We start from the raw sequence: 71,896 nt of genomic DNA on the forward strand, positions 1-71,896 counted from the left end.
CCAGGACAATCCCAGACGTTGCAAACCCTGCGCTGGTACTACTGGTGGCCAAAAATTAACAAAGATGTTCGGGCGTACGTGGAATCCTGCCAGGCATGTGCCCGCCGCAAAAGGATCCCCGGTTCAACTCCAGGCTTACTTTATTTATTTATTTATTTATTTATTTATTTATTTATTTAGGGTTTTTTATATACCGACTTTCTTGATACAGATCAAATCAACTCGGTTTACATAGAACAATAGCTAATTAACAATAACTGGTCAAACCTCAAGAGGAGACAGAGTGGGAGCAGAAAGTAAAAAAGTTACATTATAACAAGGGTGGTCAACTTGGAATTGGAAGTAAAGAGTAGGAGAACCAAGGTAGAGAAATATAAACAGAGAGAAAGGGCTTGAAGCCCACCTCTGGAGATAAACTCTAGCATTATAACTTGATTATGTGACACTCTGATAGTTTATGAATAATATGAGATGGTTGAAACACAGCTGGTCGGATAACATATTGGCAGAAAATAGTCTAGGCGCCGGGAAAGGCTCGACCAAACAGCCAAGTCTTAAGTTTCTTTTTAAAAGTTATGAGGCAGGTTTCCTGTTGGAGGTCCGGGGGCAATGTATTCCAGATACTTCAGCCCTTACCTGCGCCTTCAGAACCATGGACCCATGTGGCAGCTGATTTCATGGTTGATCTGCCACTTTAAAGTACCTTAGGCTATTCATGCCACTTTGCCACAGTCTAAGTACCTTGGAGCTGTTTTGTTGGTCTGATGATTGCTCCCCAGAAGTTTCATCAAAATTGATAATAAAACACCAATTCTGCAGCCAAAAATAGGCTGCAAATACTTCCCCCTTTGACTTTAATGAGAACCGGAAAACGAATGCACTTATCAACGTATCGGGGCGCCATTGAATGAATGCAACGTATCTGGGCCCCGATGAATATGTATCCCGAATCCAACGAATACTTTCCTACTGCACATCCCTAGCGTACAGTGTACACCCACTTAAAATTTGGTGCACATCTGCGCGCGGCCAAACTATTTTAGAACATGTGCGCATATATGCGTGCAAGTTATAAAAGAGCCACGTCCCTGGGTGCGGGCTGATGTATGTGTGCAAATGTGCACTCGTGTGCCGGTTTGAAAGTTACCATCCCCGTGTGTGTGTGTGTGTGTATGTGTGTGTGTGGGGGGGGGGGGGTCGGTCAAGGAGGGAGGGTTATTTCTTTTTTTTTGTAATATACATAAAAATATATTGATCTCCTTGAAAGATAATATGGGATGACTGGCTTTTGAGGAAAAACCCTGCAGCCAGGGAAGGGTAAAGGATCCACTTGTTTTTCTCCCAGCAGAAGTTTGGAAGGGAGCCAGGGTGGTATTTTAGGAATTCAGAGTTACCAGTGACCGCATACAGCACCAGGGGTCATCTTGCAACTAGCAGGCTATTCTGGGCACATAGCTAGCAGCACAGTCTTCCATCAAAACAAGGTCTTATCTTTTCCCTCCACTAGAATCCACCCTAGACTAGGTGTTTCCAAATGTTGGATCAGGTCCCAGACCCACTAGTGACCCATCAAAGACTATAGCCAGGTGGGGATATGAGATAAAGCCCTGCTATGGATGCTGAACTGGGATCATTGAAAGCACAAAAGCAAGACAGTAGGTTATTTATAAAATAGTATACTTGCCACCTATGCAGTTCTGGATTTAGGTATAGACAACCTAGGCATCTGCCTAGGGCACCAAATCTCCATGCCTGCTTCCACTTGCTTTAGGGCAGTGTGTTGGCACAGCTTTAAAAGTGTGTCACTATAGTACTCTGCCTATTGAGCTCCATAATCTTAAATCCGGCCCTGCACACATGGCATGCTGTAGATTGTGTTCTGATCCAGATTTTCAGGCCTTTAGCTCCGCTTGTACAGTGGTTGCGCTCCTTGCTGCTTTTAGGGTCGCTCATACTGAGCTCTAAATCCATAACCTAGCTTAGGGAAGTGAATGATGTGATTGGGTGGGTGATGCCACTGGAGGTGAATGAGATTGGCTAGGAGGATTCCCTGTAAGAGGATGGACTCTGTTCCATAAGCCTGACATCTTCCCAGATCCCCTGGCTTTCACAGCAGCTGGAAAATCACAAGGTGAACTTCCAAAGACCTTTATATATATTTTGTATTTTTCCAGAGGTTAGGTAATAGCTGATGTTTTAAGGGGGTTTATTTTGGGCAGCATAGCCCTTGAATCTTACAGTATGTACAGAGAAGAGACAAAATGTTCTGGAGCATTTTGTCTGCCCCCGTCATTACTGCAGAACCCAAGAATGGGGTGTTCTCAGTGGACAGAGGCGGATGCCCATTCCTCCAGGTCTGTGCCTGGCAGTCCACCAGCCTCACCCTGGCAGCTTCACCGAGAGAGCTTGGAGTCCAGACAGCAGAGCAGTTGCTTCTGATTCAGCAAGGGGTTTGGTCTGGAAGGCAAGAGAGAGCAGCCGGAGAGGAATCAAATGTTGTTCACAGCTGCTGGAATCACTATGGTAAACAAGTTGCTAACAATTAGAAGATGAACAGCACAAAACTTTATTGTAGAGAACCCAGGGTTGTGCAATGCCTCTTACTAGACCAGTATATACGTTTTCAGCAAGCTCTGCAGGTCACAGGATCCAATCTGGCTCAGGGCAGGTGCAGCCTGTCTAGGGTGAGTCCAGGTCCCAGTGGACTGATGTTTACTCCACCTAAAATGCCCATCACAGTTTGGCATTAATTGGCACCCTTTCTTGGCAGAGGTGCCAATGATTGCACCGACTGATCTACACTCTCATCCCTAGAGATGGTCCATCCAAGGCAGAGCTGATGTAAACTGGCAGTGCAGCATAGGGGGGAATTAACACTGCTGCTGTCTATGCTGTCCCTGTTCCCTGGCGAGGCAGGTGTGCAATAAATACAGCTTCAGGTTTGCTTTCCCAGCCAGCAAGGCTGCCATGGCTTCCCATGTCTCGGGCAGAGGTCGGGTGAGGGAAAACACTGTCCCCTGATGAGGCAAGTTATCTGAGACCTTGTTCCATTGTTTATAAGATCTAAAATTAAAAAAAAAGAACCAATGGAGTCAATGAACACAGTGTCCACATTCAACTTCCCGCTCTGGGGACTGAAGTTCTTTCAGTCCCCAGAGCGGGAAGTTGAATGTGTATCTCACATCTTAAAATAGCTTTAGTACTGTGATTACATAAGCCCCCTACCTCAATCCCTCCCACCCCCATTGCTGTCTGCAATCATAATTTGAAAATCCTGAGTTAGAATGGACACGCTTGCAGCATGTTGCTCAATTATGTTCTGGGATTCCCTATCAAGTTAATGTTCTGACAAAGATGAACGTAACGCACGAAGAGGTTTTTATTCAATGTTCTTTACAGAGGTCAGGCCGTCTGAACACAGGCCTTGTACTAAACATGCAGGCATGGCATTCAAGACATGGACAACGATGAGTGTGTGCAGGTGGGAATTTTTCAAACTGAATATTGCAGATTTTGGCAAAGTTGCATCAGGGAAAAAACACAGAGATATGGGCTTAAAAGGTCTGTCGAGCTTTGCATAGAGATAGAATCCATAAATATTCAAGATGCTAGATTTTTACAAGGAGAGAGGTAGAACTGCTCCCCACTACTGAAAGAGGGGATATATGCAGGGACCTTACACCTAGCATATAGTTTCCCCTAGCAGAGCAGGAATTCAAAAAAAATGCATTGATGGACACGACATTCTCCATACAAACTTGTTTCATATACCATTTCACCTAGAATAGGTCATGGCAAAGTAGAAATTGTTTTAAAATTTGAGCGCAAACCATTCCCACCAAATTTGTTCAACACATCAAAATTGTTGGACTGTGTCCAAACTTGTGCTACACAGTTTAAAATAACTCTTGGATCCACTTCCTTCATTCTCTCATGCTTAAGAGGCTCATTCCCGACACACAGCTCGGTCTTTTTGTGTGAGATTCAGGCTAAGGTGGGTGCCCTGATGGATCTAGTTTCCCCAGCATCTTTATTCTGAACAGTCCAGTCCAAGACCCACCGGGCTTCATTTTCAACCCTGAGAGAAGGGGGTGTGGCTGTTAATGCCCCTTTAAATAAATATAGCTGCAGTGTAAACAGCACAGCCTGATTTATCAGTTTACAGTCCAGGAAAACCTTTCGAAGTTCCCAGAAGAGCCTTTGGCTGGGAGCATAGCTTACATTCCTAGGTGCAAGGAAGCTGCTAAGGCCAGATGCCCCAGGGCAACCAGCCAGATGGAGGATCGGACTGCATCCTTGCTCATAGTACAAGGTACACCCAGTCTGAACGCTGAGTATTTCTCCATAAGCAGCAGAGGGGCGCGTGCGCCGGCCACAAACCCCACCTGCCACGCAGGAGAGCGACACAGGCATAGCCACAGAGCTTCCCAGGCTCAGGCAGTCCCTCTCACTTTTCTGAGAACTACTAAGCTGGAAGGGATGTTGAGGGTTAAATTGTCTATGGGGTACCTAAGTGCATGATTCCGCACATAAGGAGTCCATTTTCAGACATAAGATACCCAGCAAAACTGAACTTAAATACATGACAAGTAGGAGGCACTTGGCCCCATGCTCTATCTATAAAGACCTTCATTTTCAGTTTTTATTTGATTCTGCCTGGGAATTTTAATGTTAAAACAAAAAAAACAAAAAAAAAAGAAATTAGTGTTAACATGAATTTTCTACTGATTTTTCTCCTGTGTGTTATATCAAATTCATTTTTTCACCAACATTTTTTTATTATAACATTGAAAGCCCCAGGCAAAATAAAATAAAAACTGAAAAGGAAGGTTCTATCTTTCTAGTCTATGGCAGTCCACAACCCCCGAGTCAGAACCTTGCACAATGCACTCACTTTAAGGCTCCTTGGTCATTTCATTGAAATCAAATTATTATTTTTTTATGTTGACAATTCTGCAACTCCTCCCCCCACCCCAATTTGTCAAATCACGTCCTGAAACACCCCCCCCCCCCCACTAATTCTTCTAGAAGGGGAGCAGTGAAGCGAGGCTGTGGCTGGACGGGAGGAGGAAGGGATACAGCAGGCCACACTCTGCTAATAAGGCGGGTGGTGCACAGGTTACCGAGTCCCTGATTTACTAAGTATTCTTTCCGTACTGGGAGAAAAACACCCCCCCCCCCATCTTTTCCCCAAAATTTAGTTTGATTTATTGGTTCTTTACACAGACTCATGACATTTGCAAAAAAAAAAAAAAAAAAAAAAAAATATTATATATATATGTGTGTGTAATATAAGCTCTGACTTGGCCTCTGCTTGAGTTGCTTTACAATGCAGCAGCCTTTTGAGAACAATTACCAGACAGGCAATAACAAGCGTGTGCCCTGTCTGCATTATATTTTTGTAAACAAACAGTGACATCTTGCACTAGAAGAGAGTTTGTTCTATTTTGGGAGGCCAGAGAGTGTGGTGAAGCAGGTCTAATATAGCACATGGAAGAGGGAAGAGAGGTGCAAGCAATCTTTGGAGGAACAGGGGTGGGAATCACCTCCCAGCGGCAACCGTGAGAGAATCCAAGAATGCCTGAGATGGGTTTTTTTTTTGAAGGGGGTGGGGGGGGAAAGAGGCAGGATGAGAAAGTCTAGTAGGAAGTTTGCCAACACAATAGAATTAATGTCATAAAAATCATGTTTCCACATACATATGTAAGGGTAGGGTGGCAGAGCATTAACCCTCTCAGCCATAGTCATGCCTGGGACCCTGCCATCAGATCATTGCCAATCAACGTAATTAATGAAGGATAGGGAACAGGGCATTGAGTAGAGGCTTGGGGTGACATGGGAGACAGGAAGGCAGCTGGCTGGGCTCAGAGGTCCTTTTAAAACGATAAAGGGGTCTTGAAAAGACAGTTCTGTGGATGCAGACATGACCTCCAAAACAACAAAAAAAATAAATGGGGCAGAAAGATTGCATAGTAAGGAAGAGATGGATGAAGGGGGCCACCTAAGTTGACTACAGAACAAGTCAAGAGAACTCCTGAACAAGTGTTGGGATCCCAACATAGACCTGGAGGAACAGGACTGGTACCCAATCCTAGGCAGGTAAACCAGGCCATTCTCCCTGCAATTCAGGCAGCAAAGTGGGACAGCAGCCCATTATTTTTGTTGTTTGTTTAGGTGGAAAGGGTTCTATCATCCTGTTTGGGGGGGGGGGGGGGGGAAGAGAGAGAAGCCATACAGATGCAGATTGTTAAACTCCACAGCTAAAAGAGAAAACAATTCATATAGTGGAAAAACCAAAAAAGACAGACGCTTATTGTAGAACTAACATTTTATTCCAATGCCTTGAAAAAAATAAATCAGTACAAAAAAAGGCAGATTATCAAAGGCAATGTAAAACCAAACATGGCTTTAACAAAATATTCTCTCAGAAGGAAAAAGATTTACAGCAGTTTAAAGAACAGTTTACCACAAGTAAACTGCAAAAAAACGTTACTTACAAAATAACACAGCATGTTAACTTTGGTTCACATGTGACAATACTGCAAACAGAGTATCCCAAGACCATGCCCACCCCACTTTTGGTGGGGTGGGCAGTGTCCAGAGCCGCTGCTGCCAATATGAACAGCAACAGAACAATATATCTCTCCAGGCATCAAGATGATCCATCCCAGCCCTTTTTTGGTCCAAGGACAGTGGAATTCTGCCTGGGATGCTCCCCCCATAAAAAGCCCCCAGGATCTTTGGCAAAATCAAATCAATACCTTTACCACTCTATTTTGGGGTTTAGCACCTTGTGTAAGGGGGCTCTCCCTCCCTCCAAAATACTGCCAGCCGGTCACAAAATGGCATTACGGCATTACCTTAGGAAGGAAACCCCCGGTCCCCATATATATATATATATATATATATATGCATCTAGACCAGATTGCTGCGCTGCACCACGGCCAAGCCAAAATTAGCAGACCCGATCCAGATCAACACTATATATTTTTTCATTAAAAAAAAAAAGTCCATTGGTTCAGAGTGCTCTGGTACAAACACGAAGCCATGAGACACCATGAACGCTCCAGACACTTAGGTAACCCTTTATGAAGGTCTAGATGGATGCAGGGCTTCCTGTCAAAGTGAGTTTTAAGAAGTCATCCCAGGCTTCATTTGGCACATTGCCAGCAAGCTGTGCCTCGATTCCTTCTTCATCTCGAGGGCTTAACTGGAAACAGGGGCTGCCAGAGAGGGAACCTTTCTGGTTTACCCCAACCAGATACAACCCTGCTCTTTGGTTACAGCTACTTTTTCCCTGCTTAATCCTTATAATATCAAGAAGACTAGAAAATCACAACATAACTGTAGGATATAAACACATGTAAAAAAAACAGGTTTCAGTTTTAACGGTGCTTATAGATTCTTTTTTTTATTATTATACTATCGTGACATTGTTAACTACTGCTCCTCCCACAATCCAGAGACCACCCAAGAGAAGCAGGCTCATATTATCCTGTGATCAATACTGAGATTACTAAAAATCAGTTCTCTTCCCATCCGGCACAAGATGTCACAAAGATTGGCCAGCAGTCCCTCCTTGTGAAGGGGAGGGAAGAGAACAAGGGACCTGACTGGCCCCAAGGTGGAGCGCGGACAGATTCAGTCTCAGACGCAGCGCCCAAAAGGCTGAAAAATGCTTTGATTCGAACCTTATGCGCTTAGAACACTTTCATCATACGCATTCTCTTATAAAAGAAGGAGTTAGAGATCAGAGGACCCCCTTTAGCTTTGGTTCTCTTTAGCAAAGAGTACAGGACCACACTTGTCCACAAAGCATCCCACGGGGTTCTCCAGCAGCTGTGTGCGTGGGTGTAGCAACCCGATACGCTCTCCAAGTCTTGTGTGCCGATGAAAGGCGGGACAGGGCCGTGGTGGGAAGCTGCACCGGTGGTAACGCGGTGCCCCCCCCTGGACACACTGCCCAACAGGACGGGTAGGGAGGGGGCAAACCATTCCCAGGCAGGAACTCAGCATCTTAGCCAAGTCTTTCCAGAAGGAACATTCGTTCTGATCAACTGAAACTGGAGGCTTCTTCCCTTCAACAGGTCATGCAACGTGGGCGCATGTCAGGGGCTGGAGGGTTAGGATCAATCTGCAAAGCGACAGAGGAGAAGAAGAGGTTAGGCCAAAACTGGCTTTGGAAAATTTCCAGCATTGGTGGCATCCAGTACAGAGGCCTTCCTATCAGCTACAGTTCAAAGCCATCTTCAATGTCCTCTAAGTATAAAATCTTAAAACCCTGGGTACAGAGCTAGCTCGTGCCCTCCCCAAGTCGGCCTGTACAGACAGTAAGGAGCTGGAGCTGCCTGTGACAGGGTTGGAATGCAGCACGCTTAAAATCTTGCAAGCCATGCAAATTCAGGCTGACCATCCTTTTAAACTACAGATACCGATGAGACCCTCCCCTCTCGCCTGTAAGGACCGTCCAACAAAGCACAGTAAACCAGCAGAGGGGGGTGGAGGGATGCATTTACCTCAGAGTAGAGGGGAGGTGGCCGATTACGGAACTCCTGGATGTAAGCGTAGAACGGCCCCTCCAAGGTGCCTGTGTAGTCCTCGTGGAGCGGGGGAGACAGGTTGTGCTCTGCTGCTTCTTCAGACACCAGACTGGAGTACTCGGGGGGAGCTGCAGGCAGAACCCAAAAGATGCAAGCAAGGTCAGAGGCGATGCAAGGATAAATACTGTGCACCCCAGTAACCAGACCTGGTCCTAGAGTGTATTTTGTGCCCACCTCCTACCACCCTGCTGCAGCCCCTGAAATCAAGATGTCATGTTCCATCTCCTCACCCCACCCAAACAGTTCCTCTGCATGATTGGATAGATTTACCCAAGTCCATCTTTGCAAACTCATTTGCTTTAACCTGCTCGCACGAGTCCCAAATACATAAGGGCCATGGCGAGCGCGCACACGCACTCCCCTCAACCCATCAAATGCTCAAGGACATGTGACACGGGAAACACGTGAGCAAGCAGCATCATGGGACACTCACGCTCTGGCTGTTCAGGGATAGCCATCCGCAGCCACTCCAGGTTGACACTGTACTGGCTGCTCACGCTGGAGGTCCGGCTGCCGAACGGATGCAGGGGGATGGTGCCAATCACCAGCGGCAGTTCCAGAAGCAGCTTAGAGGTCCCAGGGATATCCACGCAGACCTAGAAGTCACAAGCAGGGGAGAAAGCCCCCTCCAAACTTGAATAAGTGTGCAAACCATGCAGGAATCCTAGCTAAAAGTAATATAAAAATGTAACCCTCCATGTCTGACGCTCTCAGCTAAACACTCTAAAAGTGTGGCCAAACTACTGTGGCTTCAGCCTTTAGCTGAGTGGCATTAAAAATTATCTTAAAAAAAAAAAATGTAATATTCAAGCTGTGGCCCTAACCTTATAATAATTAAAAAAAACAAAAAAAAACCGTGGGGTGGTGGAATATAGTGATGACCTGATCTAAAATACTGCACATCTTGACCCAACCAGTTGCTTTCCAGACCTTCGATATCTGTCATCTCCCTCCCTCCATGTAGTCTGAACACATCTGCAGTTGCCCATGCCAGCTCTCCCTCAGCTAGAGTGCAAGGATCCTACCTTCAGAGCATACTCCACACGGATGATCCGACACTGCGTGATAGAGGGGCCCAGGGGTGGGATCTTCAGTGCACGCCCATGCCACAATTCCCGCTTCCCGGCAGCCACAGAGTCACCGGCCAGGGTGGCCACCACGGACTTCTTCTGTTTCATGGTGCCACGGGCAATGAATGTCTGGGTCTGCAGGATGGCAGCCTTTGGCACCACCACGCGGGTAGTACAATTGTCCACCTCGGCAAAGATTGGGATGACTTCGCCTGGAGATGAGAAAGACACATTGCATAGCACAATGCTTAGCTAATGTTTAAAGTCAACATTTACCTTCAAATTTAAACGAATCAGAAAGCAAAAGGCAATGGAACAGATCAGAGGCCTAGGTGCTCCAGTTACCTACAAATTCTTCAGATGCTACATGCAGAGCAAGCTTAACTATTGCATTTTCTCTATTAAATTACCTGGTGTGTAGCCTTTTCGGTCAATTTTGACTGACAGGGACACCTGCCCTAGATTGCAGTACCATGCACGAGCAGTTTTCTCTTTCGTACCAGCCTGGGGAGCCTACAAAAAAAAAAAAAAAGAGGAAGAGAAGACACGTTCTCATTACATTTTCAGAGAACACCAAACACCATGGTGATTACAGATCCATATACACTGAGCACCCCCCACCCCAATAGACAAAGAGTATCACCCTCTCGCCCCATACCAGAATACCTAGGGTCCTTCATTTCAAACAGATTTTCACCCTAATTATAGGGTGATTAAAGAGCAGCTGCAGGGATCCAAGATGGGCCGGCAAGCAGCTAGTGGGTGCCGTGGCTTCTCTTTTCCTGACATTGGAATACCTCGATTACAATTTACCGAACGCCGCACACAGCCCGAGAGGACTGACCCCACAGTCCCTTCGGGAACCCCCATTTCAGGCCCTATGGACACCCACATACAGAGGGTGAGATCAGAGGTGGACTCTATGGGGGAGACAGGAGGGGAATTTTCCTGCTCCCCTCCAGACCTTTCAACATCATTGTCCCCAATCTTCAGGGCTCCACCAGCTAATCCGGCAGCCTCCAGAGACCAGAGAGAATCGACGGTGGAGGCCAAAGATGCAGAACTTCAGATGCAGCGTCTCAAGGCCTCCAGCAATTGCTGAAAACCAGAGCAGTCCAAAGCACCTGCAGCATATCAAGTCCTGCACCCACCAGCGAAAGTGCTCCCCCTCTACTGCTGCTGCTGCTCTGGCCTTTCAAAGTCCCTCCTCCCTCTCCTCCGAGGTAGCCAAGGTGCCTGCTGCTTGGTGCTGCCAGTGCAGCATTTAAAGCGAGCCATGCCCACGAGAAGCACTTCCCAGCAGGATCCCTGGCCCACCAAAATAAACTCCAATATTTACCCAGGAAAATAATGAGTCACATTTTCTCTTGTTTTTTTTGTTCTGATCATAAATTCCCAGGAAAAATAAAGATTGAAAATGAAGGTCTCTAAGTAAATCTAACCTAATTATCAGTTATTGATCACAACCCTGAACTGGATGTCAACAAACCTTCAGCCTTTAATTTTAATATGGTCCTCTTGACCACACTACCGCCTGCAGGCAGCACCAGTATTATGGCAAACCAAGCGATAATATTCATATAGACATGGGTTTCTATACAGACGTGGACATCCTCGGATGAGGCAGGTCGTCTAGAACTTTAAGTTTGCCCCCTACCCCCAGAGGTCTCCCAGCAGTTATAAACGTAACACTCTCCCCCCAACTGCAGACTCACCAACAAGGCTGGCGTGTTGATGTCTATGTGCTCAATCACCGTGAACTCTCTCTTTGCCTTCTTCACTGTGGACCAGGGCCGATGCAGCTTGGCTTTGATCCAATAGCGTACACTGCCATGCTTCCCCTCGAAGGAGGTGACCAGGGTCCTGTGGGAAGCAGGAAGAACAGATTAACATCTTTGGCCCCCAGTTTAAGATGTATTTTTATATTACAACTTTTCACACTTTTTCCAGCACAAAGCGGATTACAATGGAGGGTAAGGTGACTTGCTCAAGGTTACAAGGAACTGTGACAGCAGGACTCGAACCCTGGTCTCCTGGTTCATAGCCCCCTGCTCTAACCACTAGGCTACTCTGGTACCTGGTTTGTTGGTTTTATTTTGGGGGGGGGGGGGGGGGGGAGTTGTAATTTATTAGTTCCGGAGATGAAGTCTTGCTAAACTGAACATGAAACTAGTGAAACTTCAAAATTTACCAAAAAACAAAAAAAAGTTTTCCTTTCACTCTAATGTTTATAAATTAAGGAGTTAAACAAGGCTGTAGAATAAAAGATTGCAGTTGAAAGTGAACCTACTTTGGGAACTGTTCTTGCACGTTTTTGGTGCACCAAATATAAAAAAAACCAAACGGTAGTGGGGATGGGAGGCGCTATAGTGCGTTTGCCATCCCCACAGGTTAGGCGGTGTACACAGTGCCAAACTATGCTAAGCGACCATGGAGCTTTAACAATCTTCCAGGGTACCAAGAGGATAATCAAAACTTACTCTGGAAGCTGGAAACTGAAAGGGAACTCGTGTCTTCCTGCCTGTAGGACAGTGGGCGCTCCGTTATCTGAGGAAACACAAAGAGAAAGCCACATCTCATTATTCGAACGAGTCTGTGCAGTACTTCCTGGCTTCGGCTCTTACATTTGTTTCCGCTCCAAAGCGAGGAGGAGCGAACGGCAGAGACCTTTAACGATGCGGTTAGCGAACGTGGTCGAAGAAACCCCCCTAGAGACAGTTGCTTTCAGTTTGCAAGATGAACACATATAAAAGCCATTCCGACGCAGTCTTTCCTCCGCGATAACCAAACTTTAAAAGAACTCGAGGCTGCTCTTCGAGAGGAAGTCAACGAGCAGCAAGAAAGGCAAGGATCTCCGGGCCATAAAATGCAAAGACACATCAGCCGCAGACTGACGGGTCAGGGCCAGCCTGCATGTCAGGAATCAATCTGCCAAGCTTCGCCCTTGCCCACAAGGAGAACGGGGGAGGTGCAGATATCTGGAAAGCAGAAAGCCCATAACATCATGCACTACAACACCCTAGAGCTCTTCACAACTAAAAGGCCAGCGAAGCCAAGATCTTTCCACTCTTCCCTCCATACCCCAGTTTCTTGCAAAAGTTTGTAAGTTCTGTGCAAAGCCCGATAAAGCATAGATGCCAAGACCCAGCAGGGATCAGGCTATCCCGGCAACGGTGCAGACGCGGCCGGTAGGTCCCGGCAGCATTCAGGCCGGTGAAATACCTGTTTGCAGCAGGGTCTCTCGGTGGTTGAGGTACTGCACCACATCGCTGTAATTCTGGGTGTAGGCGGTGCTGGAGCCGGCGCTGCGCGACTCGGTCCAGTGCACCCGGGCCGAGCCCTCGGCGTGCAGCTTCAGGGACTCCACCCGCACCTCGGCCAGCAGTTCCAGGACTACCCTGCCGGTGACCACGTCCCCGCCGCTGAAGACAGGCGGCGAGTTCTCCTCTGCATCTGGGCTGTCCAGCACCACCGCGAACTTCTTCACCTTGTCAAAGATCATCTCGGCGACGGATCGAGGATGAGATGCAAGAGCCAAAAAAACAACCCAAAACTTCCCACGATTCCGCAACACGGGAGATTCTAAGGCGTCCAGCTCGCGCGATCGGCCTTTTATAGCGAGTGGCAGAGACCACGCCCCCTCTGGTCTCGCATTCCGAGAAGCCACGCCCCCTCCTGGAATTCCCTCGCTTAGACTCTTAAAGAGGCGGAGCAGGGGGCGTGCCCTGGAGTTCTGTCAGCTCCTGGTCCAACTTCCTACCTCCTCTCTGCTGTACAGCTGCTGCACTAGTTGGGTGTCACCCGCAATTCAGATTACTCCTTGGCCTCCCCTCCCCCGCCCAAAAATCCCTTGAAACAAACAAGATCTTCTCTGCTCCACTGTGGGGATGGGAGAAATTGCTTTCCCCTTGATTTGTACCTAGCAAATACTGCAGGATTAAGGTACAAATTGCATAAACTACAGTTTAGGGTCTCAGATTTTTTTTTGGGGGGGAAAGGGGGCCAAATACAACAGATTCGCTACATTCGAGTATTATATTTTTATTTGGTAATGCTATAGGGCCACTTAAACTTGACATAGGTTAGGGCCTCAGCGCGTCTTAATCCGGCCCTAATCTTGCCCTTAAGACGTGGGGAGAAGATGGCAGTGCTGATTGAAAATATCTTTTTTTCCAGGAACCCAAAGGCAGAGCCAGTGCCCGGCCAGTACCATAAATCCTGTCTCAGAGATTCTGGCTCTGCACACCCTCCACTCAGCCATCGTAGACCAGAAAAACAGCTCTTTTCCTAGAAATGCTAACTACAAACAGCCCTAAGCATTTTTTCCTTTTGATTTCGTTTACTCTATTTTTTTTTAGATACACACTCCACCTACTGTATCTATACCCAACGGAATGAATTTATCTAATCGGAGATCTTTTTCTCCCCATCAGTTAAAAGCTTCTGAGATTAAAAGGCTCAAAATGCACCATTACCTCCTAAACCCAACTGCACCGTTTCATTAACAAATTATAAACAAGATCCATGGTAAATGTTGAGGACATTTGTTATATCTAAGTTATTTATTTTAAATAATAACATTAAAGGAATGGTAAATGTTCTCTGTCTTTGGCACTCAAATCTACGGTCCTGGCATTTGATTTTCATAGCAGAATGACCCCAGAATATCGAGAAGGGGGGAGGCAGACTTGATTCTTTGTACTAAAATGTGTCCTAGAGCCTGAAAAATGTTATTTACACACACACACACACACACACACACACACACACACACGATTTTACAGTTCAGTCCATCCACCCAAAAAAGTGGCTGCACACATGTCTTAGGTGTCCTAATGTAAATTACTGCACGAAGCCCTTGTTTAAAGTATATACCTACATCCACCCTCTAAAAAAAGAGAGCAGTAAAGAAATATGAAATGAACCATTAGTTTTGTTAAAACCTTACTGCTGTACAATGTCACTTCCTTGTTCTCTTATTAGCTGCCCTCAGCGATATCTTTAATAAAGAGGGTGTATATAAGCGTGCAAAACTCTTTGCTATTTCCTGCCCGACTCCTCTTCTATGACTTTTCCCGGTGTTGTTATGATTAAAAGTTATCGCCAGCTCCCTCCAGCCTCGGGAAGACTGCCTGTGCCCTGTACAGACGCGCCATCCAGCGGCCACGGGTGTCAATTACAGCAGCATGCGAAAGGGACTTGAGCCACATGGCCTTGTTTTGAGGTAAAGGAAATAAAAACAAATCTCTGCAATACTCTAAAAAGGTCATTTGAACATCAGAGGAGGAGGTTAAAGCAACCCTGCAATAAGGCCCAAACTGGCTTGGTCCATTCTTGCAGAACTGTTTTCTTTCCTGGGTGCCTGTCTCCTAAGCAAAGGCACGACTCCCAGCTTGCCCTTCCACAGAGTGTAGTTTAAAGAAGGCAGGATTTTCTCTCTGCTGTCTTAGGGTAAATAATAACGAATCCAGTAGTAAAGGTTTGAACAAGGTTCTGGAGGACAGGTCCATTAACAACTATTAGTCAGGAAGACTTGGGGAAATGCACCTTGCACTGCTGGGAGAGAACAGGGACGGGATCTCCCCCCTTAGGGTCTGCTGGGTACTTCCAAGAGACAGCTGGACTTGGTGGACCACCTGTCTGAACCAGTATGGAATATAACCTAGGAAACCCCTTTCTAGCTGAGACTGGTGATGCTGCCTCTTACGATAAGAGCATCACCGTACATGCACTTGCTGAAGACTGCGAAATGAGTGGCACGAGCCGATTGCAAGGTAAGACTCTTAGGAGCCTTGGTACACCTTCTTAACATGTAAAGCATCTACAAATGTTACATCCAAGACATACCCAGGGGGGCCTTTAAAAAGCTAAAAATGCTTTTCCCACTTCTAGTTAGGTCTATTCTGGTGTATTTATGCCGTTTCCAGGCCACCAGTCTTCTAAGAATACAAAACCAGTCTAAGGGACAATCATGGAAAAAATGCTCCAAGGGTGTCTACCTGGATCCTGCCCATGCGGACAAACCTATCAGAGTGAGCTCAACTGGGACACTGCTCTGCATTTTCCAAGAACTATGAAATATTTACATCTCCTGAGGGCTCCTCCCAGGCTTCAGCTATGTCAGAGAGTAAACATGCAGTCTCCAGTTGGGTAGGCACCTCTGAATGAAATTCAATGCCTTTTCAAAATCACTGAAGTCGCGTGCGTGGTCTTCCGTAACCCCAAAAGTACAGGCGGTTCACAAATACATCTGGCTTCCATGGAACACAGGGATGGGAGATAGCAGTGGGGCCAGCATCACCACCACAGGGGCCCGGGATCAGGGCTAGGTTCAAGAATGTGCTGCTCATAGGCTGAGGGTAAGGGTTGGGAGGTTTTGCCCCCAAAAAATCAAAAAGAGCAGACTTGGCTTTTGGATGCCTTCAGAACTGGGTTCCCTAGGCCCATGCCTATGCCTAAATCCATCCCTGCCTGGGATGAAGCAGCCACGGGGCCCTGGTATACTGACGTATGCATCTCCACCCCTGGCTCACAAGAACTTATATTGCTGGGGAGGGTCTACCGTGGTCAGAGTAATGAGCCCACGGACAGCCGTGAGCATATCATCTACAGGTAGCTAAGAGGAGACCTTCACACTGGATCACCTTAAAGGTGGTTTTTCTTATTTTTGGAGAAGTATCACTTATACTCTTAAAAAGGTTTTTCTGGAAAAGCTTGGTTTTCATTTAGAAGAATCACCTGTAGTAATTAATTGGTTACTTCTTACCTAACCTAGGAATTTAGACCGAAAACAGATTAGAAGTGATGTTTCAGGGGGAATCTTACAAACGTTGACCGAGTACGTACTACTGGCAACATTTTCATCTATAAATGATGTTAAATCAGATTATGGAAAACTATTTCAATAATACCCCATTAATTTTCTGGATAAGAATTAAAAATTTCCCAGACCTAGCAATACCTACTCAAGTTAGGCGAAAAGCCTTTTTGGCTTATCGCCAAGAAGTAATATCGATAGGTTTCTCATTTACACTGAGATTCCCGTGTAAAATGTTTAATTAAAAAGCAGATGACCTGTTTATTTTCTTTCTACCCAACAATTAAAAAAGGGTCTTAGAACAGAGGAAAATGGCAACTTCATCCCCAGTATCTGATTAAGAAAAAAAAAAGTAATGCAGATGCTAGGTTGATGTTTTTATTTTATACAAATTTGTTTGTGAAATCTCCCCGTAGTATTTTCCACTATACCGCAAAGCGCTCTCATTTGTTTGATACGTTAATGGTATGGCACCTAAATAACTTTATGTTTAAATGATATGATAATATTATTTTAATTTCATGAGGTTTCCAAACCATGTATTTCTTTCTTAAAGTATTTTGTAAGTCCTGAATTGTTAAAACTTATAAAGAATTTAAAAAAAAAAAAAGGTGATTTCTCTCACCCTGGGTGCTAATAATTGTCTGGCAGCTGCAGACAGTGTTACCATTCTGGATAAGACAGAGCTGCTACCTCTCTTGTCACGTAAGAAATTGGCTTCCCTCCCCTCGCCCTACCTTTAATGCATTTCAGTGGAAAATTATAATTACTGCAGAGCTAAGTTGATCAGGGCAGCAACGTGAGGAGGGGGGAGCCTAGTGCTTAATGGGCTTGGACCAGGGTTCAAATCCCATTTCTCCTTGTGATTCTCAGGTGAGGCAGTTTAGCTCCTTGTATGTTAATTTGTCGTAGGCACCTTATATAAATGCTGAACCCCCATTAGGACCTCATCTTGGTGCATGTGGTAGGTACATGGACCAATATGAAAATAAGCTGGCCCTGATGTCTCGGACTTCCTGAAGCCAGGCCCGCCACAGAGGTTGATGCGTCTAATCCCAGGGAGGGAAGATGGCCATGGCGGCTGCTTGCTAGCCAAAGGTGTGGTGCTGATGGACTGCGTTGAAGGAGGACTTCCTGCTGGACCAGCCAGGGATCCTGTTTGTTGCCTGAGCAAGCTGGGAGAAGCAGGCAAACAGGGGTAGGTAGCAGGTATAAGTACAGCACAATCAACTGAACAGTGAACTCAGGAGGAGTTAAAAATTAAAAGGGGTCCCCATAAACAAAAAGATGTGAAAGTAGATATTCTGGTAACATGAAAGGAGACCTGTGAATAAGACCACGGGAACCAAGGAACAGGAAAGGCCATATGACGACATATGTGCCAAGCATGTGTAAGAGCTAATTTCCTATTATCAAGGCAGGAAATGGGAGAACAAGCAGGGCATTTTAAATCAGCAGAGAGATTAGGTCCTGAGCAGCTTTCTATGTGCAAATCAGAACTACAGGTCCCTACATGAACTGGAGCAGAACTAGACCCTGGCCCATTAACCTGGAGTTACCTGGTAGAGGTTTCATAAGCTCTAAATTCATATAAACAAAACAATGCTGGCCTTTGCTGTAAAAGATTTAAAAACTGATCCATAATCAGATATTTTTATGATGTGACTGAAAGGAAAAGAGAATCTTTAACAATTCTATTTTTTTTTTTTAATGCATCCCCTCCTTCATATCATTTTCAAAATAGACTACTGCAAGGAGAGAGGCAGGCAAAGTTGTGGGCACAACAGTCTCCATTAACAATGGACATTCACAAACACCTGTAGAGAGAAAACCAAAATTTTTACATGCAAAAAAAAAAAAAAAGTCCATTACACGCAGCCAAGCCACATAGTAACACCGCATGTGCTTTGACCCAAGTACAAGAGATAAACACCTCAAAGTGCAAATGAATCCTTTAAAACAAACAAAAAGAAAGAAAAGACCATAACCCGAAAATCATCTCCAAGAAAACTGCACCTTCACTTGACACACCCAGGGCAAACCCACAGAGCGGGTACCCCTCGCAGTAACCTGCAACCCAGAGCATTTAAAAATCCCAAGACACTTACAGCCACTACCCCTGCAGCCTGAATCACTGAAAGAGATATTCCCCTGCTCCTCCAGTACCAGCACATCGCGTCCCTAGCGCCTCTTTTTTGACAGGAGCAGCGGCTGTCAGCGGGTTTGACAGCCGACGATCAATTTTGCCTTTGTCGGTTCTCGAGCCCGCCGACAGCCACGGGTTCGGAAACCCGTGCCTACCTTTGGGTAGGTGCTAATTTCTGAAAGCAAAATGTTCGGCTTGGCTGCACATTTTACTTAGTGAATCACGCGGGAATATCTAATAGGGCCATTAACATGCATTTGCATGTTGCGGGCGCTATTAATTTGGGGGGGGGGGGTGTTGGACGCGCGTTTTCGACGCGCTATTACCCCTTACTGAATAAGGGGTAAAGCTAGCGCGTCGAAAATGCACGCCCAATCGTGGGTTAACAGTGCGCTCCGCCGGAGCACACTGTACTGTATCGCCTGAAAGGGAAGCATAATTCTCAAAAATGAATGACATTAATCCAATAAAAATGTCTCACCTACGATTTGTTCGTTGACCTGATATTTCAGCATTGCTAAAGGCAGTAATTTCTTTTGTTGACTGCAGGGACACCTAGTGGAGACTACAGAACATAGCGACACCAGGCATTTATGAAAAACTACTAGCTAGCGCTATCAGGTTTTGCTGTGCCCGGCTCCATTCACAAGATGAAGCTGCAGATGTGGCGCTTGCAAAGGACAAGCGTGTTTGTTACACTCCATGCACTGCCCTTAGGAGGGACCTGGGTTTGATGCTCAGTTCTAGTCTTCTGCCCCTCATTTCAGTCACAGCTGGGTCTCTGGGGATGGGGATACATGAAATGACGACACCTAGTGGCTGGATTTAGGATCCATGATTTCAGGGTTCTAGAAGGAGCCCTGGTGCATGGCTCCTGACCCAGGAGGGTCACTGTGATGGCTGAACTAAAGTTAGATGGGACAGGATATAAAAACAGGGGATAGTCCCTGGGTAGTTACAAATGAAAGCTCATGGTGTCAAATCCCAGCCTTGGTTCCAAATTAGCTGGAAGCCCGAAAATAGAACATAAGAATCTCACACAGTGGCCAAACCCTAAAAATAGATGATATTTTTGCTGCTCAGTCCCTATGTCACCTGGTTAATAACTACTTATGCACTTTTCTTCCATGAACTTGTCCAAATCCCTTTTTAAAACCCAGCTATGTTAGCAGGAATCTGCTGGATAAAAAAAACAAAACAAACCACACCCAACAACAATAAAAAAAGTAAAAACAAACAAAGTGTGTAGTGGCAGAAAATATATCAATACACTGCACAGCTTCATTGGGGTGGGGGATGGGGAGAATGCCTCTGTGGCTACTGCACGGAGCGGCAGTAGCCACAGAGGCATTCACGGAGATGGATGCCAGTAGCCAGTGGTTGGTGTTCCACCTTCACGGAGCGGAAGGATGGAGGGCTGCCATCTCCCAATTAAAAAAAGAAAAACAACAAAAAAAACAAAAAAAAAACAGGGATGGGTTCATGGGCTATAGGTATTACCAATTATTAGGCTTTTCAATATTTGATGATAGTTAATGTGACTTTCAAGGCATACTTCACTTTCAATGCATATCCAGCATAGCTCTCTGCTTCAACGGCAGAGAGCTATGCTGCCGCTTACCCAACTAATCAAACTTAATATTTCACTTGGAAGCAGCTCCATCACTGCTCTCTACGTTAATGGTGGGGGTGAAAGGGAAATAGAACCTAAGGTTACTAAGAGCCAAGAGAAACAGATAAGTATGAGAAAAAAGAAGTGTGAAGCTTGCTGGGCAGACTGGATGGACCGATTGGTCTTCTTCTGCCGTCATTTCTATGTTTCTAGATAACTTCAATATGCAATAGAGGAACCCCACCGTGTATACACATGAACTTGACCTCCCATACGATAACATTGTTTAACATTCCTCCCTGGCACCTATTGGATTTTTTCCAACCGTTCTAAATGTTAAATGCAAATTGTACGCCACCTGGCATCTATTTCACTGAGGCGTGGCATCCCAAAGCTGACTTGCTGAAAAATGCAGAATGGTAACATGTCAAAAGCCTTCCATTTACGTATCACTCCAGGACGTGTGGTGAAAGATTACAAGGAGCTCTTTTAACCTTTAACAAGTCGGACATTTCTTGAACTCCCCCTGACCTTGAGGGAGTTTCCAGAATAGATTCCAGTACTTTCGACCAGGGCATGCTAGAAATCAGCCATGCAGGAATGTTGCCAAGAGGTCTCTGATGCAGGGCTACATTTTAACCACCAGAGGGCACCATTTACCTTTTTTGTTTGACAGATACAAACAGATTAGGAACAAACATCCCTCCCCTCGTAACATCCTGAGAATGTCAAAATATCAGTGAGCATTTTTAAAGCTACCCTGCCCTTGGTCAGAACCTGCACTCCATTTCTTCCCTTGTTTCCCAGACAGAAAAACTGTCTAACATTTAATGATGTAATTCTCATAACAAGAAAACACAGTCAAAGATAGTCATTTGCAAATGTCTGAAACACAGATGACCGGCGCCACTGCTCACAAGTGTCAGACTTGCGCTAATTCAGCCCATTTTTTGTGCCTGCTGCCATGAGGTCCAGTAGATGTACACCAATCTTTCTGCATCAGCGGAGGAAGCTAGGCATCATGAAATGTTCCCATTTCTCCTTCATTTTTTAGTATAATAGCTATGGGATTTTTTGGAGAAAAACAATTTTAATTTTAGTCTATTGCTATACCGTAGTCAGAATGGAAGATTCTTCCCCTCTTTCTTTTATCCCCTAGCCCTGTCCTCATCCTCCACTCTCTGTGCACACTCCGCCTCCTCCTCCGTCTCTTATTCAGTCATTTTCCCTCCTTCCCTCTCCCCCAATCTCCCACTCCATGGCTAGTCCCAGAAACCAGGACAGCCCAGGACCGTGTGGGCCCATCCCACCTGTCCCTTCCTGGTACACTTCACTTCTCATTCTCCCCCAGGGGTTATTCTTGTCACATCTGCAGCACACAAGAGATTTTCTCAGGACCAAGAAGAAAGTTCAATACTTCCAGAATAGGCACATTCAATCTAGGGACACCGGAGGCTATGGGGAAGCCAGGTTAGTAACGCAGTTAATGACAGCAGAGGATGCCATCATGGTTCATCCAGATTCCCCAGAAAAGAAATGTTCCAAAGTTACCACAGGTTACCCTTGGTTCTTTGTGACCTCTCTCTAGCCACTCGGGATCCCCTGTGTTTATCTCATGCCTTTTGGAACCTCCATGACCACTCCTGCTTTCACTGCCTCTTCCGGGCTTCCACCATCCTTCTGGGTGAGTGGGAGAAGTGGCGTAGGGCAGGGCTTCCCAAACTTTTAGCCACTGTGACCCCATTTTAGCACTTGAAAATTCAGACGACCCCAGAGGATGTCCCCCTCCAACAAGCAATCCTCATCACACTCCAGAGGGCCTCCTCTCTCACCTCACCAGCCAATCCTTTCCTTCTCACTCCCTCCAGCAAATCCTCTCAACCTCAAGACTTGCTTATAATTTCTGGCCTCCCCTCGCTCTACCCCCCATTTCCTCCTCTCTCCCCTCCCAGTCTCCCCTCCAGCCCTTCTTTCCCCATTCCCACCTCCTCTTACATCTCCCAGTTGAGCTATCATTTCTCCCCCTCTTACCCTACACAGCCAATCCTTCTTCACTTTATCCAACTCTCAAATCTCTCCTGCATCTCATCCTTCCTTTCAAACAGATCCTTCTCCAAACATCCTCCTGGCAAAGGTCAGCGGTCCTTTTGGCCTTGGGCCAAATGTGGATGACAGATGGTGGGAAGAGAGGTTAGGGGATGAAACAGCTCCCCTGTCAGAAAAGGATAAAGAGGTTAGGGCTGTTCAGCTTGGAGAAGGGGGGATATGATGGACATCTACAAAATCATTAGAGGATTAGAAAGGGTAGATGTAAATCAGTTATTTACTCTCTCAAATAATACCAGGATTAGAGGGCACTCCATGAAGTTAGCAAGTAGCACATTTAAAACAAGTCTGAGAAAATTCTTTCACTCTACCCACAATTAAGCTCTGGAATTCCAGAGGATTGCCAAAGGAGGTGGTTAAGGCAGTTAGCTTATCTGGATTTGAAAAAGGTTTGAACACATTTCTGGAGGAAAGTCCATAAACTGCTATTAGTCAAGCTGACTTAGGAACAGCCACTGCTTATTACCAGCATGGGACCTATTTAACATTTGTGTACTTGTATCCTGGATTGGCCGCTGTTGGAAACAGGATGCTGGGCTTGATTGACCCTTGGTCTGACCCAGTTTGGCAACTTATGTTCTTAGGTTGCTGCCAGGGCAACATTATTCTTTTGGGTAGGTTCACTGTTAGGCAAGGAGAGAGGAGTAATGGCAATCTTCAACGACCTGTGCCCACTCCGCCCTCCCCGCCCCTCATGACTGGTCCCTAACCTGTCAGAGATCTGAAGCAGCAGCAATACTAATAAAACACAACATGGGGCCAGTGGGCTAGTGCAAGCTCATGGGCCCTGCAGGGGCCTTGATCCCTCCTCATGCTTGGCCTCCTGTTACCACAAAAACTCATGCCAGAGCAGTGTCAGCGCAGGGCCTGTGAGGGCGTGCTGGCTCACAGGCCACACACAGACCTCCATTACTAATGCTGCTGCTGGCAACTGAAGAGGGCGGCCACTTGCGATCTCAGTTGAAAGTTTTGTGACCCCCTTTTGGGATCCCAAACCACAGCTTGGGAAGTCCTGGTGTACATAATGTGGGTGGTTTTTTGTTTTTTTTGGGGGGGGGGGGAGGGGGAGATCTAGTGGTGTGAATGCGATTGTGTATGTGAAGAGAGGAGCAGGCGGTGAAGATGAGATGTGTGCGTGGATGTACTTTGTCCCTCTCCCCCCCCCCCCTTTCACTCTGCATTTTGTAGCTGCCTCCTCCCCCCGTGTGCGTGTGGGCATGCTTATGGGGGTGGAGGGTACAGTGGTGTAGGTGTGGTGATGAGTTCCCCTCACCATCTCCCCCCCCCCCACGCTCATGTGTGTACATGCACGAGGGTCCACATTCCCCCTCTTCTCACCTGTGCACGTGGGAGTGGGGAGGACCGGGAATTGGGACGGAAGATGGTGGCGGCAGCATGGAGGAAGGTGAGTAGATGTATGATCTGGGATGGGATGTGCACGTATTCTCCCTCACACTCTCTATTTTGTTGTAGGTGGTATAGATGAGGTGTGTGTGGGGGGAGGGAGGGGTGTATATGGCTGGGAGCCTCTTTTTCCACCTCTCTCTCTCTCTCTCTCTCCAGTGTGTGTGTGTGGGGAGGAGGGGGGAGAGTTGGTGGTGTGGAAAAGGTGTGTGTGCATTTTGTCCCCTTCAGTCTCTACTTTTTAGCTGTCACCCATGTGTGAGGATGGGGGGAGAGGAGGTAGTGGTATAAAGGGTGTGTGTGTGTGTGTGTGTGTGTGTGTGTGAGAAGTTTGTGTTTTTTGGGTGGGAGCTCTCTTTCCCCCTCTCCTAACCCGTGTATATGGGGGAGACAGGAAGGGAGAGATTACGTGTGTGCAGTTGATGGTGGAGCTGGATGCGACACACTCCCTTTCTCCCTCCCTTCCCTGTGTGTGTGGGGGGGTGAGTGGGATGTGTGTGGGTATATCTCTCTTTATCTAGATTGATAGACAGATAGGTGTGTGTGTTTAGGGGGGCAGTTGGCAGAAGAGTGTGGTGGTGGTGGTGTGTGAGATGTGTGCACCTCCAAGTCCTCCCCCCACCTTCTCCCTCAGCACTCCTATCTTCTCTCTCCCCTCCTCTTTCATCCTCTTAGAAAATCCTCCCTTCCCACTTTGGAACTCTTTACTGGACCTTGCCCTTCCCCTTCCTCCCTCCCAACCCAATGTCTCTCTCACTCCCACCAACTTGGGCCATTGCCTTTGGGTGATGGGAGCTGAGAAACTCTTTCCTAGGCCAGGCCTGTGACCGATCGTGCCTCCACTCCTACGTCCACTTCCCCCTCGCACCTTGACCACTTTCTCTTGTTGGTGAGGTCCTGGGAACCACATTAGCTGCTCAATTATTTTCTTCCTTCTCTAGCCCCAAGGTGATGATCCGCAGTTCCAGCCTCTCTCCTTGAAGCCTTCAGTGGATACCAGGGCACAGATGCATGACAATGATCACCTGGAGCCCCGAATAATTTTAATTTTAAATAAAAGACATTCAGGACGCAAGCTGAGGAGGAGTGCCAGTGAGATCAGGGTGGTGGAAGTTACCCTCCCCCACTTGTCTTCTGAGCAGTTCCAGCAGCAACATCATCATCTGCCCGACTCTCCAGCCCCTTGAAAACGAGTACAGCTGCGGCAGAGACTGGGGACGCTAGCTGAGGAGGAGGTAACATAAGATAACATAAGGCTTGCCATACTGGGTCAGACCAAGGGTCCATCAAGCCCAGAATCCTGTTTCCAATAGTGGCCAATCCAAGTCACAAGTACCTGCAGGATCCCAAGGGGTAGGTAGAATCCAAGCTGCTTATCCCAGAGATAAGAAGTGGATTTCTGCAACTCCACCTTAATAATGGTTTATGGACTTTTCCTCCAGGAACCTGTCCAAACCTTTTTTTAAACGCTGCCTTACTAATAGCTTTCACCACATCCTCTGGCAACAACTTCCCGAGCTTAATTATGCGTGGAGTAAAAAAATATTTTCTCTTATTAGTTTTAAATGTATTATCTAGTAACTTCATTGTGTCCCCCCTGGTCTTTGTACTTTTTAAAAGAATAAACAACTGATTAACGTTTACTCGTTCCATTCCACACATTTTATAAATCTCTATCATATCTCCCCCTCAGCCGTCTCTTCTCCCAGCTGAAGAGTCCTAATCTCTTTAGCCTCTCTTTATAAGGGAATTGCTCCATCTCCTTTATCATTTTAGTTGCTCTTCTATGTACCTTTTCTAATTCTGCTATATCTTTTATTGAGATGTGATGACCAGAACTGCACACAATACTCAGGATGAGGTCGCACCATGGAACGATACAGAGGCATTATGATATTCTCTGTTTTATTCTCTATTCCTTTCCTAATAAGCCCCAGCATTCTATCTGCTGCTGCACACTGAGCAGAACATTTGAATGGATTTTCAATGATGACACAGAGATCCTTTTCCTGAGTGGTGACTCCTAATGTGGAACCTTGCATTGTGTAGCTATAATTTGGGTGAGATCAGGGCGATGCAGACTGCCCTCCCCATCCCTTGTCTGCTAAGGTGTTCAAGTGGCAATGTCATCTGCCTGAGACGCCAGCCCCTTAAAAACCAGTGTGACTGTGGCGCGCTATCGGTAGTGTGCTGCCGAAGCTGCATGCTTCTTCTGACTGATTTCTCTCTCTCGGCTGGAGAGGAGCCTAAATGGTTAGAAAGAGAAAGGGCAAAACTAGTACAACATCTTCAGTAGTAATCAGAGGCTCGATGGACCATTATGTAACCTGGTTGTGATCGGATACCAGTATGGGCAGAGGAAATGAATCCAGCACCTCATTATGTCCAAGTATGCATTTACCCCCGCCTCAACCTGTTTTAGACCCAGTTCAACTGGTGTCCACTAAGGTGCCTGGAGGAATGAGTTCTCCCAGCAAACAAAGTGACTTTGAGATTCAAACGGAGAGTGATCCATCTGCTGCATCTCCTGAACTGGATGGTTACAATTAGAGTCCTCAAATATATCAGTTGAAGAGGATGAATTAAGTGGGCCATTGGAGGCAAATGACAATAGTGGGGAGGGCACCTTTACCATCCTTACTTGCCCTCTCTTCCAAAACAGGAGATACAACTGGGCCATCTAATATAAACTTGATGGACATTTGGTGTGCAGTATCTAATCTTGACAGATCTACGGTATTTCTGCTACAGTCCAAGAACTGAGCGAGATTACTGCTGATACTAGGGCAAAAATTTGTGAGCAAGATCAACGCTTGAATGTGTTAGATAATTCCTTAAATCAATGTTAATTCTCAGATAGTTTCCCTCCAGGGTGTGGAGGGTGCCCATATTAAAAAGACAGTCTGATATTAACATTCACAGACTGAAAAGATAGAAAATATTTCGAGAAGTAAGAACCTGAGATTTTTACATTTTCCAATGACTAGATTGTCTGCAATCGAGCTGTTTAAGAAATATTTATCGGAAATTGTATCTATTCCTTCAGATAATGGTCCGGCTTTATAAAAAATATATTAACCTTCCTAAGAGTAAAAGGGTCATTTCCTCTCAGGAAGCGGGCATGGATCCACTTACGGCTCGATACTGTAAGACCGCGGCAGAAAGAGTGCGGCATTGCCAGGCGCACCCTTCCTCCCCGCACGCACAGTTCTCTTGACCTAGCGCCTGATACTCTCTTCTAATTGCATGCAAATGCATGCCGCGGCTGTGAAGCGTTAGGGAAGGGTTATGCCCGCGCAACCCATTTTACTGTATAGGCGCTTAATACAGCACCTATACAGTAACCTGGGTGCGCTGGTACCTGTCATTTCAAATGACATTTGAAATGACAGGCACCAGGAAGTGTAAAAAAAAAACAAAAAACAAAAAACCAAAAATATGTAAAAACCTGAGTGTTATAAAAAAAAAAAATTTTTAAATACTTGTCACTTTCATGCGGTCATCCAGGCAGCGGCGTGGGTCCAGGCGGCCGGCGGCGGGAGCCGGGTGTTCGATCGAGGCCGCGGGCGGGTAGGCGCGTGTTCGATCGGGCAGGCGGCAGCGGGATCCGGGGGGCGCGTGTTTAAACGAGGCCAGGTCGCACAGGCGCGCATTAATTCACTGCCAGTGGGGGTTGCCGGAGGCCGCTTTCGCCGCCGGCTCCCTCCGCCTGAATTAATGCGCGCCTGTGCGACCCGGCCTCATTTGAACACGCGCCCACCCGCCCCCCGGATCCCGCCGCCGCTGCTGCCGCCCGATCGAACAGGTGCCCACCCACCCGCGGCCTCGTTTGAACACGCGCCCACCCGCCCAAACAGGCGCCCACCCACCCGCGGCCTCGTTTGAACACGCGCCCACCCGCCGCCACTGCCGCCGCCCACCCAATCGAACACGCGCCTACCCGCCCGCGGCCTCGTTTGAACACGCGCCCACCCGCCCCCCGGATCCCGCCGCCGCTGCCCGCCCGATCGAACACGCGCCTACCCGCCCGCGGCCTCGATCGAACACCCGGCTCCCGCCGCCGCCCGCCGGCCGCCTGGACCCACGCGGCCCTCCGGCTCCCGCTGCTGCCTGGATGACCGCACGAAAGTGACAGGTATTTAAAAAAAAATTTTTTTCTGACAGGTTTTTATGTGTCCCACAGCATTACATTTTCTCGCTCATCTCTGTATCGCTTTTTTTTTTTTTTTTTTTATTGTGTTTTATTGTGTTTGAGTATCTTAAGTGGTGTCGATGGATTTGTTACTAGACTCACAGTCCTAACACCTACTAGGGGGAGGCAGTAAACTAACACGTTAAGGCCGCGGCAAAACAGCAGGTTACTAAGGAGATAATATCAGCACCCGTTACAGTATCGGAGGGGAATAGCTAATTCCTTCATTATACAGCTAATTCGTTCATTTACACATCATATACATGCCGCTTGCGGAAAGGGTTATGCGTCTGTTTTAGCGCGAAACTGGAGACTGTATCGCTGGATCGCCTTGCGCGTCCGAATTGTGCGCTCCGAGCATGTTACAGACGGGAAATCTTCAACCGAACGATACTGTATCGAGCCGTTAGTGTGGAGAGTCCCTCTTTCAGCATTTTATGAGTCTTCTACAGTCGACGTTGCCTTAAGAGCTACTCCATTACCTTTGCATTACAGTGGGACAAGGATAAGAAAATTATTACTTACCTGCTAATTTTCGTTCCTGTAGTACCATGGATCAGTCCAGACAGTGGGTTATGTCCCCAATCCAGCAGATGGAGTCAGCACAAGCTTTGAGGGGGCGTATCCATATATACTACTACCCCCTCTGCAGGAGTTCAGTATCTTCTGACTCCAGCAGATGCGAGTAGGGGAATCAGGCTTCCCCTCTTTTTCCTTCTTTCTCATTTTCTTGCTTGATTATCTGGCTTGTTGCTGTCTTTTTCTTGTGGATCAAGTTTCTTGTGGATCAAGGATAAGCGGTATGCATGAGCAGGATAAACTCCGGAGAGAACCCCGGCCTGCTCGGGTGCGCTTCGAGGAGCGGCGTGGTTCCTGCTCCCTGGCTCTGGGTGCTTGGTTCCTGCACCAAAATCGGGGGAGCACCCCCGCTTGTAGAATCCTCCCGGGATCCGTTCTCCCTCGTGGCCTGCGCCTCAGGGCGCTCAGAGTGTAAAATGGCCTCCGTTCCCGCCAAAAATGACGGAGTAGCCGGCCCGCGCCGCCCGGGCAAAAAAGAGAAATCAGTCAGGGACTGTGAGGTACCTTCCCCCCCGGGAAGGCATCGCGCGCAGATGCCCTCCCGGGAAATCCGGGACCCCGGGTCGCCGCAGGCCGCACAGCGTGACAGCCGCGGCATCGGGATCGCTGTGGGAGACAAGAAAACGGCTCCAAAAATGAGAAAAAGCCTCGGGGGGGGCCACGCGCACAAAAGCGCCGCTGCGGGGGGGGCCCGGTTGGCCCGCACTGCCCGCTGACCGAAAATAGAGGAGGGTTCCGCGGGGGGGCCTTCCCGGCCACACAACCCGCCCCAGACGTCTTTTCCTAAGTGCCGCAGCAGCCCATGAGGAGCTGCAAAATGGCCGCGGGTGAGGGAGTAAAAGCGAAGAGGCCGGCTCCACCGGCTTTCGCGGGCACCGGGGGCTGAGCTGTGAAGGGAAAAACTGTAAAGGAAAACCAACTTACCCCTGGCTGCAACGAGAAATAAACAGCAAGGCCGCAGAGAAGAGACAAGGAAGAATTGATACAAACTTGATCCACAAGAAAAAGACAGCAACAAGCCAGATAATCAAGCAAGAAAATGAGAAAGAAGGAAAAAGAGGGGAAGCCTGATTCCCCTACTCGCATCTGCTGGAGTCAGAAGATACTGAACTCCTGCAGAGGGGGTAGTAGTATATATGGATACGCCCCCTCAAAGCTTGTGCTGACTCCATCTGCTGGATTGGGGACATAACCCACTGTCTGGACTGATCCAGGTACGTACAGGGAACTGGTCTTTCAGAAATTTTGTGATAAGAGAAGACTGTTCTGTGGTCGGCAGATTTATGTTTATCCGGATGTTTCACGAATTACACAAAATTGTAGAAAACAAATTTTTGCAGCTGAAACAGTTATTGCTATGGGTACTATATTTTTTCTTAACAGAAAGCATGGCGGTCACCTACATACAGCGGCAGTTGCTATGCTCAACAGACTGCACGGGGGTAATCTGCACACAGTGGCAGTTACTACCATAAGCTCACTGCTGGGCAGACTAGATGGACCATTGGGTCTTTTTCTGCCATCATTACTGGGTTACTATCTTAAATATCCTTGCAAGTGTTTGGTAACATAAGAACAATTTTAGTTTTACTGACCCACTACATCTGGATAACTTTATTAAAAGATAAATCTGGTGGTTAGATGTGAAGGGTAAATATAAATATTTAATCCTCCTGTACTGTAGTAACATTTTAGCACTGTGCATCCCCCTAGATGAGGGCTAGGATGTATTTTGTTTTTGTTGTGTTATGGGGCTTACTTTAGTTTACATTATACCTGTTTTATTTCATTTATTGTAAATGAATAAACTAAAATAAAATTTAAATTGAAAAAATATGAGCAGTATTCAAGATTCAAGGGCCATGTATCAGGGCTCCTTCTGGGACGCTACAATCATGAGACCTGAATCCAGCCATTATGTGTTATCCGTGAGCAATGTTCAGGGCACAGGGATTAAACTAGGAATCTTGTGATTTAGTTAAATGTGAAGCCTGCATGGGGCTGTGATGAAGATCCACTCTCCAGCTGTCTGTGATGCATTCATTCTGTAAACTAGTGGCATATTATATTGTTCTTTTCCTTGCCTGGCTAGGGTAAATTAAAAAGGAGATGGCCCCTAACCACTTTCTTATTAACTCACAAATTGGCCAACATGAAGCAGTTCCTTAAAATTTTTCTTTTGTCAAATATAGAGGAATGCAAATGCCAAAATGTTCCATTTAAAATGGTTAACACTACTTTTTTCTTTGATGTTCCAAGGCAGCCTCTTTGGCTGGAAGCTAGTGCTGTATTATTTGCTAGAAAAGAATGACACCAAATGGACATTACTAGACAGGTGAATATATTAGAATTTATTATAATGAACTTTCTATTAAATACTAAATTATATTTGGCATGATGAATGGTATATCTTTAAATCAGAGCATGGGATGATGAAACCTGCCTGGAGCCAATAAAAGGCAAGATAAAGAGAAAGAGAGAGAAAGGCAGAAAGATAGATAAACATATTCCCCCCGGCTATTCTGCAGCTTGGCTGCAGACCAGAGGAAAAAACAAATGGAAAAGGAATTGTGTCTTTTGCTGCAGGGAGTTTGCCACCTCGATGCTCCCATATTAAGCCAGATGAAACAACCATAGTTCCTTTGTTGTTGGGTTTTGTTTTGTTTCTTTTCCAGTTAGTTTCACAGACACAGAACAGCTGCTAACACACTATAAGTATTAGGCTAAATTAGTTGCAAGGATTTTTGGAAGAATTGTTGCAATTTTATTTGGAATGGAGAGGGAATATTTCTGTTCTTGCGAGTTTCTCCGTGAGGCAAGTTGCTTGCCGGATCTGCTGGCTGAAGCGCTGGAAACAAGTCTCCCCGTGCATCAGCCACTGTTTCATCACCCATCTGGAATGCAGAGAAGTCCATCTACAGGATTCAAAAATCACGTGAGATTAGCCTGAGAACCGATGCTAATCTTCAAAATAGAATTTAGAAGGGAATTTTGAAACCACAATAATCTGTAATTTTTTTTTAATTTTTTTTTTTTACAAGTGAACCAAACAGATTTAGGGCATGGTTAGTGGTTTTCTGTAATGACATAAAAAAAGACCTAAAATGTCCTTAATTTTCTAATGATAATATTTTTTTTTTACTCTAATGCCTTGTGCTCATGTTTCCTATAGAATATAAGAATCCAAAATGTGTTCTGTAAATGTGCATGCACTGATGTTGTTTCCATTACTTGCATTAGTAATACATTATGTTTATTTTATGTTCTGCTCCAGCCTCTCCTCCCTCTCCCTGTGAGAATGTTTAGTGGTGTGGGTGTGTTACACCTGCCCATTCTAAATCACACAGCTGAGAGGCGAAGTTATTTATGTGACCCACCCCATAGGGAGGGAGTTTACAATGCTTTGCATGTATCAGTGCAACACCTGCATGGGGCTCCGAGGAGGATCAGAGCAGCCGAAACCCTGATTTTCTTAGTTTTGCACGGATGGGAATGATTCAGCAAAAAGAAGCTTTTAAAAAATAAAAAAAAAAAAGTCTGCTTAGAAGCAAAATCAAGAGCAAAGCAAAAAAAAAGGGGGTCTGAATTATTTTATTTCACTAATGTCCAGTAAATGATGCAGAATATATATTTGCTGGTACTACTACTATGGCACATCATATGCAGGGAAAAAAAAAAAAAAGAGAGAAACACTTATCAGTTCCTCACAGCAGAACGAGCAGCTTAGTGATAAATGCACAGGATATGGTCCAACCAAAATTCACCAAGGCATGGTAGAACCATAACATAGGCAATCAAGGGCAGTCAATCAGCTTGGAGGGAGAGAAGGTAGGTCCGTACTAGTCCTCACAATCATCCAATCCAGGCACCTTCTGGGCTGTCTGACAGCAGGCAACATGAGGCCCGAGAGCACATAGAGCTCTTATCAGGGGGCTTGCAGATCTCACAGCTCCGATCCTACGTGAGGACAAGACATGAGTGCATGCCCAGAGGGTGTATGTGCTCACGTCTCCACTGTTCACCGTCACTGGGCTTTCCAGCTGTTAGGAGGAAAACCTGTAGAGGCCATCATGGAGTTAATTATATGGTCCTCTCCCCCCATCATTTCTATGCAACCTTGAATTGTGGCCCTCATAAACCCACTCTTTGGCATATGGGGTGGCCTAATAAACCAGAGTTCAAATCCCACTTCTTCCGACCTTAGGCAAGTCATGTTATCTTCTGTTTCCTCAGATAACCAATTAGGATTGTAAGCTCTTTGGGGCAGGGACTTATTGTACCTGAATTGGAATAATGCTGTAAGCTATCTTGAGCATTGGAAAAGGCAGGATAAAAATCCAAAAATGAATGGGTGAGGTTTTGCATTGTGATTACCTGTAATAACTATGCCTCAGGGGTGGATTATGCCCCCAATCCACACATCTACCATACAAACTTAATGCGCGCCCAACCACCTCTCCCAGGGACCCGATGTAATATTCAAATGACCTGCTGGGGAAAACTGTGCTTCCCTAGCGCTTCAGGTACCTAGGAGCCCTGTCTGACCTGCCCTAAGCTCCCTCCCCCGAAGGTCTGGCCTCCAATCGGTCCTTTCCACTGACATTTGACTGTGAAAAGGACCAATCCCCTTTCAGGACGGCCTTCTGTATTTACTGCTTTTCTGTACACTTTTTTTGGCAGCTCAGAAATTAACGCCAGCTCTGTGCTGGCGTTAATTTCTGAGCATACAAATGTGCGGATTCGGCGCACATTTCTTTTCTGCATTGAGGGGAATACACAATAGCGCTCATCAACATGAATTTACACGTGATGAGCGCTATTATCTACGCGGGCGGGTGGGTGCGCGTTTTGGACGCACTAACCCCCGTTTTGCATCAGGGGTTATGACCGCATGTCCAACATGCGCGTTCAACCGTGCATTGAGCCGTGCGCTGTGGCCAGCGCACCACATTACATCGGCCTGAAACCTTTCCAACAGTTACACAATCATAATGGGATAAAAAAAAAAAAAAAAGACAAGGGGAGATGGATGTTTGCCCCAAGGTCACACAGGTTAGTGGCCACAAGGCGACTACTAAAACTTTCCCTGGGCTTTTTGCCCGGTCTCCCGCAATTGTGCGGCCGTGGTAAGTGCTGCAAAACTTGGCCCTTGCCATAGAATTGGTCAGGCCTGGCCAAATTGGCAGGGAGACCAGAGACCCTTACAAGACAAAAACACTGGTGGCAGTGGACGGCACACTTCCTTCCTACCTGCCCTCGCTGGAAGACAAAAGCTGGTGACCGTGTATGGCGCAATCTATCCTCCCCCATCCCCTCACTCATCAGCTCCTATCCTTTTCACGCAGGAGGAAGTCGGCAACCTTGCAGCTCCTCTGGCGCATCTTTCCTGCCGGGAATGCTGCTGACCTCCTCCTTTATGAAAAGGATACGAGGGAGGCAGAAAAGGAGTGAACCAGGGTGAATGAGGGCTTTGAGAGAGGAGTGAATCGGGGTAAGTGAGAGATTTGTGGGGAGGGAGGAGGGAATAAACCAGGTGACCGGGGGGAGGGGGAAATTAGGGTGAGGAGAGCAAGATGATCCAAAGGGCTTTGGAAGGGAAAGAGGGGATGGGTGGTTTTTATGTGGCTTCACCTCCCATCTCCTTTACCTCCATCCCTCTTTCCTCCTTCATTGCAAGCTTCCCTCTTCTTTCACTCCAATCCCCAATACTCCCTTGCTTCCTACCTCCCCTCTCTCCTTTGCTACACTCCTGATCCTTCTTCCCTCCCTCTTCTCCTCATCCTCCATTCTCCTCTTCCTCTCCATAAGAACATGCCATACTGGGTCAGACCAAGGGTCCATCAAGCCCAGCATCCTGTTTCCAGCAGTGGCCAGTCCAGGATACAAGTACCTGGCAAGTACCCAAACATTAAACAGATCCCATGCTACTAATGCCCTCCTCTATCCCTTACCTCTCTATTCTTCCTGCCCAAGATTACGTCTTCATTTCTGTCTTCCCATTCGCAGAGTCCTTCCCTTCTCCCCAGCCCCAATCACTAAGATCCCTTTCCCTCTGAACAAAAAAAATTAACTGGACAACAGAAATGACAGAAAAGGACTATTTAAATAGCAAATATATGCAAAATTAGGCAAATTTGCCACATAATTGCCACAGAATTTTGAAAAATCTGCCACAGGAAACAGGAGACGGCTCTGAAGGGAAAATGAACAGTACTGGGGTAAGCAGCTCTGGTCCTAGAGTGCCACAACCCATTCTGCTTTTCAGTTTATCCACAATGAATATGCAAGAGATTGATTTGCATACAATCGAGGCAGTGCATGTAAATATACCTCATACATATTCATTGTATGGATATCCTGAAAGCCAGACCTGGTTGTGGCATTCTAGGACATGTCTAATCCTGGAAAATACATTTTTTTTGTACAAACTTCTGCTTTTATTAAGAATTCACTTTATATAAAAAAAAAAGAGTTTTACATGATTTTCACAGCCAGTTTGAGTGCGTACCATGTTGTAGCTCCTCTCTGTTCCATCACATTTAGCCGGAAGCTTCACAAACCTGAAGTAGGGGTTATAACACTCTGTAAACCACTTTGGTTAGTCCAGTAAAAGGGTATCTCCCACCTCCCGCAGATATCTGCACACACTGAATACATGCAGGGTACTTTTGAGACACTCCCTTACCATCCTCAGTCCTCCTTGTCCCCTAGAAGGCCTTGCCCTATCACTCTGGCAACAGCTGCAGCTTTGTTTAAATCTCCCTTCCAAGAGGCAGTCCGGAAACCGAGGTCTTCAAAACTCAGCACGTGCCCTTCCGGCTAAGTTTTGCAGAAAAAAATTAAAAAGAAACCCCACGCACAGTAATAGGTTTCCACTTATTGCAAAGTTAAATACCCACTACTGGTGTTGACACTCTTATAAAAGCCTCATCGCACATTCCAGAGCTGTCAAGTGACTCAGTTCAAGGTGGGAGATTTTTCAGCCAGTCCTGGGTTTCTAACAAACCCCATCTGAATCATACTGGTACTTGTGGTGCCCAATGGCACATAGTGGATGCAGGGACTACAAATACCACAATGCACTGGGATGCACTTAAACCAGGAGGGGCCACAAGAGATTCCATTCTTGAACTTGGTCATGCAGCAGTTCTGACAGTTTTATATAATAAGAGGCACAGCCACCAGCACTTTAAAAAAGAGATCCTATGAATTTTACTCAAGTCTGAAGACTTCCTGTATAGAGAAAAGTTTAAGTCACCACTGGCTCCTGAAAGTTGAAATGACTTAAGCTGAATCTGATTTTCAAATAGGAATCAATGATGTACATGGAGCTTGGTTCCAGCACCGAGACGGACACCCCACACTCGACCAAAAGTAACTAAATTTATTACCAAAAATAAGTTAAAAGCAAGAAATGGTCTGAAAATTTCATGTAACCCATTAAGGATGACTCTGGAATCCCGACTGAAAAACGTTACCCGAGCGCAGAGTCCGGCAAACCTTTTTCCACTGGGGCCACATTTGTGGCTCTTTCTTGATCCGGGGCTTTAGTGGGGGGGGGGGGGATTAGGGTTCCCTGGAAGTAAAGAGTTACTGGCGCAGGGAGAGGAAGTATTTCCCTTAAAAAAAAGAGGGGATGATGGTAGAGAGGGTCCCCCTGAAGAAGAGAGGAGCTGAAGAGCGTGAATTGAAGACAATGACATCTCTCTTAATGCCTATAAATATCTCAGTCCCTGCCGGTGTAAAGTTGTGTTTTTGTTTTGTTTTGTTTTTAAACTTGTGCATGGTCTCTTTAAATTTCCAGGGCAATAGAACCTGAAGGCCAGGAGATCCAACCTGGCCTGACTGGATGATGGAGAGAGTTGCAGTGTTAGTGCAGCGGTACAGCCAACAGCTCAATCTGCATTGTCCAGTGCAGTCAAGAAGAGAGAGCGCCATGTAGCAACTGCCAGCAGGGAGTCAGGCCACCAAGGAGGACAGACAGAATATGCAGCGGGGGGGGGGGGGGGCAGCCTGGGACATGCTAACGGCACCGCTCGGCCTCAGGTTCAGTGTCAGAAACCAGAACAGGCCGATGCAAGTCCAGAGCAGGGTGCAAATTTTGTGAAGATGCCAAGACCTGGTGACATAAAGGTGAGGGCATACTGTACATGGTCTGTCCTGTTTATGTGTTGTCATGCTATGCGTCACACTCCGGAAACTATACTTGCGTTAATTTCTGAGCATACAAATGTGCGGATTCGGCGCACATTACTTGTCTTTTTGGGAGATTTAATGATGGGTTTTGTTTCTTTGGAGAGTCTACTCTCAGTATCCAACCAAAAATTATCCCTTACAAACCTTAAGTGAACACAAAATACAATTACAATGATTTTCTCAGGAGACACAAAGACTGCAATTTTCTATATGTTTCATGTGTTCACCTGCATAAAATGGGTTTCTGAACCTTGCCTGGCCTGTGTGTATAACAGGGCGAGTACTTTATCTGAGAGGAAGAGTACATATACCGTTACACAGCTCATGCACTTTACACTGCTGAGAAAAAAAAAAAAAGTGTTCTTGGGGGTAGGGGAGGTCATCGGTATGCACGTAAATCCCCGTTCTCCCTGTCCTTTTTGATGGGCCCTTACACCACCCCACACATTATATATAATTTTGAGAAAGATACTGTGGTTACAAGTCAGCCCTTCATCCATCCACTGTCTGCAGTGTGAAGGTGCAACTGTGCTAATTGTCATCAGAAACTCCATGCGGGTGAGGCGCTGATACACAAAGCAGAAATAATTACCGTGCACATGGCCAAAGAGGAAATGTAAGGAAAAAGGGGCATAGTGCTACTTAACTAATTATAAGGATAATTACTGGGGCGGGGGATCTATTATGGGTCACAATAGAGCAGGCCTGCTGCCCAGCATAGGTGGAAGTGCAGAAAACAGGCTTTCTGGAATAATGCCCGTGAACCATGGATCTTCAAAAGTGCCCTCTGGTCTTCCCCTTTAAAATGGGTTTTTGTTCTTTTTCCAACCCACTTTAAAAAAAAAAAAAAAAGAAAAAAGTAAACTCGCTTACAAAAATTCTCAGGGAATTTTACCTGAGAATATCATTTGCTTTGATTCATCCCTAACAAAAAGAGCGAGGTCACCGGTCCTTGAGGACCACAGACCTATTGACATCCAGAACAGCCTTTTTGCCACAAGGGCAGCCCCTGGCAGGAGGCAGAGCCCACCTCTCCAAAGCGCTCAAGCAGAACGCTCTTACACGGTAAGACGTATTCCCACCCAACACCAGCCCCACGGGTCGGTCACAGGCCGGGTGACGTGGTCGAGCTTTCTATCCCATGGTTCCCTGGCATTTTATCCAGGGAGCGGAAACCAGCGCAGGCACAGCAAATGCAGCGGAGCGGCTAGGACTCTAGAACGCCTTTTCTGGAAACAAGGCTGTTCTGTTAACTTTATCCCTGTACAAACACAAGTGAGTGTTTTGCTGCCAGCATATTAGTGCTGGCAAAGAACAAATTATTGCAGCAGCTTTCATCTGCACCTTTCAAGAACAACACAGGCTAGGGAGAGGGTTTTATGTGTATTAGCTAAATGGAACAAAGTGTCTCCCCAACCCCCCCAGGATCAGCAGCTGGTGAGCTTTGAGAGGCAGGGGTCAGGGCGAAGAAAACATTTTCGATTTTGAAAAGCCCACCCCCTCCCATCAGGGGGGAAAAAAAAAAGCATATGCACATACCCAGAACATTCTTGTGTCAGAAGGACCATACCCTATTTCTAAGGAACAGCAACCATTTTTAGAGCTTGTTCACGTCTGCTTTCATACTGGTGGCAGCCGTAAGAGCAGGGGTGTGAGTGGGGGAGACCTGGAGGCCCTTGGGGGTTGTTGGACTACATATGGAACCATTTGCTCACTAACCAGAATGGCAGAGGGCCAAAAAAAGGGACGATGGCAAAACCGAACAGCCTAGGGCAGCTGCATCAAGCTCCCACAGAAAGGACTAGGCTGAGCAGCATATGAAAACGGCTGGGTCAGGTTCATATCTGGCAAGCCCCTAGGAGCACAGGAGATGAGCCCTTAGAGGTTGCAAGGGGCAGGGTGTCCCCTCAGAAAATGTGTCATCAAGGTCAGGGGGGAAATCTCCTTCAAAGCCGGCACTGTGATTGGTGGGCAACGCTTTCTCATCTCGCTCCCCCCCCCCGACACACCTAGATAGGTGCCTACTCTGCCTAATGGGCAATGCGACCCTGTTGGTGCATTCCCACCTACAATCAGGGGAAGAGGGTAGATTGCCTAGCATGAGCAACAGGCTGCACTTGGCTTCACCTCTCAAGAGAGACGGCAACTTTGAAACGGGCGTGCGTGCACTCATATGTGGCTCGCACCCGGGGTCTGGCCATTTTACCACATATGCACGCATATTATACAATAGCCTGGCTCTGTGCACACGTGCACCCAATTTTAAGTGGGCCGCGTGCATGTGCACGCAAATGCCGCATCTACCACGTAAATCGGGGGGGATTTTAAAAGGGGTGCATGCCGACACTATTCTCAGTTTTACCAGTTTGTCCCCAGATTCACCCAGTTAAGAGACAGGTCCCCCTAGTTCAATAGCCTTCACTACCCCCGAGTTAGCCCTGGACCCTTCAAACCCTGCAGATCTGCCTAGTTTTCTTTCTTTTTTTCAAACTTACACAGCATCCATAGCCAGAAGTAAAGTTAGGGGCCTTGGTGTGCACGGATTGCATAAGTTTTTACATGCACATCTCAGGTTCATGCCCCAAAATGCCCCCTTTTGAAAACTTTCCAGATATGTGCACTCCAGGAGATACAGGGGTATCTTGGCAACTTTTAAAACCCACTTGGCGTTCGTGAGCCTGACATTCGCGCATCCCCTAATTAATTCACCTTTAAGGATATAAAAAGAATGATCTCTTGCAGGTGGTCAAGCTTGTATGGCTAGCAGCTGGGAGACTGCCTTAGGACAGACGGTGAGGTGGGGAGGACAAGGAAAGGTGATAAGCAGTGTGTACCACTAGTAGGTGGTCAAGTGCATCTCCTTGATGCAGATCCAAAAACATGAACACTAGTCCTATGACCTACGTTTTAGTGGACTTAATGATCTTTTCTCTTAATAGCCCTTTAAGGACACTGTCCAATCTTAAACAATGTTCTATATGTGAATCACATTTTATTTATTTTTGTTCTCGGTTTGCTGCTGTGCCTTGATTCCATTTGTTGCAAATGTTCAATGGTTTTAAATGTTCAATGGCTATTTTCATTGTTTAATGTATCGCCTCATAGCGAAAGTTCAGTTCTTTTGTAAACCGGTGTGATCTATATTCTTTATAGGAATATCGGTATATAAAAAATTCAAATAAATAAATAAATAAATAAATAAAGTGCGCGTTGGCAGACTTGGGGAAGGGAGTGACTTAAAGGACGAAAAAGTTTTTTGCACAAATTAAACACTTTTTTCCCAAAAGGAATGGAAACTCATGAATAAGATTAACAGATCAGCACCTGACTACCTTTAAAAACTACACAGATGCATAAAGGAAATACATTGCCTGAGTATTTGGAAGGCCTTTGTGTGTTTGTTTTTTTTTGACACTAGGGCACAGAGTGTTAGGAGGTTATTGGTGATAAAATTCAAAACATATATTTACTTTTCCCACCTACACTCTTGCCATAACTTGCAGGTTAATTAAACTGCAAACCTGCTTTCCTAGACATAAACCGTACAGGCAGAGTGTGCAAGGAGGCGGTCATTAATCCATGCAAGGCCCACAATGGTGGTGGCTGTCTGGGGCAAACATCCCATTATCCCACCCACATAACCCCAGACTTAATAAGGTGTGCAAACTCCAGACTCCTGCCACTGGCAAGTGACCTCAGACAGACTGATCCCATACCTGCCTTCTACAGTCACAGCTCTGGGCTTGAGGGTGATTTTTTTTTTTGTTGTTTTTCACAAAACAGGATTTGCCTAAGGACTCCCTCAATAAACTGAGGGTGGGGGGAGGGGAGCTTTGGCAGCTGTGCAGAAATATCTCCACTGGGTTTGGTGTCTGCAGTGAAAACGTTTCCCACAAAATGGTTTCTTGGTTTTACGCCCAGCGTATGTACTGTGCTGTGTACAGCAGGGATGCTTCGTGATTATTATTAATTCAACACCTGGCTTCTGCATCAACCCTTGCAGGTGTCAGGATATTCCAGCCGGCGGGGGCCAAGTCCGGACCACTGAGAACTGGAATTAGCTACTCAGCTTTCCTCACATTAACTATTCAGTTAGTCCAATAAAAAAGTATCACCTCATATATTGAACTGAAAACTGGCCAAAAGAAACAAACAATGTACTCAAGACACAGGCAAGAGCAGGCTCTCTTTTGGACCAAAATGGATGTTTTTTTAACATGGGACACCACTTCTAGTCTGCTCCAAATCATCCCTCCCCACTCCTCCTATATCCTAGAAATGGAATCAAAGGAAAATTAAAGAACCCAGCAAACACAAATCAACCCTAAGGAAAGGGTTTGATGGAAACTGTATGCTGGCACCGTGATCAGACGAAAAAGCCAGCAGAGCAAAGTGTTCCACATTGAATTTTTAATTTAGTACACAAATTCTGGGAGCATCATTCCCCTGCTTCCCAGGATGAAAAAGTGAAAAAAAAAACCCCACCCCATATTTTAGTTCAAAGGAAAAATAAGATCAGTTTTTCACTCTCTCACTTTTGAAGGTTTATGGAAATACAAATATAAAAGTATATATGCATCTCCCTCATGGTGAGGTTACCTTGACAGGACACACTGGCTGACATGGTTTTATTAGGCACCTGGTTAAATAGGCAGTCAAGCGGCTCACCCATGGTTGAGGAAGTGTAGACAGCTGTTCCACCAGGATTACCATTTCACCCAGGTCAAACCCAAGAGGCTGATCCCCCCCATCACCACCTTCCCACTGCATTGGTAGATCTAATTACCCCTAAGAAAAACAGAACTACATTTCCCATACCTGCAATAGGGCAAAACCAGAATTGGGTTGACCCAGGTATGGTGGCACCCCTAATGATATGATATCAGATAATATGCGGAAGGCCTATCCAGTTTGTTTTCTCTTCTTACTGCATACCTATGAGGTCTGAGGACCCCCAATCCTCCAGCTTTTTCCCTAGCTTCCTGGCTAATCTTCTGTTTGTCGCAGGCTGTTGTGTATTCCAATACTGTTAATGCCTCTATCACCTCCGCTGGGAAGCTTCCATACATGCTAAGGTGACCCCAATAGGCCAATTTGATCTTTAACTGCCCTCATGTACTATGTTACCCTATAATAGTCCCTGTCAAAAGCGACAGGCTGCGTGGAAGCGGCCATCCTGATTCCATGAAGGATTTTTATTTTGCAAACATTGTAGATTATTTCTTTCCAAATATAGTCTCAAATTGGATTGCAACCAGTTTACATTAGGCTACCAGATGCATTAGTAGTAACATATATTATAGGGTCACGTGCAGTCGGCCTTGCATAAATGTCCTGGCCTAATAGATGTTAATACTTTATTAAGGAACAGCCAGGCTTTGGAATCGGATCTGTATCTTCATGGATGCTAGAGGCGTAAAACTAACTAGTCTGAGTCTGCCCACTTTTGGCATGGTGGGTCTGCGAGTGCCTGGCCGGGTCTCACCTCTGATCAGGTGCTGCCTCTTCCTCAGGTAGGACTCGTAGGCGGTGTAGTCGCTGTAGACGGTGTTCATGCCCACGTTCTTGCTCTCCAGCCAGTGGACCGTGGCTAGCCCCCGGGCGCACACCTCCAGCGCCGTCACCTTCATGCTCTGGCTCAGTTCCAGCAGCACCTGGCCGGAGACGAGCTCCCCGCTGCCGTGCACCCCGGTACCGCCCGGGCCGTGCTCCAGCGCCACCGAGAAGCTCCGGATCTTGCCAAAGTTCATCTCGGCGGTTCAGTCGGCGTTTTCCTGATTATTACCAAAGATCACTCTTTTATGCTAGCTTTAGCGCAGGTCAAGTTTGCACAACCGGCAGACGGGGGAAGATTTGGGGATGACTCTGCTATTGATGGGGGGCCCGACCTGAGAGCCCGACTCAGATGAGCCCAACGTGGAACTGACCAGCAACCAGATCCCCACCGCCCCCTCTTTGCCACGTGCGTGCCGGTGCCGTGAATACGCCCGGCTGCCCATCCGCAGCGGAGGTCCAGCCGCCGCGCCTCCTCTCCAAAGCCGGCGGGTGCCTTCAAGCAGCCCCGACCTACGCGCGGCAGCAGCGCCAGCCTGCAAACAGCTTCGGGCCGGCCACGCCCGCTGCGTAAGAGGGAGGGAGGGAAGCCCCGCCCTGCTCCCCTAGCCTCCTGGGTTTAGGAATCCTGGTGAAAGTGCACTGCTGACGGAGCGGCGACGCCTCTGGCGCAGGGAGCTGATTCAGGGCGCTCTGCAGGGTCTGTCCGGGGGGGGGCGACGGCAGTGATGTTAACGGCTGCTGCACTGCTGACGCCTGGGAGGCAACTCAGAGCTACGGCTCCGTGCATGCGATAGGGCCCAGACCAGGGACTGGATCACTTCGAATGCTATGAAGTGAGGTGGGAACTTGAGTATATAACATAGTGGGCTTATGCATACTTTAAAATAAATATCCTCTATTTTTTGAACCACGTTAACCTCTTAATTGTTTAACCTTGTGTGTCCTGTTTGTGGACCAGATCATAAATTCCAAGAAGTAGGGACGTCCATTATGTGGCTCTGTGCAGCGCTATCTACATCTTGTATGCAACTATACAATGATAATTATAATTAATATACTAAATTGGGTGCTGCCTGTAGGACTAGTGTTTTTCCATGAGCGATGAGAACTGTTGGTTGATTATGGGAGTTTAAAAGTTAAAAAACAGGGCTGAATTAAGGGAAAGAACAAAAGAGATGTTTCAGCTGCCGATAACTCATAATACAGTGGTCAATGCAGTTACCTTCCTGCACCTTTTTACAGTTGAGATCTTTCTTCTTACTCCTGGGGGAATTATGCGCAAAAAAATTTAAAATGTTGCGCACAAAAACTGAAAATTCTGCAAACTTTATATTGGTCAAAATAACACAATTTTCATGACAGTCTTTAACTACATTTTAATTACAGAAAAAAGTTGTTACTTAAAGTTGCAGAATTTTAAATATTTTGAGCAGAATTTCCCTAGAAATTCACTGTAAGAGTGTCCCTTCCACTCGCTCTCCCTACTCCCCTGGCCAGTTTGCCCTCTCAGGCCCCAACTCCTCCACCTGCCAATATCTCTCCCCTTCACCTCTAGGCTCAACCCCTTCCACTCTATTGCCAGTCCCAGAGTTTGACCCCGTTCTCAGTTCTGCCCCTCACCCAGGCTCCCTCTGTCCCTCCCTCTCTCATACACATGCTCCCTCTCTCTAATACACATACACACACCCTCATACAGGCTCCCTCACATACACAATCCCTTCACACAGGCTAGCACCCTCACATACACACAATCCCTTTTTCATACACACCAGCTTCCAATCTCTCACACACATTCACACTCCTTCACAATCTCCTCATATAGGCTCCCTCTCTGAAACCCACACTCAAGCATTTCCCCCAGCCCCTCTCTCTTACCTCCCATGCTCTCTCTCACCCTCCCCCCCTCCCCTTACCAACCATGCTGTCACCCTCCCCTCTCTCACACACACATGGGGGCCTTCCTTTTTTGCCGCGAACTGCGTGGGGCCTTCATCTTCACTGCGAACAGAGCGCGTCCCATGTGCCGCAGGACGCGCTCCATTCGCGGCATACCAGGGTCTCCGCTGCTATTTTCTGCCGTGCTGCGATGCCCCCACTCTCGCGATAGCCACTGCCCTTGCGCATCCCCTTAGCCGGCGAGGGAGGAAATCTGCGGGAAGGGAGAATTCTGTGCAAATTCTGCATTCTGCAGTAGCGCAGAATTCCCCAGGAGTATTTCTGCATTCCCCGCTGTCCAGAAAGCTTTGTGTTTTAGTTAATTTCTTTCCTAGCTAGAGAACATGGAGATTCTCACCTTGCAATGCACTCATGGTGAGACCTGTTGAGTATCGCAGTTCAAGGAAGGAGACTTTTGCCTAGTCCTTGTTTTTGAACATACATGCCCAGTGCATTGTGGGATTTGCAATGCTGCAGGAACCAGAATGGGATGGGGTGGGGGGAGATGGGTTAAAATTCAGGAGTGGCCTGAAATCTTCTGCATAGTGACAGTGCCCATTCATGCAACCCCATCACTGCACCTCCTCATTAGAGCACTAACAGTGGAATAAGTTGAGAGCACAAGATACCCATCACGTCAGTGGGAAGCACTTCCCCAGCCGGTAGCTCAAGAAGAGTTCCAGGGCACACAGAGCCCTTGCTTTGCCTCAGTTACATACTCGTGCATGTACCCATCATTGCAACAGGTGCTCCTTAGCAGTACAGTGTGCCAGTGGTGAGAGCACCCAGTGTACACATGCCTCTCTACAGCAGGAGCTTATACCATCCCCCAACAGCAGCACTTTCATCGGAGTTGGGGGGGGGGGGGGGAGCCCTCTCACCCAGGGATCCTCATTGCTGCCACCGAAGCTTCGTGATCCTGTTCAGAGTTTTTAACTCGAAGGGCAAAACACTTTGGCCTTTGCACCATCCTTTTTGTCTTAGCGGGAGACCATAGTCTGGCCTTGATTTTCTAACTCTTGCTCAAATGCATCCTGGTCCTTGTTGAGAGAGTTAGCACACCAGGGCCGGTTCTTCCATTGCATCACTCCAGCTGGGCCTACTCACTTGTAAGCAGGGCATCATAAAAGAAAATGGAGTGGAGGCTGGGGAGATGGTGGGGAGGAATACAGAGAAGAAGCTGGGTGAATGATGGGGCAAGATGGATGTGGATGTGGGACACTGCAAAAAGGGGGCAAAGAGATTGGAGTGACACTGGTGTGCTCAGAAGGGAGTGAAGGGGAGAGAAAGAATGCTAAGCAGCATTGGACAGTGCTTCCAGCTCACTTCATTTTGCTATGTCACTTATTGGTTCCTGCTGTGGTCATAAAGTTACCTGGGCAGCTTCTGTCTGACCATGGCAATCTAGGGACAAGTTCACTATTCTGGTGTTCGCTGTAGGAAATTCACTCCTAGACCTAGCATTAGGCGATACCAGCGAAGGCCAGGCCACCTTGGGCTCTGCCTGGGAGATGTGAAAACTAAGCAGGACTTGACTGGCAAATCTCCAAGAAACCCAGGCTGCACCAGGAAGTGATGTTTCCTGACTCAGCAGGGGTCTCTTTTCACCGAGCTGATCCTGGAACCAAAGCCCTAGCATGGTAGGGGGCACTATGCTGCTGGGAGGAGAATATAAGCCAAGTAAATAAAATGAAATCTCCCCTGTTTACTTCCTGGACATCAGAGACCCCATGGTACTTTTTATTAGGAGAGTGAGAGATGCTAGAGATGTGAATCGTGTGATCGATCGTCTTAACGATCGATTTTGGCTGGGGGGGGGAGGGAATCGGATCGTCGCGGTTTTGTTTTTTAAATATCGTGTAAATCGTAAATCGGGGGAGGGCGGGAAAACCGGCACACTAAAACATCCCTAAAACCCACCCCGACCCTTTAAAATAAATCCCCCACCCTCCCGAACCCCCCCAAATGCCTTAAATTACCTGGGGTCCAGAGGGGGGGTCCTGGTGTGATCTTTTACTCTCGGGCCTCCGGTGCGTTGTAGAAATGGCGCCGGCGCTACCTTTGCCCTGTCATATGACAGGGTAAAGGTAGCGCCGGCGCCATTTTGTTTTTTGTCCCCCGACGTCAGGAGCGTAGGAGATCGCTCCCGGACCCCCGCTGGACCCCCAGGGACTTTTGGCCAGCTTGGGGGGGCCTCCTGACCCCCACAAGACTTGCCAAAAGTCCAGCGGGGGTCCGGGAACGACCTCCTGCACGCGGCAAAACGATTCACGTGCAGGTCGTTCCCGGACCCCCGCTGGACTTTTGGCAAGTCTTGTGGGGGTCAGGAGGCTCCCCCAAGCTGGCCAAAAGTCCCTGGGGGTCCAGCGGGGGTCTGGGAGCGATCTCCTACGCTCCTGACGTCGGGGGACAAAAAACAAAATGGCGCCGGCGCTACCTTTACCCTGTCATATGACAGGGCAAAGGTAGCGCCGGCGCCATTTCTACAACGCACCGGAGGCCCGAGAGTAAAAGATCACACCGGGACCCCCCCACTGGACCCCAGGTAATTTAAGGCATTTTGTGGGGGTTCGGGAGGGTGGGGGATTTATTTTAAAGGGTCGGGGTGGGTTTTAGGGTTGTTTTAGTGTGCCGGTTTTCCCGCCCTCCCCCTTCCCCCGATTTACGATTTTTGACGATAAATTGGGGGAATTCCTATTAAATATCGCCTCTAATGATTTTTGACGATTTAAAATGTATCGGACGATATTTTAAATCGTCAAAAAACGATTCACATCCCTAAGAGATGCCAATCCTGGCGCCAGAGCAATAAAAAAAAAATGCTCTGATGTAGATTGTTTCAAAATTGAGACTTTGTGGCCAGGCATCTTTTTTCAGCAAGCTAAGAATGCTACGGCTGGGCAAAAGCCTATGTTATTATGGCAGGCATTGTTAGCTCTGGGCACACGGGGCCCATGCCCCGTCTCAGCAGCACCATAAAAAAAAACAAAAAAACTTTTCTCCTCTAACTCACCGTGCACTGCACAGTTCTCAAAGGAGTCCCCAACTTGGCCAGCAGCCACAGTTCCTTCTACTACCTCGGGGCCTCTTCCTTTCTGCAGCCCCCACAGTGGAACTTGCATGTGTGTGGTTCAAACATCATCTGCTTGTACTGTGCAGATGAGGAACCTCTGGGCAGCCCTGTGGCAAGTCCGTGGCTTGCAAATCTCAGGGCTGCAAATTCAAACCCCCATTGACCCCTACTGAGTAATGTGTACTGTGCAGATGACGTTTGAACCTGCCCGGGCTCCGTAGTTACAAGAGTCTCGTGGTTCCAACGGCTTCTGTTTCCACCACGGGGGACTGCAGGAAGGTAGGAGGAACTTCAGCTTATAGAGAGAGAAGAAATTAGGGAAGGGGGTAGAGCAGGGTCTGAGAAAATGGCTTGGAAGAGCAGGAGAAAACTGGGACTCCAAGTAAAGAGTGGGGTCTGTCTAAAGAAGCAAGAACTGGAGGACTTGGGAAGGGAAAAATGGGTACCACAGAGTGGGGTGGGGTGGGTTCTGAGGGTCTTGAGAGAACAGGGGAAGAATAGGTCTCAGAATTGGGAGGAGAGTAGGGGATGGGGAAGAATGAGGATTGTGAATAGGGAGGAATCTAGGAGAATGGGGACTCAGTGAGTGGAGGGGAGGAATGGGGTCTTGGATTGGAGGATAGCAAAGAAAGGATAAGATTCAGAGATGAGGGGCAAGCAGGGGAAGAATTGGGACCGAGTAGGAATCTGGAAGAGAAAGGGACTTGGGAACTGGGCAGGAGGAAAATGGGGATAGCAGGGAAAGGATAGGAGCCGTTGAATAAGTTGAGAGCAGGGACTCGGGAATTGGGGAAAACAGTTGAAGAATGCAGGTTCAGGGTGTGGGTGAGAATCTGGGAGATAGTGGGGTGGTAAGAAGAGGAGGCTGAAGGGTAGGAGGGGTGACTTACTTGGAGGACAGGAGAAAGGGTGAGAACCAATGAAAAGGAATGGGGATATTGTGGAAGGAGGAAAGGGATGTTTGTGAAGGCGTGAGAGAGGGTGGGATGGGTCTGAAAAGGTAGTGAAAGGCTGGGTAGGAGGTAAGAGACAGAACAGCTGGTGAAGGGTTGAGAGGGACGGGGAAGTAGAGGAGAGTTGGGAAGGGGGTGAGTATAGTGGGCAGAAATAGAGGACAGGGGGAATAGGAAGGAATGAGAGATGGGGGAATGGGAGGGGTGAGTGGGGGAGATGGAAAGCTGGTAGGTAAGAGGGGTAAAAAGAGGAAAACTGAGAGCTAAAGGATTAAATGGGGAGGAGGAGGGGTGAAATGTAGCTATGAATGGATAGAGAGGCAGAGAAGAGAGAATTGAGAAAAATGATTAAAGGGAAAAAATGTCAGATGCAGGGAGGGAAAAAGGAGAGAGAAGAAATAGAAAGCCGACTCTAGAAAAGAACACAGAAGAAGACAAAAAGAAAGACCAGGATCAACCTATTCTAAAAAATAAAATCCCCAGGCAACAAAAGATAGAAAATAAAATTTTATTTTCTGTCAGCTTTGGGAATGTGCATTTCTTATATCTTTGTATTTGCTCAGTTCAGAAGGAAGTGTGTTTGTTCCTCATTCTCTGGTGTTTCACTGCAAGCAGAGTCTAGCTTCTTGGGCTTTCCATGTCTGTTTTGTCTGCATGCTTCTGCTTTTAATTTGTTGTCTCTCATTTTGTTTTATGTGAGGGTTAGTCTGTGTTCTGCATGTATGACTGCCGTGAAGGATTCTGCTAGCATGTAGTCAATGTGGAGGGTTCTATAGCAATCTCTCTGGCTTATTGGTGTTCTAGGGCCTGTAGTAATATTTGAATTGCTGCCCTTTCTTAGACAGGGTTGCTGCTATTTGAGTTCTGGGAGTTAGTGATGTTATGGTATAACAGGTTTGCTGTATAGGTTCAGTGTCCTTTTTTGCAGGATTTTGTATTACTTCAAAAAGTGTCTGACAGTGAAAGGTATTGCTGTTACTGAGGGGATATTGCAAAGGAAAATTGGTTCTTACCTGCTAATTTTCCTTTCCTGTTCATACCCCAGATCAGTCCAGACAAGTGGGATGTACCCAAGCTCCCCTAAGCCGGACGGGAACCTGAAAAACACAATCTCTCCAAACCACGCCTTCTCCAGTGCCCAAACAACCAATCAATAATGTCTGGTGAAAGTGTGAGGTGAAGACCATGTCACCACTCGACAGATCTTCTGGGGAGAAACCAGTTGACACTCTGCCCGGGAAGTCACCTGCGCCCAGGTAGAATGTGCACACAACTCCTCCGGAATCGATCGACCTTTACTTGTATACGCCGATACAATTGCTTCTTTTAGTCACTGTACAATTGTGGCTTTGGAGACCTTACTTCTTTTCTTTGCATCACTAAACACAAAGAGATGATCTAATCGCACTATCACCTCCAGGCTTTGTAGCTGCTGCAGAGTATTCTGCGAGATGTACAAGGAGATGATATGTAGGCTTCTTGGACTGGCCGAGAAAATTCTAAAGCAAAGGCATCTCTTATCGCTTCTAGGACCTTGGTCCAGTCCTCATAAAAGAAGGCCAGTCGCCCCCCGATGGCTTCCAGGGAAGAGTACACCAGCCCCGTTTCATTACATGGCTTTACTTCCTCTGGTTCCTTGACCAGAACTATCTCTGGCAGATCTACGTGCCCCCCCCCCCCCCCCCCGAAAGAATTGTTGCCTTCCTAATCGTTGCCTTTGTGAGGAAGAGCTCTTGTTGGACCGGAGGATCCTTTGCCTGGTCTGTACGCGTCTGGAAAACACTTCCGATTGGCTAGTCCTTGGCAACTTATGAACCTTTGAATCGCCCAGGAGCTTTACCAGCTGCTCAAAATCTTCCCCAAACAGCAATTTGCCTTTGAAAGGGAGATTACGCAGTTGAGACTTGGACTATACAGACCCCATCTTTCTTGCTGATGGATGCAGAAGAGCATACAAGGCATCATCAGTGTAGACAGCCCCCGCTCCCAAGCACTCCATCCGCTTTGCAATGATTGGCAGAACTGCTTCAGACACCTGGAGCTGTTGCACCGGGTGCAAGTGGGTACATGCCGTGAAGCTACTGCAAACAGCAGCCCGGAGGGCCAACTTGGGAGACCTCACACGTTTTCTGGAGAAGAACTTCCAATTGGCTCGTGCCATGAAGCTACTACACATAGCAGCTCGTTTTCTCCTCCTTACATGCACAGCAGTGTTTCCTGCACTCTGTGGATGCTGCCATGTCGGGGATTGCATGTGCTGCCGGCACTTGCAACTCCCCACACAGCAGAGGCACCGTCCCGTGGTGGATCTCATCCACTCTCCACCAGCTCTGCAACTGCTGAGCAGGCCTGGCGTCCAGCCTTTCTTTTTCTTATAACCAAACACTCCTTTAATAATAGTCAGCAAAGGCCAAGAGCTGAGGAGAGGCGAGGGAGCCAGACCACTGGCATCAATCAATCCTCCCCCACAGCCACTGGTCTGAGACCAATTAGGGTTACCAACCCCCTGCTCACCCTACTCTGCCTGGGTGATGGCCCTTCAAGGAGCCTAATACCCCAGGGAACCAGCAGATTCCCAAAATTAATTTTTCCCTTTTTTTTGTCCCAACAAGAATCTAACAGAGGCCTCTGGAGTACCGTTTTGCACCTCTCTTCTCTAAAAAGGCCATGTGCTTAAGGAAAACGTCTGGCGAAAAATAGGTTCTCTTTCCTTCAGTTCTCCTGGTCTCTCTCTGAGTCCCTCCAACACGATGCCAACAGCAGGATATCTGTAGCACCCTTCCCTGCAGAGCTCTGCAATGTTAGGGCACCTTCCAAAGTGGCCGCTGTTCTCACCATCAGTGAGTGCTCGAGAGTCACAAGCAACCCACAGCTGCAGCTACTTCCCAATTGACATCCGTGGCAGACCGGGGCTCTCCCAAAGGTCCTTCCTCATTGCCCTTGCACAAGCACAAAGAGCTGACTATCCCACCATCACCCTCTGCCACAGGCCACATAGTGCTTCCCACACTACCCGACCACAGCCCAGCCTAAATGCTGCATGGGAACTGAAGCAACAAATGTGCCCAAATCACTTTCTCACCCTCCATACAGTTAAAATTCCTGCACCAAGGGAAACTTACTGCACAAGCACCTTTGTTGTCCAGCGGCACCAAGCTGCTCCCAGCACTGCCTCTGGCATTTTTTATTTTTTAAGATTTCATTAAAGTGACCCCACACCCAAAGCAGTGAAAGACAAATTAGAAAATACTTTTTAGCTGCTCTTGCTCTGGAAAGAACTGGAGCTTTCATAGAGGGGAGAAAGAGGAAGGGTATGAGGGGGCCAGCGCCACTGGCTTTCAAACCCTCCTAAAGGTCCAGGCAGAAGCAAAAAAAGGGCCACCGACCCCCTGTTTACCAGGGGATTGGTCCTCCACAGAACCTAGCACCCCTGGGAGTAATTTTCCTTTTTCATCTTTTTTTTTTAATTTTCCTTTAAACTCCAGACTGAAGGTTAAACATCTCTACCATCTGCTGGAGACAGAGACATACTGAGGGGACTACAGGTGGCATTCTCGGTTATATAGCAGTCTGAAAAGTTTTTATTTTCTGCCTCATCTGTTGGTAGGGATGCAAAACTCACTCATGTGGACAAATCTGGGATATGAACAGTAATTTGAATTTTTATTTTTTTGCATGGTGAGTTGTAAGGGGAAATTCCTATGTCCGTTGCTGAGAGAATTTCTGTGGATGCAGAGTGTGGGTTACAGAACTGGAGGTACAGGATGTTTGTTGAAATTCTGTCTCTTCCTGTGTAGATTCCAGACTTCACCTGCATATCTTCACAGACGAATTGATTGAATGATGTTATCAAATAATTTTAATTATATTTATTATTTGATTTATATTCTGCTGTTCAGGCACTTCAAAGTGGATTACATTCAGGGACTGTAGGTATTTCCCTGTCCCCAGAGGGCTTACAATCAGTTAATTATCAAAATCATGGGTGGCGAGGAGGAAAGACTTGTGGGCCCATGGCCCAGATGTTTTAAGTAGGGATGTGAATTGTTTTTGAACGATTAAAATTATCGTCAGATAATTTTAAAATCGTCCTAAATCGTTAGAGTGCACGATACAATACAAATGCCCCAGATTTATCGTCAGGGGCATTTGTATTGTATCGTTAAATAGGGCACGGGAATTATTTGGGGGAGGGCGGGAAAACCAGCACACCAAAACAACCCCTAAACCCACCCCAACCCTTTAAAACCAATTCCTTATCCTCCCCCACCCTCCCGAACCCCCCGAAAATGTTAAGTTACCTGGTGGTCCAGTGGGGGGGGGGGGGGGGGGGGTCCCGGCGCGATCTCCCGCTCTCGGGCCATCGGCGCCATTTTGGCTGCCACTAATTAAAATGGCGCCGATGGCCCGATAAAAAACAAAACCCACCCGACCCTTTAAATCGACCCCCCTTAGCCTCCCCCACCCTCCCGGCCCTTTTTTTTTAGGGAGGCCCGTGCCGCTAAAAAAAAAAAACCCACCCGACCCTTTAAATCGACCCCCCCACAACCTTTTAAAATTACCTGGTGGTCCGGGGGGGGGGGGGGGCCTCAGGGAGAGATCCAGGGGGCCTCGGAAGAGATTTCCCATTCCCAGGCATCAGCTGTTCTAAAAAAAAAACAATGGCGCCGATGCCCCTTTGCCCTTACCATGTGACAGGATATCCATTGCCATTGGCCGGCCCCTGTCACATGGTGGGAGCACTGGATGGCCGGCGCCATCTTTAAAGATGGCGCTGGCCATCCAGTGCTGATCAGCCCCTATTATACTATACTCTATAATAGGGGCTGATGAGTAAAGATGGCCGGCGCCATCTTTAAAGATGGCGCCGGCCATCCAGTGCTCCCACCATGTGACAGGGGCCGGCCAATGGCATGGATATCCTGTCACATGGTAAGGGCAAAGGGGCATCGGCGCCATTTTTTTTTTTAGAACAGCTGATGCCTGGGAATGGGAAATCTCTTCCGAGGCCCCCCTGGATCTCTCCTCTCCCCGAGGCCCTCCCGGTAATTTTAAAAGGTTTTGGGGGGGTCGGGGGGGGGTCGTTTTAAAGGGTCCGGTGGGTTGGTTTTTTTTTAGCGGCGCGGGCCTCCCTAAAAAAAAAATTAGCGATGTGAATTGGAATCGGAAACGATTCCAATTCACATATCTTAACGATCAGATTTCCCCCCCCTTCCAGCCGAATCTGATCGTTAAAACGATCTGGCACAGGATTCACATCTCTAGTTTTAAGTGCTTAGCAATGCCCCTGAAGGGATTGCTACATCAGGTCTATGGAAAAAAGCTTTAGGCACTTGGTCTGTGGGTGAACATCACTCAGGTGCAATGGGATCTCTTTTTAAAAGTGCTTCTCCTGCTCTGTGTTTGTGGCAAAAGATCTTTTGCAACACAAGTGTTATTAGACAGGTGATCCCTAGGAGCGTTAAAAGAGGACCTGGAACTTCTTTTAACCAGTTAACAGTCGTCTCTAAGTGGTAATCCAGAGGAAGGCAACAACAAATTTGCAGTGAACTCAGCAGCACAGTGCAAAAAATCCTGACCCTAAATATGCTGGTCCACTTACACCACTGGATCAGCACTTTTACTTGGAGGATCTAATGCAGGGCTTCTCAAAATCTGCAGAGATGCAGATTTATCTCATGCATATTCATTGTGGATATCCTGAAAACCTGACTGGCTGCGGGGTCCCCAGGACAGGTTTGAGGAGCCCTGATCTAATGACATCACTGGCATAGTCATCAATCTTTCTTCCTTGGGTGTGTATAGAGACAAGCACAAAGATATGGAATGCTGCCACAATCACCCCTCCGCTCTCCCTCCGGGCCCAGCATGGCTGTGTAGCTCTATCTGGGTCATTCCAGAGATGGGAGAGGTAGCAATGCAGGACCTGGCAGTTCCTCAAGTTCTCTGCGGGCTGGGAATCTGCTTCCAAATAGGGGCTTGGATATGTGGTTGGTAAATGAGCCAAAATAAACTGAAGAAACATCGCCCCCCTGGATAGAAGCAGTTTATTGCATGCTGTTGAAGGCCTTTTAGAGCAGCAATGGAACTTTTTCAAGAATTCTGTGGGAGATGAAGTCTGCAGATTTTGATGGAAAATCAGGATCCATTAACTGGACTCTCAGGTCTTAAATGTGTTGGAGGCATCATTGGGATACAGAACCCTGGGGTGCAAAGAGCGTGGAGGCTCCAGCTAAGTGTTAAGAGATTAGAGGGTATGAGACATACTTCATATCTGATCCATATTGCTGCAACCAAGGAGGAGCAGGATTGTGGTTCAGGCAAAAAAAGGAGAGCAAACATTTCGAAATGGCACATCTGTGGTTCACGTGCTTTGTACCCACTGCTTATGCAGGTGGCCGATCGAGGATAAAACCATGTGCGCATGTTTGAAAATCTAATGCGTCCTTGCTGATTTCCTCCCCCAACATAAACAGACCCTCAAGCATGCTTCTTACTCCTGCTGCTAAAAGTATGCACGCTGTGAAAGTCGGCGCATGTTTTAAGCAGGACACTTTCCGCCCAGGTCAATCTACCTAAATAAATGCCTTTGACAAAAAATGCACACTATTTCAAAACTGTGCAAACAAACTGACTTGAGGGGTGGAGAAGAGGGTGCTATTGTTTCTTTGTCTTACTTTTGCCAACATACAATATTTCTTTTGCATCTTCCATCCCTGTTAGACCCTAGGGCTGCCACGGTTGTCATAGTCCTTTGCAATCAGAGGCGTCACTAGGTACTTAAAAGATGTGGGACTCTTCCACTTTCCTCCCCCTCCATCCTTTATGCTCCTCTCTAGAAGAGCAGTGTTTCTTTCCTGTGTCTTTTCTTCCTCCGTACCAGCTTTAATCTGAAGACAATGAATAGTGCTGGTGGATTCCTTGAAACTACAGGGCACTGCATAGTTCAGACTGCAGATTGAAGCCACCAGAGAAGGAGGTAGCCACAGGTTAAAATTACTGCTCTCCTGTCAGTGGGAAGGAGGAGAGGATTATGCCATGGGAAGGGGGGTTAGAGGGGAGCACTTGCCAATGTGAAATTGTAGCATGAGGCCTGGGAGATTTCCCCAATTCATTCTACAGTAAAGATGGCCCTAAATTTGGGGCACTGTGAAATAGAAAGAGAGTATGCACCCTATGAGCTAGTGCCGTGCCTAGTAACCTCTGCGTTCAACTTCCTTACATACTCTGGCATGTTGCCCAGGATGGGATTGGTAGAGTATGATCGGTGCCCTGTGCGGCTCAATTGAATAATAACTGGATGTGCAGGGGGCACCAAGAGGAAAATTAAACAAGCAAAGCCCATTTCTTTTTATTGAAAACAAGACCCTAGCCAGAACTGTGAATAAGTGAGACCAGCCCAGAAGCAGATGTTGCCTGCACTTTAGACATCTGGTACCTAGCTCATTTACTGACATGCTGAGCAAACATTGTGAGTGCTGTGTAACCCAAGCAACGTACACTAGAATAACCCAGGCTTACGGGAACACAAAAAATATGCCAACCTTTTGGACTATTCTGCCCATTGTTAGGCCACAAGAGTAAGATTGAATACAAGCAAGATAGAGAATTCTAGTCAAAGGTGGAGGAAGAGATCTGGCCATTATAGAGAGATATTTGGAAAGCATGATGACACCAACCAGTGACCTGTCCAAGGAGGAAACTAAATAGAGAGGATTGGATTGGGGCAGCTGTATCTTATTCAGACTTCAGGCTCTCTCCTTCCAACCTCCCTGCTCCCAGATTCCTAATTTGTATAGTAAATGCTAACAGAGCCCATGTTTGCTTTGGGGTGACAGTTTAAAAAAAAAAAAAAAAGCAAACTTAGAAACCCTTAATCAGGCAAAAATATTCTGTGTTCCTGATGCCCCTATGTTGGATAAACACCGTCCACCTCCATCCATCTGACCAAAATCTCCAAGATTGGCCTTGGGTGGAAGGCTTAGCTTGGGAAGCTGTCTGGGCTGCAGTATCTCTAAGCGGGATACTTGCAAATGACTTCAGGGCAACAGATTAAACCACCAGCTCTCTGTGGCATAAGAAATACAAACCAATACAGGGCTTCTAACACAATAAGTCCTACTACAAGGCTGATGAGAGATGAATGGGCAAAATATGAGCAATGTCTTCTAACATCTTATTTAGTACACATTTAATAACTACATTATCTAATTTCTTGACCGTGTACCCATTTATGATAACAAAACCCTTTGCACTAATTTGGATGGCCTGTGGATAATTGGCTTGCTAAAAAGGTGTCAACAAGCACCATATCCTGAAGGGCAAGCTGAGTCTGTGCTTGTTTTACCCTTATTTCATCTATGGATTTATCATTTCCATTTTTCTTAAAAAAAAAAAAAAAAAAAAAAAGCAGAAACTCCAAATCCATAGATACCAGAAGTCTGTCCCTTAGGTCATGGAGCTTGTTGGCAATCCTATGTTAAAGAGCGCAAGTCGGAGTGAAGTTGGGTCTTTCTGCAGGATAATCAATATTTTTCTACTTTTTTTCCCAACCCCATCCTTCTGCTTGCCTCTAAACTTTGCTTAAGAATGTACAGTATTTCCAGCAGGCACCAAATTGTTGCCACAGTGTTCAGATCCTCCTCCTATTAGAGTTATCCTTCAAGGCAACCAATTATATTATTGCTAACAGCATTCTAATAATGAATTACTCAGCTGACCAATCATTAAAAATCATACTATGAGCTCGGTGTGACACCGATTGTAGGTACATGTTCCAAATTTTAAAAAGTAGGCTTTCACAAGTCATACTTTACAATACATTTTTCCATGTTACTTAAATGAAAAATAGTATTCCTTAAATGAGTGATCGTGGGGGGATTAGGTGTTAACCAGTTCTGCAAAATGGCCTTTGTTGGCAGCAAAATTATCTTCCCGCACCATAGACAAATGATTCTACTATGAAGTGGTATAGTCCATAGGTCATCAAAGAGCATTATTTGGCCGTCTAATGGCACTTGAGTTCCAGTGATAGTATAGATAAGTTCCAAAACCTTTCGCCAAAAATTTTGGATCTTAGTGCAAGACCAAAATTGGTGACCAGTGGTTCCAGTTACATTGTTACATTTCTTACAAATATTCGAAGCAGCTAGGTGAAACTTATACGCTTGCTTTTGTGGAATCTAATAACGTAACAAATGTATATTGGGTTTCTTGCAAATCCATATTGCTTATGATTTGTTTGCTTAATTTGAAACATTTAACATAGTAATCAGGACTCTGAGTGAGGTTGTTGGACCTAAGCAGCGATCCATTGGCTGGAGGCACAAATCTAAACTGACTCCAGTCTCTTCAAAACACTTTATCTTTATTTTACAGCTTCAACCAAACAAACATCAGTAGACTAACTTCAGAACAGTGTACTCGCAATACTCACAGCTTCTTTGCAGCTTCACTCAATACTCACAGCTTCATTACAGCTCAGTGTTTGGACAGCATTATTCTATAGGAGCTGCTTTCTGCCTAGAGATCTGAGCCTGGTCTGACTATCCCCACCTATTCCTCCCCTGCTGAGCCCCACCCACAGGGCTCTCTCTCTCTCAAGAGGAATTAAGGTAGACCAAGCATCTAGCCTGGTTCTGCACAAGTTTAAGGAGGAAAATAGAGGCACTGTGTCACATACCCCCCCGCTTAGACCTGTTGGTCCGAGTGTTTTCACTCCCCCGGGATCCCATCCAGGGAAGTGCCTCACATCCCCACTCCCTCTTACCTGACCTCCTGCCAGTAAGGCTTGGGGTAGGGTACTAATGTTATGCTCACCCCTACCTACCAGGGTTACCCTAGACCACACTGTAGTCACCACCCAATGAGCATTGTGCACCCCCAATCCATTAACCAAGTTCTTTGCTGACTCTGGGTTCGAATTCCACCCCAGTGGAACTTTTTGAACTGGCTGTGGTGCCTCCATTAGGAGTTTCTCTGATATCCTCATGGCACTCTCTGACCACTCGCCCATGCTGTTCGCTGGCTTCTCCGCAATCCCGCTCACTGGGGTCTCCAATGCCACGCATTGGCTCCTCTGAGCTCCCTCTCGCTAGGGACTCCACTGACACCTCTTCAGTGTTTGGGTAGTGCCAAATTCAGACTTCTCAATACTTCCTCCTTCTGGGTAGTCTGTGTTGCCCTCCCCAGGGCTCTCTGTGACACCTCTCTCAAGGTGCTTCACAGCTCCTTTCTCTGGGCTTCTCACAGGAGCGGTTTCTGGACTTTCATGAGAGTAGTGTTTGGGCACACTACAGGGTCTTCATCAGGACCTCCTGTAGTGCCAATCTCTGGTAACACAATCAATGTGAAGGCTTCCTGGGCTTCAGCCCCACCTCTTTCCACTACAAACAGCTGCTGTGCTTCTTTAGCTTCTAGGAGCCCTTCTCAACTCATTCATTGCAGTGCCCTTCTCTGAGAATTCTGTGGTAGCGTCTCCCCTAGGCCATCAGTGTTGCAACCTGCAGGCCACTCCATACTGCCCCCTTCTGGGCACTCTGAGGGTTGCTACTTCCTGGCAAGGCTATGAAGCTCCACCATGAGCTTTCTGTTACCTTCTTTGTTGTTAGGCTCTCCTCCTCCAGAAGGCAGGAGTTAGCAATCTGTTATCGCTCTCCTCCTCCAGAGGGGAGGAGCTAGCAATCTAATATCGCTCACCCTGCCAAGAGTTAGCAATCTATTCTGCTTTTCTCCTGAAAGGGGGAGGAGTAGCAATCTCTCATGATCTGCTCCTCCAGAGGGGAGGAGTTAGCTATCTGTAGAATGTTAGCGAACTGCTGTTAGATGCTCCTGAAGGAAAGGAGGTAGCAATCTGTTATGGATCAACTCTCCAGGGAAGAGGAGTTGACAATCTGTACAATGATACTCTTCTGAGGAGAGGAACTAACAACAGATATATTGTACTTTGCTACTGAGATAGCAATCTATCATGCAGCCGCTACGGAGTAGCAATCTGTTATATATAGGCTGCTAACAAGTCCCATAGAAGAGAAAGTACGAGGGTAAGACAGTAAGTCACAAATCTCTCTACTAAGGTAATAAAACATATATCTGTAATGTTGTCATATTGCATAGATGGCAGCACCTTAGAAGTGCTTATGTACATGAATAGTTATTTAAACTGTGCATGCGCAGGGGCTGTGTACACAAGGAAAATGGCTGCCGTGTTGACAGATTGTACGGTTGAAGAACAACGTGCTGTTGTCCGATTTTTATTGTCTAAGGGCTTAGTGGCAAAAGACACTCATAAAGAAATGTATCCAATATATGGAGAGAAATGTCTCTCGCGTAAAGCAATTTATAACTGGACCGATAAATTTGCACAAGGACGTGCCAACGTGAACGACGAAACCAGACCTGGTCGACCTGTGGAGATTGCGACAGAGGCAACTGTGAAGCAGGTTGAAGAGATGGTTCGCGCTAACCGGAGGGTAACAATTGACGAAGTTGCCAAAGAAATGGGGTGTTCTCACAGATTAGCATATTCCTTAGTGCACGATGCATTGAACTTTCGCAAAGTCTGTGCAAGATGGGTTCCAAAACAGCTGACCAAAGATAATAAGAACCGGATAGGTGTCTGTTTGGAAAATCTCTGCCGTTATGCAAACGAAGGTGAATCAATGATGGCCCGTATTGTTACTGGTGACGAGTCGTGGGTGCACCACTATCAACCAGAAGCGAAACGCGATTCCATGCAGTGGAAGCATCCACTATCACTGACACTGAGCAAGTTCAGGCTTGTGCCTTCTGCAGGAAAGGTGATGTTGACTGTGTTTTGGGACCGAGATGGGATACTCTTAACCAGTTTTCAGAAGCGTGGTGAATCTGTTAATTCGGCTTCCTACTGTGCTACTCTATTAAAGCTTAAAGGAGCTATTCGTAGAAAACGCCCAGATCTGGAAAAAAGAGGAGTGCTGAATCTTCATGATAATGCCAGACCACACACTTCGAATGAGACTCGTCAGACAATTGCGAACCTGCACTGAGAAGTTCTTGAACTTCCACCATACAGTCTGGATTTGGTACCCAGCGATTTTCACTTGTTTGGCAAACTGAAAAGCCATCTCGGTGGTAAACATTTCACCAGCAATGAAGAAGTGGAACAAGAGGTGAAGCACTGGTTACGATGCCAGCCAAAAGACTTTTACGCAGAAGGTTTTGACGGACTTTTCAAACGCTGGGACAAATGTATAAATGTTTGCGGCGATTACGTTGAAAAGTAGTTGGTTTTTCCAGAAAAACTGTTTGTGACTATATTCTGTATATTTCACAGTAAATAATTCTTCTTTTGCATTTAAATAAATTTCATGAATATTAACCTCATGTATATTTGTGACTTACTTACTCTCGTAGCTATCTATATAATACTTCCGTAAGCAGTGTTAGTGGTCGGTAGTGGTTAGCCCCCCCAGAGTGATAGTAGTGTAAGGAATGACCACTTGGAGGAAATGGTGAATCCCTGGGCCGATGGCAGATGACAACACCCCAAGGAGGAGATCCTGAGAGGAACCACTGGCTAGACTAGAATATGAGATAAACACAATAGTTCTTTATTAGACTGGAAGCTGGACCAGCAGTGGTGGCAGTAGTGAGTCGATGTGTCTGGCAAGGCTGAAGTCCTTCTGATACTGGAATATAATCTCTGGGTCGCTGAGCTGTAGAGAGAGACTAGAAGTAGTGAGTAGACAGGATATACTGGATACAAGATGGTACACTCACAATAGTAGATGTCTGCAATGGTCTCTATGCCACAGAGAGTCTTCAGTACTTTCAGGAACAGGAGACGTAGGCGAGCACTGGTTCCACTAAACAGTCTGTAATAAGAACTAACAATAGCTGTATATGAAATGGCTTCTACAGTAGAAGAGTGTCTGTAAAAGATTCTAGGAACATGGGCCCTCGTGGAGCAAGTACCGGTTCCTATCTGTAATCTTGCCAATGTAACTCTCGATCTCCGTACCTGCGATAACGTCTTGGATGGAAGGGAGTCTTCAGAGCTATAGGAATGTAGGCTCTCGTGGAGCGAGAACCAATTCCTATGTACAATACCACTCACTATGTTCTTGTCCGTGATCGCTTCCAGGCAATGAGGAGTCTTCTGAGTATCCAGGGACGTAGGCCCTCAAGGAGCGAGTACCGGGTCCCGTCTTGGCAATCTGAAATCAAGAAGAGAGAGCGGAGCCCCCATGGAGAGGGTACTCCTAGTAAGTTTGAAAAGGCCGAACAGTGGAGAAGGATTCCCCTCACTGACTCGGATCATTGTTGCAAGAATCGTGGACCGTCGAAGCAAGTCCTGTTGGAGTTCCTTGCTAACTCGTTTGAGGTTAGCAAACAAAGACCTTTTAAAGTGCAAATGGATGATGTCACTATGGGGGGATGCCCCCGAGGTTTGCACCCTTGCTGGTACAAAGTCTGGAGCATGCGCCCTTACGTCATCAGAAACATGGCGGATCCGTAGCATCAAGCCAGCCCAGGGACACCGGGACCAAGAGGCAGAGAGAAGCCATGGCTGCTGCTGTCCATCAGAGCCGAAGGGAGTCGCTTCCGAGGTAGAGAGGGTGAAGCGAGGGGCGAGAAGAGGCACGAACGCAACAGTACCCCCCTTCAAAGGGCGGTCTCCTCTTCGGTTACCAGGTTAAGTACCAGAGATGCGCGAGGTGGAACTGATGAGCATCTCTTATCCAATAGCTATAAGGGTCCCAAAGATGGTTTTGGGTTCGAAGCCTTTTCAGGCAAACAAAGTTCAGTCTCTGTTCAAACATCCACGGTCTCAAAGTCTTGAGTTCAAGTTCGTATAACACAGCTAGATATAGATCTTGATGAGATTTGAAGAATCTAGTAGAATGAATAATGATGTCAGCAGCAATGAGAGGGCTGCCATGGACATCACTGAGGTTTCAGTGGAAGTGGTGATGAAGAAATGGTCCAATATCCACTTCAGATGTAGCTCTTCCGCAGGATGCTGGAAGAGAGATGTTGATAATACCAGCAAAACGAATTGGCTGATGGAGGGATAAATCTTCATCCTCGGAATCAAACAGTGCTGTAAACTCCAAGCAAGACTTCCGAATGATCCAATGAAGTTGATGAGTAGAGATATCTTCTTCTTTCCTTGGAATCAACCAGTGCCATAGGTTATGACACGACTTCCAAATAATCCTTAAGTAAAGTTGATGAAATGGAATCTTCTTCTTCGGAATCAAACAGTGCTGTATCCCCAGCATAACTTCTGAGTAGGCCAATCACAATACTGGTTGCTAAGGATGACTTCTTACTTCAGAATCAGCAGTGCTCTAAACCTCCAGCACGACTTCCGAGTGGACCAACACAAAATTTGAGAGATAGAGATGTATTTATTTATTTATTTAGCATTTTTATATACCGACATTCTCGATACAAATATCAAATCAGGTCGGTTTACATAAAACAAAACTATCGCGGTGAGGCGTTACAATAAACGGAGTTTCTGAACATAAGAATATAAATATTAAATAGACAACAGTGACTCATCAAATAACGTGAAAATATATAGTAAATAACATGTAATAAAATAGATAATAGCGTAAATAACTAACATGTAATAAAATAAATAATAAAATAGAATAGTATAAAATATATATATATAGACAACAGTAACTCGTCAAAATACGTGAATATATGTAGAAAATAATTAAAAATAAATGATGTGCTAATTTGGGAAATACCGGTAACAGAGACCAATGTTTATGGGCCTGGTTATGCGTAATGCATGGGCTAAAGAATTAGTGCATCAACAAGTGGAACTTTCAAAACAGGTGGGCTGTCAAATAACGTGGATTCATGTAGAAATAACTATAAAATAAATGATGTGCTAAATTGGGATGTACAGGTAACAGTGTCCAGTGTTTATGTGCCTAGGTATCAGTAATGCATGAACTAAAGAATTAGTGCATCCACACGGGAGGCTTTCACAACAAGTGGGTTGTCCAGATGAGGTGTAATCGGGCCTTGAAGAGATGTGGGCGGTCGTGGAACTTGTGGTGTGGTCATGGAACTTGTAGTGAACTATTTTGCTCTTTGGCCCAAAGTAGAAGATGACTTCTACTTTGGAATCAACAGTGCTGTAGTCCTTCAGCACGACTTCCAAGTAGGTAGAATGTAGTAATATTCTCAATTTTGTAATCCAAGAAGACATAGTCGATGAAGAGCGCCACCTAGCTATGGCGTGCATAGCAACCGCTATGACTACCAGCAGGAATTAGCAAAACTGCTGGCAATGTTGATAAGATCCTCAAAGGAAGTGGTGGTGAAAAGAATCGTCCAAGGCCCACTTCATAGTGTGATACAATATTGGATCTTCAAATTTACCACATGGACTCCTCAGGTATTCCACAAAACAGCTGAGATGATAGTTGTCTCTTGCCCCTGAGTCCTTCAGGGCAGAGATTCGAACCGTCACTGGTTCAGGATTCATCGAGACTGGATGAGAGAGTGGAAGAGGTATTGCTGTATAGCCCAAGAACAGTCCTCCCGCGGGACTCAGGCTTGTCCGTTTTCCGGACGACTAGGGCAAACAGAAATATCATGGCCTGGCTGACCACAGTACATGCACTATATCTTCTCTCTTTAGACGTCAAGTGCCCATGACCAGATTCCTTCGGTTCCTTCTTCTCCACAGCAGGAGGTGCTGTTCCCCCTTGTTAGTGCAGGAGCACTGGTTGATTTTAACCTAGGTGACACCTTAGGCTGGAGTTCCTTCACCTTGCCTCAAAGCTGCCAGTCAATCCGAGTGGCAAAGGATATCAGTTCTTCCAGTGAGTCAGATGTCTGACGAGCAGCCAGCTCATCCTTTAAGCTAGTGTCCAGGCCTCTGGAAAGGAATGTCTTCAGACATCTGGGGTCCCAGCGCAGCTCTGCTGCTAGAGTTTTAAATTCAATGGCAAATTCCGTCAGGGATCTGTTGCCTTGCTTTAAGTCCACCAAAGCAAATCCAGCAACAGACATACGAGCAGGGTCATCAACGACAGATTTAAACAAGTCCATAAATCCTTCTATGTCCTGCAAGATAGGGTCCTTGTGTTCCCACAAGGTAGAAGCCCACGACAAGGCTCTCCCATCCAAATAAGACAGAATATAGCTAGAATTGGAGAGACTTGTGGGAAACAATGAAGGTTGTTAAGTGAAGTGTAAGCTACATTGGTTCAGGAAGCCTCGAGTCTTCTGGAGTTCTCCAGAGAATCGAACAGGCGCCGCCAGTGGAACAGCAGACTTTAAAGTTATCTCAGGTAACTGGTCTTCTTGTATAGAAGCCGTGCTCCGTGCCCTCTGTGTATGAAGCTGGCGAAAGGCTGCAGCAAGTTTCTCCAGGGTTTCCTGCCACTCTGAAAGGCGTTGAGCCAGACCCGGCACAGCCTGCAAGGCAGAAAGGTAGCCGAGTCCATGGGCTACAAACATCCAATACCTTGAGCTGAATCCCCAGGAGTTCTGCTTCTCCAATTATTTCGTTGAAGGCTGGCTTCAATTTTAGGCTTCTCCAATTCTTTCATTGAAGGTAGAATTCACTGGAGTTAAAGGTAACAAAGTTAAGCCAGATTCACTGAAGTTAGTGTTACATACAATTAGCCAGATTCACTGGAGTTAAATGTGTTCCATATTTTCAACTGGAATCACTGGAGTTAAATGTGTTTCATATTTTCAGCTGGATTCACTGGAGTTATTTATTTTATTTATTTATTTAGAATCTTTTAATATACCGATGCTCAAGATAAAATCTTATCGTACCGGTTTACAGCAAAACAGGGGATAACCAGTAGTATAGGAGGAAGTTACAAAAAACAGGGTGAAGCAATTCAGGACAAGTGAGAAAGGAAGAAATTAGCTTAACATAGTGCTACTATAGTGTAAACAATAAGCAATTTATAAACTTAACTTGGCAAGTGACCCGGTAGGAAATCAAACAGACAGTTCTTCAGGGGTGAGTAAATCTATACAGGTTGACGCAGGAACGGGGATGGTGTTAAGGCTTGGAAGGGAAGGGTCAGGGAGGAGAGGGGAGGGAGAAGCCCAGGCGGTGTATGAAGGGGGGGAGGGGCTACGAATCTATCGGGGTGGCTTGCCTTATAACAGGTTGGAGCAAGAGGGCAGCCAGAGTTATTGAAGTTATAATGGAACAGAGTAGATCTGACAGGAGATTATGAATTGGTTAGGGGAAGGCTAGTTTGAAAAGCCATGTTTTCACTTTCTTTCTGAAGGTGAAAGGGCATTGTTCCTGTTGAAGCTCTGGTGGTAATGAATTCCATTGAGAGGGTCTGGCAGTAGACAATGCATGTTTCCTAATGGAGGGGTGAAATGAGGATTTAGTGGGGGGTTCGTGAAGAGATCCTTTATATGCCGATCTGATCGGTCTCGCAGAGGAGCGAAGGTGGAGCGGAATTTTTAGTTGGAGTGAAGATTGAAGGTAGATGGTTTTGTGGATAATGGTCATGGTCTTAAACAGGATTCTATAGTTGATGGGAAGCCAGTGTAAGGTTTTGAGGATAGGGGTGATATGGTCTCTTCGCCTTGAATTGGTTAAGATCCGAGCTGCGGCGTTCTGGATCATCTGTAATGGTTTTGTTGTGGAGGCAGGAAGGCCGAGGAGTAAAGCATTACAGTAGTCAATTTTTGAAAACAGTATGGCTTGCAGGACTGAGCGGTAATCATGATGGTGTAAGAGGGGTCTGAGCTGTTTTAGAACATGTAGCTTATAGAAGCATTCTTTTGTGGTGTTGTTTATGAATTTTTTGAAATTCATTCGGGTGTCTAGAATAGCTCCTAGGTCTCTCACGTGATTCATTGATGGGATGATGGGGTTGCTGATGAGGGGGTTGCAGTCAGTGGGAGAGATGAAAAGGAGCTCAGTTTTGGAAGTGTTGAGGACAAGGTTGAGGCTAGAGAGGAGAAGGTTGATGGAGTGAAGACAGCTGTTCCAGAAATTTAGGGTTTCAGCGATGGGATCTGAGATGGGGATCAAGATCTGCACGTCGTCAGCGTAGATGAAGTGGGTCAGGTTAAGAACTGATAGGAGCTGGCAAAGGGGTAGCAGATAAATATTAAACAGTGTAGGGGAAAGAGACGAGCCCTGAGGTACTCCGTGAGTGGAAGAGATGGGGTTAGATTCTTTATTATTTATTCTGACCTTGTAGATCCTGTTATTGAGGAAGGATTTAAACCAGCTGAGGGCGGTGCCAGAGATGCCGATGTCCGAAAGTCGGTCGATGAGGATTGAATGGTTCATGGTGTCAAAAGCTGCTGAGATGTCGAGTAGAGCCAGTAGATAGGATTGGCCTTTGTCTAGGCCCATTAGGATGTTGTCTGAAGGGAGATTAGAAGGGATTCCTTGTTTAGGCGTTTCCGGAATCCGAACTGGGAAGGGTAGAGAATGTTGTGGACGTCGAGGTAATCGGAGAATTAAATGTTGACTAATTTTTCCATTAGTTTGGTGATAAATGGTAAATTGGCGATGGGACGGAAGATAGCGGAGTTAACTGGATCCAGGTTGGGTTTCTTAAGTAGAGGTTTGAGTGAGGCGAGTTTCAAGGAGTCGGGAACAGATCCTTGGGAAAGGGAGCAATTTATAATATCTGCCAGCGGCTTGGCTATGGTGTTGGGGATGGTAAGTAAGAGTTTAGTGGGTATGTGGTCGGATGGATGGGATGAAGGCTTCATGTTCTTGAGTATGGATTCGATTTCAAGGGAAGATGTGAGTTTGAAGGATTCAAGTGAGGGTTTCTGGGTGGATAGGGGTGGGTTGTATACGGGAGGAGGTTGGTTGGCTGAAGTGATCAGTGTGCTAGTAAGTGGTTGATTTTCTTCTCGAAGAATATAGCCAATTCAGTGGATTTATTTTGGGCTTCTTCTTCTGGGATGGTAGGTGGGACCGGTTGAGTGAGTACTGAGACATATGAAAGTAGTGCCTTTGTGTCATAGAGAAAGCTATGGATTTTTTTGGCGAAGAAGTCTTTCTTGGTGCGTAAAATTGTGGTCCTGTAGTGGTTCATGGAGGCTTTGTAGTTGGCCTGTGAGGTGGGTGTGGGATCCTTGCACCAACGTAATTCCTTGTGTCGTAGGTCTTGTTTGAGCTTCTTGAATTCTGCTGAGAACCAAGGTTTTTTGTTGAGTCGGGCCGGGTTGATTTCCTTAGATGTCATGGGACATATTTTATTTGCTATGGAGTTCGTGATGTTGAGCCATGAGGTCATAGCAGAGTCAGCATCGGAGAGATCCAAGTTAAGTAGATCCGTGGAGAGGCAGGAGTCGAGGTCGTCTCTGGAGCATGGTTTTCTGAAGTGGATTGTTGTTTTGGAGATGTGGGGAGTCAATTTTTTCTTTATAGATAGTTCAGTTGAGATGAACGAATGGTCCGACCAGGGGATGGGGGTACAGGACGGGGGGGGCAGTAGGCAAGATGGATTCATTTATGAAAATGAAGTCCAGTGTATGGCCCGCTTTGTGAGTGGGTTTATTTATAATTTGCTTGAAACCCATGGCCATGAAGGAAGATAGGAGGGCTTCGCAGTTAGGTGTTGGATTGGAAGAATCCACATGGATGTTAAAATCTCGTAATATAATAGCAGGGGAATCCGTGTTGATGTGTTTAGCTATGATTTCAATGAGAGGAGAAGGATCAGACTCTATAAGCCCTGGGGGGGGGGGGGGGGGGGCATAGATTAGGCAGATTTGTAATTGGTTAGATTTGAAGAGTCCAATTTCTAGCTTAGAAGCCGAATTCAAGGTTTGCGGAGACAATCTAAGTTCTTTCTTTGCTGCTAGCAGTAATCCGCCCCCCCCCCCTTTTTTTTTAAGTTAGCAATCTGTTACGCTCTCCTCCTCCTCCAGAGGGCAGGAGTTAGCAATCTGTTATCGCTCTCTTCCTCCAGAGGGCAGGAGTTAGCAATCTGTTCTGCTCTTCTCCTGAAAGGGAGGAGTAGCAATCTGTCATGATCTGTTCCTCCAGAGGGGAGGAGTTAGTTATCTGTAGAATGTTAGCGAACTGCTGTAAGATGCTCCTGAAGGAAAGGAGGTAGCAGTCTGTAATGGATCAACTCTCCAGGGAAGTGAAGTTGACAATCTGTACAATGATACTCTTCTGAGGAGAGGAACTAACAATAGATATATTGTACTTTGCTACTGAGATAGCAATCTATCATGCAGCCGCTACGGAGTAGCAATCTGTTATATATAGGCTGCTAACAAATCCCATAGAAGAGAAAGTAGCTTTCTATATAATACTTCCGTAAGAGGTGTTAGTGGTCGGTAGTAGTTAGCTCCCACAGAGTGATAGTAGTGTAAGGAATGACCACTTGGAGGAAATGGTGAATCCCTGGGTCGATGGCAGATGACAGCGCCTCCAGGAAGAGATCCTGAGAGGAACCACCGGCTAGGCTAGAATATGAGATGAACACAATAGTTCTTTATTAGACTGGAAGCTGGACCACCAGTGGTGGCAGTAGTGAGTCGATGTGTCTGGCAAGGCTGAAGTCCTTCTGATACTGGAATATAATCTCTGGATCGCTGAGGTGTAGAGAGAGACTAGAAGTAGTGAGTAGACAGGGTATACTGGATACAGGATGGTATACTCACAATAGTAGATGTCTACAATGGTTTCTATGCCACAGAGAGTCTTCAGTACTTTCAGGAACAGGAGCCATAGGCGAGCACTGGTTCCACTAAACAGTCTGTAATAAGAACTCACAATAGCTGTATATGAAATGGCTTCTAGAGTAGAAGAGTGTCTGTAAAAGATTCTAGAATATGGGCCCTTGTGGAGCTAGTACGGTTCCTATCTGCAGTCTTGCCAACGTAACTCTCGATCTCCGTACCTGCGATAATGTCTTGGACGGAAGGGAGTCTTCAGAGCTATAAGAATGTAGGCCCTCGTGGAGCGAGTACCGATTCCTATGTACAATAGCACTCACTGTATTCATGTCCGCGATCGCTTCCAGGCAATGAGTAGTCTTCTGAGTATCCAGGGACATAGGCCCTCGAGGAGCGAGAACCGGGTCCCGTTTTGGCAATCTGAAATCAAGAAGAGAGAGCAGAGCCCCCGTGGAGTGGGTACTCCTGATAAGTTTGAAAAGGCCGAGCAGTGGAGAAGGATTCCCCTCGCTGACTCGGATCGTTGTTGCAAGAATCGTGGACTGCCGAAGCAAGTCCTGTTGGAGTTCCTTGTTAACTTGTTTGAGGTTAGCAAACAAAGACCTTTTAAAGTGCAAATGGATTATGTCACTACGGGGGGATGCCCCCGAGGTTTGCGCCCTTGCTGGTACAAAGTCTGGAGCGCGCACGCCCTTACGTCATCAGTAACATGGCGGATCCGTAGCGTCAAGCCAGCCCGGGGACACCGGGACCAAGAAGCAGAGAGAAGCTGCGGCTGCTGCTGTCCATCAGAGCCGAAGGGAGTCAATTCCAAGGTAGAGAGGGTGGAGCGAGGGGCGAGAAGAGGCACGAACGCAACATTTGTATAGGTGGTCAGAAGAGCATTGTATGCTTCCAGGAGTTTTTTTTAACCTTATCCCAGGACAGTTGGTTCTGTCTGAAGCTCTCCTGATACTGCCTCTGCCCTTCTAGGAGTCTTTGAATTGATGCTTGCAAACTTCCTTCAGTCATGCTGTCAGACTGCTGCTCCCTTTTTTTTTTCTTTCTTCTCAGAGGCTAAGCTGATTGCTGAAGGCTAGCCCACTAGCAGTTTCACTTTCTGCTGGGCCATGCCCTGCTCAGCACAGCCTTGCTGCACCATATTCTCTCTTCCTTTTCTTTCTTAAGGCAAAAAGGTAAAAAAAAAAAAGCCTGCATAACCAGCACTAACTTTCTCACTCTTTGTTCCCCACCTATCTTCAACAGAGCTTCTCTCTTTAGCCGGTTTAAAACTTACCACTTTCTAGTTGTCCCTGCAACCAGACCTATTAATTAGTTTCCTCTCTACCTGAAACTTTTAAACTATGTATTTTTTTCTCTCTCTTCAGTGCCACTTTCTGAGCTACACCCTTTCACAGGCCTCTGTGCTATGTGGACGCCTGTGCTCTGTACTTAGTTTTAGAGCCACAGGCTCCCTGTGTTCTGTACTTTGATTTAGAATCACAGGTTTGATTCACAAGTCTCTGAAATTTAAACAGACACTTTTCCTTTCTCTTCTGCAGGCTGCTTAGCTTCCAAACTTTTAGCAGGTTACACACACACACACACAGAGAACATTTCTTCCTTCCTTCCAGAGTGTTTTCTTTGTGCGATGCTTTAGAAAAAAATCCCATTTCTTGACACCATATGTGGGACCTGAGCAGCGATTCCTTGGCTGGATGTGCAAATCTAGACTGACTCCAGCTTTTTCAAATCACTTTTTCTTTATTTTACAGCTTCAACCAAACAAACATCAATAGACAGTGTACTCTCAATACTCACAGCTTCTTTGTAGCTTCACTCAATACTCACAGCTTCGTTACAGCTCAGTATTTGGACAGCATTATTCTGCAGAAGCTGCCTTCCTCCTGGAGACCTGAGCCTGGTCTGACTATCCCCACCTGGATCCAGGGGTGGATTGGCCTATCGGGGGATCGGTCATCCCTTGGGGGGGCCGGTCGCGCTATTCACGTGGTCTGCTGAGCGCGGCCGTGACAGAACCGCGCTCGGCAGACCACGTGGTATCTCCTGGCTGGCCTGGGCGGCGAATCCCCGGGTCGGTCTTCATCGCGAATCCGCCGCTGCCTGGATCTCAATTCTTATTCCTCCCCGGCAGGGCCCTGTTCACAGAGTTTTCTCTCTCAAGGGGAATTAAGGTGGACCAGGTATCTAGCCTTGTCCTGCACAGGTTTAAAGGGGAAAATAGGGGCATTGTATCACAGAGGTCAATAACCAATTCATCTCTCCAAGATGATCTTTGGGAAGTATATTCTGCCTGTTTGTGGGCAGATTTTAAAAAATCCATAAAATCCCAAGATAATACCTCAAGAAGGATCTTCAAGGTCAGAAAGCTTTAAAAGGTGTTGTCTATTCTCTTGTTCAAGAGATTGAAAATAATGTCTGACCTGAAAATATGTGAAGAGATGGCATTGTTCAAGATTAAAATTGTTTAGTAACTCTTGCAAAGGGGCCATCTCCACATTGTCACCAACAAGGTCCCACACTGTTTGCAGGCCTTGTTTAATCTATTTGAAAAAGATAGCCAACTTGATTCCCAGTGAAAAACTCTTATTACCTGCAATATATCATTTGTTTAAATACATAGAAAACATTAAATAAAATACATTTGATTTTTATAGTTGAACATAATTATATATTAAAAATAGATATGTTATCCATGCCAATATATGTGCCAACTATGTTTTGCCGTGTGTTCAGGGTTCATGTCTTTGCATGCATGCACATGCACATAGCTTAGTGGGAACAGTGCTCACAACACAACCAAAATGCCTCTAACTCCTACAAAGTTCAGCTGCCATAATTTTAGTAGGAACCAAAGCTTCAGACCACATAAGTCCTATCTTAAGTCATTATGCTAACTTCCAGTTGAAAACAGAATCCAATTCAAAACCCCCTGTTTTGTCTTCCGGTGTGTTAACAATATGGCCCCTGATTATCTCTCCCAGTTTCTGTTCTCTGACACC

The 71,896-nt window shown here is 46.5% G+C and overlaps 1 protein-coding gene across 2 annotated transcripts; it reads right to left on the reverse strand.

Moving 5' to 3' along the window:
- Window positions 1–6,318: 6,318 nt before the first annotated feature.
- On the reverse strand, window positions 6,319–42,881 carry ARRDC2 (arrestin domain containing 2). Of its 2 annotated transcripts, none has more exons than XM_029614116.1 (8): window positions 42,208–42,881; window positions 12,151–12,217; window positions 11,386–11,533; window positions 10,081–10,183; window positions 9,626–9,882; window positions 9,034–9,196; window positions 8,517–8,668; window positions 6,319–8,134 (listed from the first exon to the last, which is right to left on the reverse strand). In XM_029614116.1, exons 1-8 carry the CDS (start codon window positions 42,470–42,472, stop codon window positions 8,081–8,083), a joined length of 1,209 nt encoding a protein of 402 aa, XP_029469976.1. In that variant the 5' UTR covers window positions 42,473–42,881; the 3' UTR covers window positions 6,319–8,080. The 2 variants fall into 2 exon arrangements, with proteins under 2 accessions (XP_029469976.1, XP_029469974.1); XM_029614114.1 differs by lacking the exon at window positions 42,208–42,881 and adding an exon at window positions 12,893–13,515.
- Between the last annotated feature and the right edge of the window lie 29,015 nt (window positions 42,882–71,896).

This window comes from Rhinatrema bivittatum, chromosome 8 (assembly GCF_901001135.1).
Source record: "Rhinatrema bivittatum chromosome 8, aRhiBiv1.1, whole genome shotgun sequence".
Lineage (NCBI taxonomy): Eukaryota > Metazoa > Chordata > Amphibia > Gymnophiona > Rhinatrematidae > Rhinatrema > Rhinatrema bivittatum.

Coding starts and splice junctions, on each gene's coding strand:
- ARRDC2 (XM_029614114.1), bottom strand. CDS start 13,172: ATGATCTTTGACAAGGTGAAGAAGTTCGCGGTGGTGCTGGACAGCCCA. Junction 11,534..12,150: donor TTCAGTTTCCAGCTTCCAGA/GTAAGTTTTGAT, acceptor TGCTTCCCACAG/GACCCTGGTCACCTCCTTCG. Junction 8,669..9,033: donor TATCCCTGAACAGCCAGAGC/GTGAGTGTCCCA, acceptor TTCTGCCTGCAG/CTCCCCCCGAGTACTCCAGT.